This window comes from Vicia villosa, unplaced genomic scaffold (genome assembly GCF_029867415.1).
Source record: "Vicia villosa cultivar HV-30 ecotype Madison, WI unplaced genomic scaffold, Vvil1.0 ctg.000418F_1_1, whole genome shotgun sequence".
Classification (NCBI taxonomy): Eukaryota; Viridiplantae; Streptophyta; class Magnoliopsida; order Fabales; family Fabaceae; genus Vicia; species Vicia villosa.
The window spans coordinates 468,428-540,516 of record NW_026705196.1 but is presented as its reverse complement, the minus strand read 5'-3'; the positions used below and the strand labels follow the sequence as shown (position 1 = coordinate 540,516).

Here is a 72,089-nt window from a genome sequence, read left to right as displayed (position 1 = left end):
TTTTTTTAAAAAATTAATTTTATTTTAAAGATGTAAAATTAATTTCAAATCATTATTGATTAAGAAGAAAATTAGATGGAAAATAAATTAAATATAATTTATAATATTCTAAATACAAATAGATAAAAATATTAGTAGACATAGTTAGTTAATAATTTAGTAAATTTTTATTAAATTTAAATATATGAAATATTATTGACTAAAATTTTAAAGTTAGTCGACAAATTTAAACCCTTTTAAATTTAAATTTCAATTATCAAGTTATCATAGTAGGATATACAGTCATACCACAAAATTTGCCCTCCTCATTTCATATTCAATGACTCAAGGTTCAAGGGTTTTCTCAAGTCACTCTCTCCTATTCAAAATTAGGGTTTGCACTTTATCAAAAGAATTTGAATCTCTAAGGCCTCAAATGGATCACTAGGTGTCTCATATGTCTCAAGGTATCTCCATGTCAATTATCAAGCTTCAATCCCAAGGATTTCTCATTTAAATGCTCAGGTGATCCACAGTCGACTAGTTTGACCTAAAAGTCAACTATAGTCAAAGTACAGTCAAAACTCCTAACTTTCAGTAGACATCAAGTATTTGAGGTTATACCCATCATTTGATCAAAAGTTGATCATGATCCATTAATAAAAACTCAGAAATGAACAAATTCAAAAGGTTCAAATTAGGATTTTTTTAGGAGAAAGTCAACTCAACTTTGACTGGTCATAACTTTCACATGGAGTATCAAAAATTTCCCAACCAAAGCCTATTTTGAAGTAAATTGAATTCTCTACAACTTTGTCTCTCACAAGCCAAGGCCAGAAATGCTTCATTTGGGAGATATGGTGCAAAAGATTACAGGTCCTCCAAAAAGTCAACAAAAAACACCTTTTGGGTCAAAGCTCATAACTTGAGAATGAAAGTTTCAATTGAGATGAAACCAAAAAGGTCATTTAGAGGACTCTTTAAGATTTCTAAAAAGTCTTAGAACACTCTCATATCTTAAAAATTGAGGGAGACATGCTTTGTCAAAGTTGATCGATTTTGGAGGGAAAATGTGAAGCAAATAAAGGGTTAAACTTGGGTTTTTTCCAAATGGGCCTATCCTTTTAAGTGCCAAACATTCTTATAAGAGTACTAAGAATCTCCAAATCCAATGCCACGCCCATTTGAGTTTATTTTATTTTATTTGAATTTTTCATTCATTTAAAATATAATTTAAATCAAATAAATGGAAAGATATGAAAGGATTTGTTTTGGCTATATTTTCCACTTGATTTCAATCATCCAATATACCAAAATGTGAGTCAAATTTCGTGCAAAAGAGATTGGGCAAAGAAAGGTAAGATTTGGAGCAAATTTAGAAAGCTTTATAATATTTTTAAGCAAAATCAATCCTTTCAAATAACATGGTATCCAAGCCCATTAAGAACCCTAATACATTCATATAAATATGGACAACATACCTAATGGAAAGGGGGACGAAACCCTAGCCCTTGAAGCCTCTTCCAAAATCCAAAAAATCACATAAGAGAGGAAAACTTTCATTTTGGGGGTGTGAGCCATTTACCATCTCTGCCAGACATTCTAATTCACTCCTGAGGTGCCAAGGGGTAAGATTGAATCAAGAGCCAAGCCTGGTAACGTCTGAGATGAGTATCTCGTGTTCATCATCTTCACTTATATTCTGATTTTTATTGCTTGCATATCATGGTGTTTTAATTCATGCTAACAGTATATTTGAGTTCATGATAATGTTTAGAGTCGAATGGAACCATTACATGGAAGGTTTAACGCAAGGGTGAAGATTTGCCATGGCTAGGGCATAACAAAGAGAGTCCATCGTTCTCGCAGTTCTAGGCCGTTTCAATCCATAACGATTATACCATTGAATTTGCAGGACCTTATTTGATAGATCTGGGCATTCTTTGCTCTTTACTAACGCGTTTTTCATGGAGTTTTGCTGGCAATCTCAAGGGCGGGGGTTCGAACCCCTGCGACCACAATTTAATTTTAGATACTTGTATCATTCTGATCACGTGCCTGCTACCTGAAGGAGGCTACGGTGCACCCTGCCATCAAGACCTCGGGATCTCCAATGATCCAGATCTAACGTACAGCAGTTGCATCCCTACCATGGAACTCCAAGGACATGCCACACACAATCACAGCCAGGTTTTTCTAGACATTTTTATTTTATTTGATTTAATTATTTAGATTAGATATTAATAAATTATGTTTAGTTTAATCGATTAATATAATTATGATTAAGATATAAAATTAGGATTAGTTAATGACTAGGGTTAGGATTTCTCCCGATTATTCGATTATTCGACTTAATTGATTTAATTAACTTTAATTATAAAAATCACAAAAACCCTAGAAGATTGTTACCAAGGCATTAGGGTTTGCCCAATCCCACTGGCCATTTGGCCAAGATATTAGGATTTTAATTTGTTATTCGTTCCGACTAAATCTATTGGTCGCGATGGGTAATAATCGATTATTTAATCATTTAATTAAACATAAATTAAATAAACTTATTTTGCTAATTGGTTTTAACCAAATCTATTGGTTACGATGATTAGCATTTCCTCCTTAAAAATTCGTTATTATTTTTAATCAAAGCTATTGATTATGAGGGATAACGATAAAAATTAAATAATTAAAATACATCTATTTGCTGTTAGTGATAATCGAACCTATCGATTAGAATTGTTAGCAATCCTCTACTAATCTATTAATTATGGTGATCAAATCTATTGATCATTGCGATTAATAGTACATATTAAACCAGGGTTGTACGCCAAATTCAAACACATTTAAAACACTCAAAATTCATCTCTTCAATACTGCGAATTCAAATTTGCGATAAGGTAACTCAGAATACCTTGCAAACTACGGATTTTTATCACTTCGATAAGGTAACTCAAAATACCTTCAAACAACCCCATACTAAAATCTAAGGCGTACAACCCTGCCCCGAACTACGTAGACTCTGATCCTCCATAAGGAGGTACGTAGGAACTTGGCAACAAGGCGAGTCCCCTTCCCTAAAATTCTCATTAGGTTTGAATCTTGTCGTTCGCCCTATTCACTTCTTTAGCTATTAACCTGAATATTTTAGCCATAAGCCTTTACCTCAATTCAAAACCTTAGGAAAGGGTTAAGGGTGCCTAACATCTTCCCTTGACCTGATTATAATAATCTTACCCAGATTTCTTAACTGCGTAGGGTTTCCTATTCGCCCTGGTAGAATAGGTGACGACTCTAAATCTTAATTTTTAGGGCAGGTTGCTACATATACAATATAGTATATCCACGAAAAAGTAGGTTAAACTCGTATTAAGAAGGAATTAAATTGTTAATCACATTCATAGTTGCTCAAGAATATTGTTTATGTTATAATTTTTATTGTAGGCGCGTCGTGGATAGACTCACAATAGATTTTTGTGTATAAGTGTGAGTTGTTAGTTATATATTTTTTGAAAAAATGGAAATTGAACACTTTATAAGTGAGAGGATTCATACACCTATCACTTTAAGATTTTAGGTTAATATGTGGTGTCTCTTTCACTTGTGTGTTGCTTTTGACTCAATATGTTCATGAAGACCCAACACTTAGAAAGTGAAAAGACACTTTAAAAGACTAGGTTTTAGGGAAAAAAACTAATAGGTTTTGACCGCTAATAGAGATCAATGCCCAAATATTGAGTCATATATTAATGCACATGCTTCAAGGAGTCAATTATATGTGGAATATAAAGCAATTACTCATGATATGATACTTTTGATTTGAGCTATGCAACTACTTGATTTGAACTATGGTTAGTTTTTAAAAGTTTGTTTTATCATTATTCGAGTCAAATATAATCATGATTCGAATTATGGTGTCTTATGATTCGAATCAAAAACATATAGGCAAAATCTTGATTTCCAATTTAGTTTTTTATTTGAATCAACTATATATGTTTAATCAAGCATAAAAAATACAATATTTTAAGTTTTCTAACTTGTGATTCAAGACATACTTGTGATGAGTTTTGACTAACTTGTTCATGATAAAAACATTTGAAATGGATCAAATCTACTTATTAATTGTAAGAATTTACACAATTTACAATCTATAACGAGTGATCAAATTAGAATTAAATTAATCAAAACAATAAATCAAGTTACAACAAATCGGAAAATATTTCAAAAACATCAAAACATAGATGAAAAAGAATGAGGATAACATTGTTACCGACGTCGCAATTTCACCAATGATATGTTTTCCTTTTAGTCGTGACACAAGGTCCCAAACTTCATTTCTTTGAAATTGGGTTAGTTCACTACAACAAAAAACTCATTTTACTTCGGTTGTAAATGGGGGTTAACCTCGGATCAGTATGTGTGGTAACGAAGAACGATAAGAAATATGCGTCATTTTTTACCTCGGTTGAGGTTCTATCGAGGGTAAAGAATTAATGGTCATGAGTTCGATACCCAACAACTGCATTTTTGTCATTTTTAGAACTTGATGTCGCGCCACACATTTTCTCTCAGTTATAAGAAAATCTGAGGAAATAGAGTAGTATTATTACCTCGAATTATAATTTTACCCAAAGAGAAATAATTGTTATTTAATTTTTTTTCTTTAATTTTATTTTAACTTAACTTTTTTTTGCCCATTTCTAAAACAAAAACATTATACATTTTTCCCATTTAACTAAAAGAAACATTGTACAAAATATATTTATTGTTTACACCAATTGCTAAGCCAAAATGGCACAAACACTACAATGTTACAACAAAACTAAAACAAATGATTAATCAATAAAAGCAATAACCAAAATGTAAATTCGTGTACGCCATCCAAAAGTTCTCTTCTAGAATTTGTAATAGGTCGTTGAACACCTATAATTTGAGCAAAATTTAAAACCAATCAACAACATTAAATTTTTAAACCATTTATCTCAACAACAACAACAACATTCAAAATTCATTCTTCAACAACAACTTCAAACTTCAATATCAACACCATGAATCATATAACACTTACTTTAGGGGTTTTTAATTTTCTGACTTTTACTTCTAAAACCATGCAACATAGGGTATCCAACTTCGACATCTTTATATGTTGGAAAATAAATATTAGTGAAAAGAATAAAAAATTAAAATGAATAAATATATATTACTGAGTGATATAAAATATTTACTTATTAGTTTTCTCATATCTCCTCTTGATGATCATGACGAATAGCATGAATATCGTATGAATCATTTTCTTCAGATGAGACGTACATGTGTTACAAAAAAAGTGATCTCAAAATTTTAATCTTGATTTTCATCACTATCAGGAATATGTTTTCTTTGTGGAACAGTTGATCACCTTATGTTAGAAGGATTAGTGACTAAAAAAACTTGTTTTGCTTGAGATGTTATAATGAATGGTTCATTCATATAAGCTGTCTTTCAAAGGTTAACTAGTGTGAATCTGAATTCATCAGTTTATACACTAGTGTCACTGTGAATCCACTTTCACTTAAGAAATTGGATCACTCCATTCTCTTACTCTTTATTTTATCTAAAAATTCGTAAATTCATCAGCTTAAACTCTATGTGACATAGATCTTTTTTCGGTCACTTCACCATGCCAACCCTATTTCATGTAATTTTGAATAATTTCATCACAGCCTAAATGATTGAATATAACATCCCTTGGATGTTTTTGCATATTTCAGCATTTTGTACAAGGACGTCGAAAAATCTCATTATCATTAGAAAGTTTTTTCCGCGAATTCAAGAAATTGAATCACTCAATTCTCATATTATTTACTTAATCTATTGGCTTTCAAACAACTATGTTCTGTAATCATATACAACTTCTAAAAATAAAATAAAAATCGTAGACAACCAACAAAAATGAACACACCATAATAAAACAACAATAACAATGAACAAGAACAACTACAAATACCTAAAAACAACACTGAGCCTTGTAAGCATGTATATGGACTATCCTGAAAAGGAGCACTGACAAGCATTGAAGTGGATTCTAAGGTACATAAATGGGTCTCTAAGTAGGGGTCTAATTTATCGTGAAGACAATGCTACTTATATGATCACAAATGCATTGTCAAGTTACAAGTTTTTCCATTATATGCAATTGATAAAGTTGCGTGAAGAAAGCTAGGTTGTTCCCTTAATGTTGTAGAGTTTGTACCATGGTGGAATTTGTGGTAATTAGATCGAACTCTAGTCTAGACAAGGGTTGGTTCGATAGAAGTCAAAGTCTTGCATATTGTAGTCAAAGTCTGTTCAAGCATGCAATTGTCAAAATATGTTTTATTGTTAGCATGTCGAATTGGACCAGTCTGTTAGCCAAATTGCTTAAATTATCTTGTTAATTAAGTTAGTTTAGTAGTCTATAAATAGACTAGTTCTCTCATGTTGTTGAGACAATATTGGTTATTGTTATCCACTTGAAATATTTTAACCTTAATTGAAAAAGTGAGTAGTAAAAGAGTTATAACCAATCATTATTTCTTCTTTCCCCGTATCTCTCTTTCGTAAAATTAAAGGGTTTCTTGTGTTAGTTCTAGATACTCAATTTTCTCATATTTTTAATTTGTTCTTGACGGTTCTCGTTACAACAATATTGTTAAGAGTTTACATCTCGATTTTAAGGAAAACCGAGGGAACACAAACGAGATAAAAACAAGGTTCTATTTAATTAAATAAAATATAAATCAACAATGTTAGTTTTCCTGAAATTTGATGGATAAGATGATTTATTAATTAAGGGCGTCATTTTGATGGTAAACAAAACATAAAATTTCTGGAATTGAGAATCGAAACTCAACTCTTAAGCTATGTTTTTTGTTGATTTTTTATAAAATCGGTGTATAAGATTTATTTATTTTTTAAATAATAATAAATGATGCATTTCATGATTCCTCCCATATTCTTTAATAATATATATTTATATTTTAATAATACATACTTATATTATTAGTGTAATTAGTCTTTAAATTTATAAAATATAAACTTAAAATATTTTCTACTATTTAATATAATTAAAAAAATCATTATTAAAATAAGATAAAAAAACACTGTTAATAAAGTTATAATAAAACGGCCCTATGTCTTTCTATGTTACTTCTTTTAATTCCTTTATTTCCAAGTCTAGCCCTTTATAAACTACATCACCCAACTTAGTTGTTAATTAGATAAGAATTCACCTTAGATAAGTTCTTCTCTTACTTTCTGTTACTATAGCAAAACAAATACCGTAAATGACAAACAAAAAAGAACCAAAAGTTAGTATCCAAACTTGAAAACGAAATTATTGATTAATAATTCTTTTATTTCATATGATACATAAAGTGCATAACTAGTGCATTATGCACGATATTTATTACACACACATATATGATTCAAAGATGACGCAATATTCATATACATAGATGCAGTGCTAGCTACTAGGGCATGCATTTTATTTATTTATTTATAATATGATTCTTTGTCTGTGTTAGAGGATCAATCCATCCATCTGAGTTTTTAACAGTTTTGAGCGCAGAAACATTGTAAGTTATGGCAAGTGCCACTAATTAAGTGCGCTTTGTTCTTGCAGTGATCGTCACAGCTAGCATCTGTAAAGCATGGTCCCCTGTATGTATCAGCCAAATGCTCACAAGTCTTCGCCTCAGTCACCACTATTTCTTCTGCATCAAGATACCAATACAACAAAAATTAATCACCAAAGAAATTATGAATTTATGAATATTGAACTAAGGAATGATGATTACTTACGTGCAACAAAGAGAACGAGAAAGAGGAAGGATAAGGCAGCTACTGCTTTCTTCTCCATAGCTTAAGTAGTGATATGAATATATAAACTTAATATATATGATTCACTTTACTTAATATGTTATGTGTGTGTTTGATATCTATGTGAAGATTGTAACACATATATATATAGCCCCATGGGGCTTGACTAGTAAGAATTTTTAGAATATATATCTTGAAAATCAAAATCCAGAAGATTGAAGAAACGGCAAGAAACGGATATGTGGCAACATATTTTATCACCGAGTTTGAATTTTCATGGTGAAGAGTCAACAATGTGGGGCGTTTTCATGTAGAGCTTATCAACATAACTAATGCTGGATTAATATTTATGGCATAAATGACACTATAGGACACAGATACAAAAAGTAGTTTCTATTTTATTTTAGGCAACAAAAAAAAATAGGTTTAATATTTGTTGTCCTTTATTTTATATTCAAAGAGCTTCCTACCTACTCCATGATGTGCAAAATGATCCTAAAATAAAGCTACCTCAAAAAGATACAGCAAATGCAGAGATCCTTCATATGGGAGAGATAATGAAGATGTCATTCATAAAATCCACTGGAAAAATATCACCCGTACTAAGAAACAGAGAGGTTTAGGACTAAGAAATCTCACTGACGTGAATAAGGCTTGCATTGTTAAATTGGTTTGGAAGTTTAAAAGTGGTGAAAGAGCTTCGTGGTGAAAAGTGTTGGGGAGTTTCTAATGAGACCAATTCTAGGAGAGGGAGACACCACATCTCAATTCAAAACCTTAAGGTGGTAAATAGGTGGTCATCACTTTTATAAATTCAACATTTCACCCCTTCATAACAATGTGAGACGTTAACCATTCACACTTGCACCCAAAATTCTCTCTCATAAGTGTGAGTCTCCCACATCCTATAATAGGATCCATCACTGGATCCAGCTCCTGCTCCCCAACCAAGTCGAAACACGGCTCTGATACCATTGTTAGGAAGTCCGGGAGAGTCGGGAACACCAATGGAACTGATGTTCCAAGACTACAGAGAGGGAGACACCAAGGTCCAAGGTTTTCAATTTTGAATTGAGATGTGGTGTTTCCCTCTCATGTGGTCTTGAACATTGGTCTCATTGGTGCTCTCGACTCTCCCCGACTCTCCAACAGAGTATCAGAGTCTGATTTGACTTTGTGGGAGAGCGGGAGCTGGATTCGGTTTTGGATCCTGTTTATAGGATATGGAGGACTCACACGGGTGAATTGTGAGTGATTAAAATCCAACATTGTCTATAAATGGGTAGAATTGTTAGATTTATAAGAGAGATGACTCATTTACTTAACATCTGAAGATTTTTGGTTGATATGTAGTGTCTCCCTCTTCTGTAGTCCTAGAACATTAGTCCCGTTGGTGCTCCCGACTTCTGCAGATTTCTGCTAGTTTTGCTGCCTCTGAATTTGCTACTCCAAATATTTATGACTCTCATTTACGGAAGACGTTTCATACTGTGTGGAATAAATTTTCAGCTCTGTCATACAGGTTCATAGGCAATGGAAAACTCATTAAAGCGTGGCAAGACCCTTGGGTAGCTACTAGCTAGCATTAGGTAGTATGTTGAAGGATTATATGCAGAATCTCAATTCTAAGATAGACCATTTAATTGTGGCTGAGCTGATCAATGAGCAGGGAGACTAAAATTGAAGCTTGCTTGATAAATTATTTGATAATGACATCAAGGAAAAAATTGATGTTATTCATCCTCCTATTACTAATGAGGACCTTAACACTTGCATATGGGCAGGAATTAAAAATGGTTAATTCACTATTGCTTCTGCACTAAACTGTTTTACTGAGACCTCCTAATAGATTCAAAGCGTGGATCGGAAGAGGATGTGGAAAATTCAACTCCTAGAGGAAAGCAGAATTTTCTAATGGCAAGTTGCTCATGAAGGTATCAAAACGAAGCAGCTCTTGGCCAGGAGGCACATTGGAGACCCCTACTCAGGGGCGACGCTAGGGCCCGGTCAGGATGGGCGCTTGCCCAGGCTCGGGCCCAGTAGTTTTTAGCCCATATGTTAAAAAAAACATAATTTAAAAAAAAAAATGAGAGGAAAAGGTTTTGGAGCTTATTGCTTAGTCGTAGTTTTTAGCCCATATGTTAAAAAAAAATGAGAGGAAAAGGTTTTGGAGCTTATTGCTTAGTCCCTCAATCTCTTTCTCTTACTCTTTTTGCCGCGACATCCCAAGGTGGGGTTTACAGTTGTTGTTTCTTCGGTAGAGACATTATGGTACTAAAGCTACAAGTGAAGCATAACCTATACTTACAAAAAACTGCCGCTCAAATTTCGTGGCCAACACCGAACTACTTCGTCCGTCGGCGAACATAGTACTACTGCTGCCTTTTTCACTTTCATAAATAAGGTAACATATACTCTTAAGTTATGTTAAAGTAGTAACATCTTCTTTAAAAACAAAAAATGCTATACAATTATAAGAAAATAAATAATGAAGCGGTGCATTGTGATTGGTTGGGATAGTTATCTAGTTTTTTGTGGCTCTCATTTCATGAACTTTCTCAACAACACTAGTACATTTTAATTTTTGTATTCATTTGCCAATATACGTATTGAATTGAACATAGAATTCTTAATTAATGAATAATAATTTTAATACTACATGACTATTAAACAATATATGATTTGATGGGTTTGTAGGTATTGTTTTTGCTTTATTGAATGGTAATGAATTCTTATAATATCACATTAAATTGGTAATGATTTAATATTTGGTATTTATTCACTTTCTTTGCTAGCTTAGTAGGGATGTCATATTTTTTATTCAATATTTTCTTTCCCTTGGTTTACAAACTCATTGAATTAGTTTTGATATTCTCGGTGTCGACAACATCCGTTGAAAGAGTTTTTTCAACAATGAAGATTGTCAAGTCTAAATTGCGCAATAAGATCAACGACGTGTGGTTCAATGACTTAATGGTATGTTACACTGAGCGGGAAATATTCAAGTCACTTGATGATATTGATATTATTTGAACATTCACCGAAAAGAAGTCTCAGAAAGAACATTTGTCTCGTGATTTTATTTAACACCCTATTGTAAGGTTATCTTTCATCTCTTTTATTCTGTTGGATGACTATTTATATATTATATACAATGACTTTGCGTTATTTAAATTTTTGCCCAGGCTTTATAACTTTCTGGCTTCGCCACTGCCCCTACTGTGTAGACTGCCCAAGCATTGTAGAGGATTTCTTACGTGCACTCCGAGACTGCATGCACCAATGCGAAACCAGCGTGGTCAGCGCTTGCTAGTAAGCAATTCTGGAATCTCTTCTTCAGCTTGTAATTATTGGAACCGGTCTTGACGGGACAAAATAAAATCACTTTTTTGATTGATTCACGGTTCTCGCTGCTCATTATTCACTCGAGTGATTCAATCACTCTTTGGTTGCAAGACAATTCGTTCGCACAATGATTTGACAAGAAAAGAAATCTTTGAAATAGAAATGGGGAAGAAAATAGAAATTAGATTTTGGGAGAGAGAGGAAGAAGAAGGATTAGAAAATTTGCAGAATTTCTCTTTGTTTTTAATTCTCAACTGTAAATTTCTCTATTCTTCATTTACAATTGGAGGGCACCTCCCTATTTATAATGAGACTGCTTACTTATTATACAATCTCTAATTAAAAAACAGACTTACAAACTTACAATATGTACTTGACTTACTGTTGAATACATACTTCTATCATTTATACTCAGCTTCGACTCTATTGAATCTACAATCATGTTTAACACAAAAAATTACATATTTAACATACCACCTAATTCATTGTGTCTAAACTATCTACATTCATCATAGTTCTCAATCTCTTGAACAATTCCACCTTCACAACCTTCGTCAAGATGTCTGCAATTTGATTTTCAGTCTTGCAATGTTCCAAATTCATCTTCCCATTCGATACATGCTCTCTAAGATAATGTAATCTCATTTCGATGTGTTTGCATCTTCCATGTGCTATCGGATTCTAGGCTAAATTGATAGTAGACATGTTATCAAATTGATGATCATTGCTCCATGATTCTCACCCACAATTTCTTCGATTAGATTTAACATCCATGTTGCTTGGCATGCACAAAGACAAACAGCTATGTATTCAGTCTCACATTATGACAGAGCTATGACGGGTTCCTTTCTTGAACTCGAAGTAACTGGTGTAAACAGTATAAGTTTTTATCAGATTTTTCAAAATAGCCGCTAAAAATGCATACTGGGTATTTACAAGTTGCTGGTAAAAATGCATATATCCTACCACATATTTAAAATCGCTGATAAGATATAATCTTAAGGGTTAATACCATTTTACCCCCCTGCCATATAGGTCTTCTCTGGTTTTGCCCCCTGTAATTTATTTTTTTTGAAAAACAACCTTGTCATTTCAAAAAGCTAACTTTTTAGCCCCTAAAGTCAAAATCCGCAGGAAAATCTGAAAGAAAATCCGCAGAAAAGCTGCAGATTTTCCTGCGGATTTTGACTTTAGGGGCTAAAAAGTTAACTTTTTGAAATGACAAGGTTGTTTTTCAAAAAAAATAAATTACAGGGGGCAAAACCAGAAAAGACCTATATGGCAGGGGGGTAAAATGGTAATAACCCTTCAAAAAATATCGGTAGGGCAATATTGTTTTTTATTTTTTGGTTTTTTATGTGTGTAGTGAAATGAAGAAGAAGAGACGGAAAAAATCTTACCAAGTTTGAGCAAGAGAGTAGTTACTTAAAGCTCTTGAGGAGAAGTGGAGATGATGGAAACAGTCATCCGAAAACAAAGGCGGGTAGAGTAATCCCCACCAGTTCTCCCTACCTAGTAAGGACAAAACAAGCTACTAAGTCCTCCAGGTAGAGTAATCCCCACCAGTTCTCACTACCTAATAAGGACAAAACAAGCTACTAAGTCCTCCGACTAGTCCTCACGATAATTACCACTATCTTAAGTACCAAATTTTTGAAATTTCCAATAAACTATAACTACGTACCAGATAGATATTTGGGTTAAATAAGTTTTTCGTCCCTATAAATATTTGAGTTTTCATTTTTAGTCCCTCAAAAAATTTCCTTCAACTTTTCATCCCTTAAAAATTTTCCGTCTCAATTATTAGTCCCTGACGTCAGATTCCACTAACGGTTGCTTATGTGGCAGCCTACGTGTGATTAATTTTTGTTTTTCTTTTAAATTATGTTGTATTAAATTAGCTTAGGTGGTATTTACTTCTACATTCAGAATCCCTAATTCTACGTTCAAAATCCCTAATCCAAAAAACATTTCAGAATCCCTAATAGAAAGGTGTGGTCCCTTGTGTTCCCTTCAATCCCTCAGCGCGCCCCTGTGGTCCCTCCATTGACGAAGATTGCGCAGCTTGTTGCGGTTCCAAGAACGACAAGGTAAGGCCCACTTCAATATGTTTATTCTTTGCAGTACTAATAGTATCTCCTAGTAATGATAGTAATAGAAAACGCTTCCAACTGTATTACGTACCTGAAAGCTAGGGTTTATGAAATTTCTTAAAAACTGAACCTACCTTTGTTTTTTCTTGAAACGTGTAGGAAATGGGTTTATTTAAAGTAGTTTTCTATACGAAAGGTTCTTTTGTAAAGGATGAAGGGTTAACATATGAAGGGGGGAACGTTTATGCTGTTAGTGGTCAAGACCCAGATTATTGGTCATATTTTGAAGCAGTTGACTTGATTAAGGATATGGATTCTGCATTTAAAGTCGAAGATGTTAAGATGTGGTGGAAGACAGAAAAGGAAAGTCTTGGAAATGATCTTAAACCATTTGATAATGATGTTGATGCAAGTAAGTTAGCTGTGTGTGCTGAGGAGAATAAGTGTGATGTCGAGATATACGCAGAGACAAGATTACCTGGTAGTGAGAAGACTTTCATGGAGAGGTTAATAGGGAAAGAAAAAGGCCATGTTGTTGATGAGGAAATTGAAGAGGTTAATAGTGAATCATCTGAGGACTCATTGAATGGCATACACTTTGAAGACAGTGAAGAGGAGAGAATGCATGATTTTGATGATCTCATTGGTGAAGGTCCAAGTCATGTGGAGAAGGGGGGAAGAGCTGGGATTGATGATGCTGGTAATGGTGTTGGTGCTGGGACAAGTAATGTGCATGATCCTGTTGGTGCTGGGATCAGTCAAGGTGCTAATTATCTTCTGTAATGGCAGGTGAAAGCAATGATATCACCAAGGAAAAAGACTGCTGTTGTTACATCTCCTACAAGAAAAAGTGACAGGCTTAATACATTAAGGACAAAAAACATAATGGGGCCTGGAAGGGATGCAGAGGAACCACTTGTAATTCCTGAAGATGATGAAGAAGAAAGTGTAGGCAGTGCTATAGGGTCAAGCAAGTGGGAAGACATCCAAAGGAACATGACTCAATGAAGACCTATTATCTTTATGTATTTTGATTGAAACTTATAAGCAGTGCTATTTTGACTATGTACTTTGTTTTGGTAATGCTGTACTATTATGTACTTTGTTTTGGAGCTTTACTTTTTGGTACTTTGCAACTACTATAATGGAGCTCCACTTTCTATGTGATTTGCAACTTAAGTAATGTGATCCTTATGTTACATTCATGTTATCCTTGTATTCTGCCAATTTACCAATTATAATTAAATCTTGCTAATTATGAGCTCTACTTTTTTATCACTAATGATTTTTAAGAGTAAATTATGCAGAACATAACAATCTCATTTCATTGAAAATCAACTTAACATTACAACACTACCACCATCACAAATGACATTACAAAGTTAATGAGATAAGAAATAATTCAGCAACTAGAGTTCATAACAAGATACACATTTAGGATAAAGGACACAACAAGACAAAACATCTTCAATCTCCCACGAAATTTCTCTGTTTTCAACTTCATCTTCAAGTTCTTGCTCTTCTTCCTTGATTCTTCATACAAGAACTTCATATGATTCATTGCCATGGCTGATGATTCACTGTTCATCGAATCTGCACCTTCAGTTCCAACATGGTCTACAAAATCATCATCCCATATGAAGAGATCACACGTTTCTGCACTCCTCCAATTAGGGCATCTCCAAAACAACCTACCCTTGTTTGGTCCATTCTTGCAGAGATACGACACCATACGAACATGACAACCACATAACTTCCCAACACCAGATTTGACCGAAGCACTTGACATGATGGAGAGCAGAAAGAGAAGGAGATCAAAAGGATGAAAAAAACAAGCAATGAGAAGATGGGGGACACGATTTTAGTATATAGGAGATGAGGAAGGAGAGGTAGAAGAATAACGTGAAGAAGAATATACAAATTTGTGAAATTAGGGCAACTGGTGAAATTAGGAATCCCATTATAAACTAAGCTACTAATGCCACGGTGTCATTGCAGAATTTAAAAGAAAAACAAAAATTAATTACACGTAGGCTGCCACATAAGCAACCGTTAGTGGAATCTGACGTCAGGGACTAATAATTGAGACGGAAAATTTTTAAGGGATGAAAAGTTGAAGGAAATTTTTTGAGGGACTAAAAATGAAAACTCAAATATTTAGAGGGACGAAAAACTTATTTAACCCTATTAAATAATTCGATAAAAACTCGTACCAAATTTTACTACCAGTTTTTTACGTTGTAGCAGAGCAAAAGATATTGCTTTTGAGAGAGGTGAATAATGAGAGGAAAAGTTTCACTTTCATTCTTTTTAACACTCTTTTCTATTACTTTCGTTTAACTTTCTTTTTCAGTTCAAAGAAAGCCTAGCAACAATTTTTTCATCCCAACTTGGTCTTCTTGAGAAACATGTACTTATTTGATTTTTTTTCCGCTTCTGGCATTTGAATTTCTAAGGAAACATGCAGGATAGACATTAGAGCGTTAGTCCTCCTTAGGCTTCCCCCTGTTTTCAATAGCCTCTCTCATCTGAGGGAGTAACTCTGTTTCCAGCAACTCCTCAGGCACATTCTATAGACCATAATAACAGTGCATTATATCCATTAGTACGCATCTGAAACACGTGTTTTTGTACCGTTTGCATGCATGTATTTCCAGAATCCGGTGCAGTTTTTTAGAACAGCGGGGTGAGAAAAGTTATGGCCAAAAATATTGAATCAAAGGTGGAAAAAGAAAAGATGCCAAAAATGTAAAATGGAGTTCAACAATAGATTAGAAAACTTAGACATCATATTAGTGACTAAAAATCATCTAAAAAACCACAATATGGAAGCACCCCATCACTGTACAGGACCATCAATGATTATTTAAGAAAACAAACCATCCAAACTTGACATAACTGGCTTTATGAGAGGTGATTAATGGGAAAAACATCTTTACTTCCAGTTGAAGTCTTCTTTGTTCCTATCTCACAGGAATTTTTCTATATTTGTGATCAATGATGCCTTGGGCACAGCACCGATAATTGCATCTTTCTTTTCACCGTCCTTGAAGAAGATGACAGTTGGAATACTTCGAACCCCATACCGAGTAGCAGTTGAAGGACTCTCATCAGTATTGAGTTTGTAACACTTGAACTTACCTACATATTCCTTTGCCAGCTCGTCAATTAAGGGATGCATCATTCGGCAGGGACCACACCATGGAGCCCAGAATTCGACCAACACTGGAGTTTCAGACTCAATTACAAGGGATTGCCAATTTTCATCAGTAATAGAAGCAACTGCAATATAACCAATGAAACGAAAAGTTTAACCCTGCTAAGTACTTCGTTAAGATATGCAACAATTCACTGAAAACATAAAACAGAAGATAGTTACTACTTTCATTACAATTTTTCAGTGATACAAAAATCCTGAACTACAAAACCTGTCAACCAGGTGATGATAAACAAAGCAAAAACCAGAAAAATACAAAGGGCGTCCCAATGTGACGATCCCATCAGGTGCAGTCTGTTATGAACATATTTTTGAGGCTAAGAGAAATAGAGAGAAACTGCACTAAAAGAAGCTAACAAATCTAAAATTAACTTTTCCATTCATTTCATTTGATCCTCATTACATTCACCAACCATCTATTTATAACATAAGCATAACCTAATTCTATTATCTAGATCCTTCTAGAAGATGATGACTCACTACTATTAATTATAATGAGCTTATAGAACTTGTGCATAATTCATTACATTCCACCGATCTTGGAAAACACACCTTGTCCTTAAGGTGTAATAAAAAATAGTAACAATAATATTTTCTAACTTATAATTAAACCAAACCTCAAAACTACTAAGCACCTTTCTTGAAAAAATAATATAAAATACATGTGGCATTAAAATTAACAAATAAATAAAATAAAAAGCCACCTGGGCATCCAGGTCATTAGAAAAAAATAAAAAATAAAAAAAATACATGTCACATCAGTTTTTTTGCTGACTGGATGTGAGCGAGGTAAAAAATGAGAGAATTTTGAAATGTTAGGGAAATTCTTGCAACTTTTTTTTTTCAGGGGGTTTTTCAAATGACCCCTATATGGCAGGGGGAAAATAGGTATTAACCCTTCTTTTTTTAATGCAGATTATTAACCCAAATCTATAAGCCGTCCATTATAATTAATAGAGTTGAGTCACTATCCTTTAGAAGGACCTAGATAGTGAGTAATTGGTGTATGCCAATATTATAAATAGGTGATTGTTTAATGTATTTATCATCAATGAAATGAATGAAAATGAATGGAAAAGTTAGTTTTAGAATTGTTAGCATTTTTAGCGTAGTTTCTCTTTTTTTCTCTTGGTAGTAAAACCATGTTCATAACTAGAGGTGTCAATTTAAGGGGCCAATAAATTTAGGCCCTAGCCCCTATAATAAAGGGGCCTAAAATAATTTTAAAAAAGTAAGCCCTCAAATACATAGGGCCCAATGTTAGAAGGCCCCAAAACTTGAAAAAGGGCTATAAGGCCCCAAATAAAATAAAAAACTTAATTTTAAAAAATAGAATAAAATGAAAATATCAAAAAACTAAATAACTTTTAAATAAAAAATTTTAAAATTATGTTTAAAATTTTCAAAAAACAAACTACTTGTTAAATTAGTTTTTTTTTTTAATTAACAAAAAATAAATTAAAAATTCTGTTAAAAAATTCTAGCCCATGATACATATGCTTGAAGGTACTGTTAGTATTCAATATTCTCTAATTTAATAACCTGGTAAGCAAGGTTGGCAGTAGGTGTTAAATGCTAACATTGTTGTGTTGTTTGAACTGATTTGGATTTGGATTTATGTCTATGTATCATGCTGTGGTTTTATTAGCATTAAAAAATGATAACTCCCATTTTCAATTATTTAAAACTAATTAATTAAAAAAATATAGGATACGTGTTTAAAAATTTCACCTCACTAATCTCACTACTTCATTTTATATAATTAATTAATTAGTTGGCATTACCCACTACTTTAATCCACTAATCCAACTTCTTCCATTACCCATTTCTTCTACTTCTTTAGCGTAATGTAACTTCTTAAATTCTCACTATTTAAATCAAATGAACTAAATCACAATACACAGCATAATTTTTTATGTTTATTTTGTAGGTAAAGATTTTGAAGCATCAAAAATAATTTTTTGTGATAATATAATTTAAAAAGTTGAGTTGTGAAGGAGGGTGTGTCAAAATATATATATTCTTAACTTATTTTATGAGGAAATGAAGTTTCTATGAGTTTTTGAAATAAATAAGGCCCCTTCAATGGGGCCAAAAAAAGATGTATTATGCAAAGGGCCTAAAATTTTAGGGCCCAATATAAATCTCAATAAGTGGGGGCTCAATATAATAGGGCTTTAATGGGGCCAAATAGTTAGGGCTTTTAATTATAGGACTTGTTTGACAGCTGTATTCATAACACAGTCTAAGCCTATAAGGTACCTGGATATATGCATTCTTACCTACGAGAGTTTTGGTTTTGTAGGGCTAAGTCTAGATTTTGGTATCTATTTCATTTTTTAAAATAATTGAAAGAGATCATATAATATTTCAATCCCACTAAATTTATTGGTATCAGTGTGTAAATCGATATTCTATCTGGGATTGACACAACCACAACATCACAAAACCCAGACAGAACCCAAGCAACAAATCAACCAACAAAGCACAAAAAATAAATAATTTCAAAACCCTAACGCACAATCACATAGAATCACACAAGCCGATCAATCACGCCAAATTAACAGATCCAAAACAAAACATCAATTTGATTAAAAATCAAAACCTAACCTTCAACAGCCGCAGTATCTCGAGCCTCGCAAAGGACTCTTCCGCCGCGAGAACCGACTCTCGAAGCGAACTGACTCCGAAAACTAATGGCAGCGAGTGGTCTTTGCTTGAGGCCGGTGTAGGGAGGAAACCTAGCAGTGATCGGGCGGCAGGAGAGGGAGGAAGCGGCTATAGGTGGGTGTTGGGAAGAGCGAATAAGGCAGAAAGATTCGAGTTGTACGGTGGCCATGGATGTAGAGAATCGCGGCTCCAGAAAGAGTGTGACAAAAGTGTTGTAGTGATCTATGAAGAAATGTGAGAGTGATGATAGAGACAATCGGAGAAAAAAACGCTATTGGGTCTTTTTGTTTTTGACAAGTTTTTTTGTTTGTTAGTGTTTTTTTTTTTTTTGTTTCTATGTTAGTGTTGTTGGTTTTTTTTGTTAAGTTAATGTGTTTTTTTTTGGTAAATCAACATTGAAATCAAAGATTTTTTTATATTGTCTTCCAAATCAAGAGTTACGAAATTCATTTATGTGTCTTTCCCATTTTTGAAAAGTCGATTAGAAAGAATGTGTGGGTGTGAAGTTCGAATGATGTCTTAATATTATAAGAATTATAAGAATTGTCATAATAAATTAAATCATTTTTTGAGATGTCTATTTTGGCAGAGTGATGATACATGTGAACTATTCATATTCGATGAAGTAAAAGATGTTTATGGTGTTAGAAATGTAAATGGGAACAACTTGAAGGATTTGGAAGTTGTGGAACAAATGAAGGAGTTGCCTAAAGCTTCAAAAAAGAAGAATAAGAAGGTGCAGAAGAAATTTAACTCAGAGGATTATGTTGGGATAGTCAAGTTGTTGTTTTGTAGTTTCTCTATTAATTAACATCTACCTTATAGTTAAACGTAATTGTTGAATGAGAGTCACGTTAGTTTTTTCCAATGTTGTTGATTAGTTATTGTATAATGCAACCATCTAAATGTAATGACTGTTTTTTAATGGAATGTTGGTGTTTGTGACATACTAATCTTATAATGTTGATTAAATTTATCCTTAACGATGTTTAATTTTTAAAGTAAGTCTGAAAAATGGCTCTTGATTTTGGCATAATTTTGCCTGATTTTGGACAACTTAGGTTTTCCTATGATGGCATAATTTGTGGCACAAATTTGATAGGTTGTGGCATAAAATTTGGCAAAATTTTCCATTACTTTGTCAAGCTCCAATACATTATCATATCATTACACAACTGCTATGTTTTTACAGCAATTTCTACCACGTTTTTCAATAAATATTGCTAAAATTAACAACAATTTCTATCATATTTTGACAACAATTTCATAACAATATACATTAATTATTCATTCATGACATTACAAATAAGTTGTTCAAGTTATTCTACATAGTGTTGATACAAACAAGTTGTTAAAAACCAAATACTTTGTTTGTTACATTGACAAAATACAACTGAATGCTTATAGCATATCCAAAATAGATCATAACAAGTGTCTGACAAAATACAACTTCAAAATATAATCACGACTTCAAGTGTTTGACAATATCTTCATTGACATAGCCTTTTGCAATTGCACCCTAACTTTTCATTCTCTTAGCATTCCCAATTGCACATATTGAGGTATCCTCTTCAGGAATTACAACTGGATCTTCTGGATATTTTCCAGGCTCCATTATATCTCTTGTTTTTATGGTCATGATTATGTCAATCTTTCTCCTATGAATTATACCATGCTTGACTTTCTTCCTCTTTGATATCATACTCTTAACCTATAATGGCAAGTAAGAGTTAGGATATTTATTTATGTCTGTAACTCTTGGAGGTTTAAACATAGCCACTTTGAAAGGATCATTGGTAGTTAGAAAATTTAACATAGCACACTTATAGGATCATTGGTAGTTTGGTTGACAACTCTTGGAGGTTTGAAAGCATTAGAATTAGCCACTTTGAATGTTTTACCAATACAGATTCTGACACCAGCTGACTTTGAAGGGGTTTGGTTGACATGGGTGTTGGTTTGCCAAGATTTTTTCCAATACTAATAGGTTAAATGTCAAGTACGTTGCTTCCATTGTAAACATCATTCAACAATGATGTTAATATATCAGGGTTTATCCTAGGGTACTTATTCAAACCAAGTTCTTGAATAAGAGATGCTTGTGTTTCAATTTTAGTATGAGCATCTGAGTCTGCAGTTTGAGCATATATACATCTAGTTTGCAAATTTGGACCTGCACTTTGCACATCTGGACTTGCAGTGTTCTGACTAGGGGTGTACACGGGTTAGGTTGGACTAGGTTTGGCCTAACCCATTATCCAACTCGTTAAAACTTTAAAGGGTTTGATTCATTGTTCAACCCGTAATTTCACAGTCAAAATCGACCCAAAGCGACCCGTTCACTTATGGGTCGGTTCGGTTAGGTTCGCGAGTTATGTTTCAAATAAAACATATATTTTTTATAATTTTTTTCCAAATATAAAAAATTGTAACACAACTCAATATAATTTACGTTAATTTCTAACAATCGAATTGGATAAAACACATCATATAATGTCTAATAAAATTCATCCACAAGACATAACACTTGATAATAGCAGAAAACTCCACAAGAGATGTTATTTTCATAAAATACATAAGTTGAAAATGATACAAAATAAAATAGTGGTTTGGTTTGATTCATCAGGTTCCCTTTTACGAAGACTTTTTGGCCTTCCTAGTTGAACATTAGAGGCAATATCACAAGATCATTGGTCTTGGGCCATTTGTTTTGGCCGTGTAAAGGGGTGATTCATTCTTCATAACATCAAACATGCATTTTTTGTGGTATCACTTATGCACATACTTGATGGGATCATTTATTTTCATGTGGATTACAGACACAACATGTCTACATGGTATCCCAACCAACTTCCAACAGTTACATGAACATGTGTGATTAGACAAGTCAACAACAAAGCTATTAGTAATAATGGATTTGTGCCTTTGTAGCAAAATAGTTTCATTAAAATATTCACTATTATTATTCATCAACATGTCACACTTAGAATATAAAGGAAAAGCATGCTTACACCACATTGTCTTTGAATTTCCCCTAAGCATTCATAAGTATCTAAACTGGCCTCTTAGATTTTCTGCATTTTTTCTTCATGTGCTTCAAAGTATGTTGCCTTTGTTGCAGCCATCATGAGACCCCTAAACATAGTTACACCTCGAAACTTCTAAATGAAGTTAGCATGAAAATTTCTTAGACAAAACCTGTGTTCAAGTGTTAGGTACTTCTCCTAAAATACTTGTACCAAACCCTGCAACAAAAAGAAAACTATTCAGTTTCAAATCATCAAGTAATTAATAACATGTAATAGGAGTATGACATACCTTTTATTGGTCAGAAATGAAACACTTCCTACTTTCATCAATGTCTTCTACACAACATACTGTAGTCACAATATTTTTTGTCCTTACAAACAACCATACATCTATTTGCATCTTTTTTTCAAATCTCAGATTCTACCATTAAAATATTACACTTCAATATAACACTTTTGAACTTCTTCGATGAAGAAAATTTCATCCCAACTTTTAAAATAAAACCCTTTGTAATTTCATCTTCTTCATTGAAATCTAACCACATTTGGCATATCATCACAATTGTCATCTTCAGCCCCATTGTCAAGTTCGTCAATCATATACTCTTCTTCTATTATATGTTTCCTACCCATCTCTGGTATGATAAAAGTAGTGTTAGTTGGCTCATTTGTGGTAGCATCATCTGTAGTAGTTGTATTTTTTGGTTAACAATCATCTAAACCCTCATCAAACCCTTCATCAAACCATTCATCCTTTCTTCATCATTATCTTTAAAATATATACCCTTGACAGACTCATCACTGTAGTCATTAAATCTTTCAACATTATTTTCAATCCTCATCTATCTCTCTCTTTCTCTCTCTCTCTCTCTCCATCTCTCTCATACACACGCATACATATTATTCATTAATGTTGCCTCCACTCCATTTGGTTTGGGCTCAGCGAATATTCCAACCTCACTTTTATAGTTCTCAACAAACGCAACTAACTCATGTGCATTTCCATCATCGCTCAATGGTTTTAGATATTCTTCTAAACTACCATCATCATGTTTCCACCATATTTTTACAACCTCGTCTTCAAACCCTAAACCATCCCCTTGATTAAATCACACGCCTCAAAAAATGACCAAAATTCAGGATCATGTCCATTGAATGAATACGTATCCCCACCCTTATACCTTAACATATGGTCTTTTACAAAATAGTCATTGGTGTAGAATGCTACCTTAAATAAACACATGCATATACATAACACATATGGTAAAATTGGGTCAAAATGAGGCATATACAGTCAAAATACTAGACATATACTACACATTGTATAACATAAAAATGTAAATACAATCCAACATAAGACCCACAATCAAGAACATAAAAAATCTTTCTTTTTAGCAAAATAATAGATTACGACAAACACTAATGAAAGGATAAATCCTAAATTAATATTCAAATAAAATATTGAGAAATCAAATGGAAACATGTGGACCAACCTGAGCTGAAAAAGTTGAGGGACCAAAAATGACAGTTTGGACCACATGCACCTTTTAATACACACAGTTTGGGACGAGAAAAAGCAAAGATTTTTCCTTCTGACTCAAATGCGAAAAAAAAATTATTTTGTGACACAAAGCTGCAAGCACAACAATTCAACATAGATGAAGTAGAGAAAGGGTGGAAATGGAATTCAATGACAATGGCACTAAGAAGACAGAACTTTTATAATGGAGAGAGAATATGTTAGGGTTCTTTGTTAAAATGTAGTTAAGAAAATTTCCATCTCATAATTTTAAAAGTGATAAATATGTCATTTAAAAAAATTCCAACGTGGCAATTGATTATTCAGCCAATTTTTAAATAAAAAATGTCATATGTACCTTAATGCCAGCTTCTCTATTGCTTTGTTCTCAAGATTTATTGCCTTCCTCCATTTCTTTGATTTTACTATTTGTTCATAAGACGACAAATTAGATTCATAAATAAAAAGAGAGAAGTTTTGTACCCTATTATATGAGATCCCTTCTTTATTGGCATAATCTTCTATAAAAGTCAGAGTTCTTCTTCTTCAAGTTGGTCAGGCAGCAACATCATTAATAACAACATCAGTGGAATCGGTGTCTTCCTCTATTTGATCTTGTGAGGTTGTTACATCATTTGAGATGGTCTTGTCATCTTCATGATTTAAGGTTGTTGTATTTCCTTCATATTCATTTAGCACAGCTTCGTGTTCACTTTCCTCCTCTTGATTGTATGTCTCTTCATAAGCTTCTCCCCAATCCAAAACGCCATGTGTTTGTATTTTCTGATGTGTTTTTCCAATACCATTTTTCACCTTCTTCAAACACTACATCTCCGATGATTGCTACTTTATTTGTACAAGGATCTATCATCTTGTACCCTTTTGATTCATCACTGAAAACTATCAACACTTTTTTTTTTCTTCTAGCATCCATTTTTTGTCTCCTAGCATCAAGTATATGGATATTGTCAATGCATCCAAAGACCCTGAAATAATCAACGTTGGGTATAAAACCACTTTAGCATTCTTCTAGAGATTTGTTTTTCAAAAAGGCGATGGGACGTAGGTTTAGAATATGACAGGTTCATTGTACAACATCTTAACAAAGCTTTTGAGGTGGCTTCTTCTCTTTAGGTAAATATCTCACCATGTTGAGAATTATTCGGTTTTTAGCATTCCAGATCTCTCTTCTCCAAACTGGTACATTCATATTAATAATGCCCCCCAAACTATGGCACCTATAGCATTCCACTTTTGACCTGACAACAAGTTGTCTTCCTCTTCCTCGACCCCTAGTTATGCCTCTGACTTTTCCACATCAAGCTTCATATGTCACTTTTAAGGCATGCTCTTCTTCAATTAGGCATATCATTCTCTATTAATGAATTAAGAGACTACTTTGGAGTTCATCGACAGTTAGAGTATCCATATTATTTGATTCCTTAATAGAACACGCAACATAATGAAATTTGGAAACTAAAGAGCGTAAGATCTTTCCTATGATGTTGATTTCTTTTACATTTTCTCCACATGCCTTTATTTTCTTAGCAACGGAGAGTGTTCTTCCAAAGTAAGCATTAACTATCTCCCCTTCCTTCATTCTTAAGGTTTCTAACTCATTTTTAAGAGCCTTAAGGTGTGCTCTCTTCACTCTAGTTGATCCTTTGAATTTATGCTTTATCGAATCTCATTTCCGCTTAGATGATTCATCGTTAAGAATGATCTCCAAGATTTCTCTATGTATAGCTTGATAAAGATAATTCTTCACTTTCTTAACCTTCAATTCTACTTCTCCAATGAGTGTTGCCTCTGCTTCTAATGGCTTCGGAATCACAATTATTTCATCTTCTACCAGGCTCCTTAATTCCTTTGCTTGAGGGAAGTTCTCCATCAATTTGGCCCAATGCTCCTAATAACCATCACATTTATGGATGGTAGGCTGCACAAACATGTTGTGGTAATCAAACGATTTTGTGATATTATATTAAAAACTATATTTTTATTCAACTCATTAATTTCAAAAAAAAATAAAAATATTTTATTTTATAATTTTTATAAATAATCTTTTACCTCTAACGATTTGAATACTCTCTATCTAATATATTTTCTTTAATACATAATTCACAATTTTTCACTTTACTTGTACAATCAGTTAAGTCTACTTATCCCACTCTTTGTTATTACTAGTTTTAATCATTTTTTTAATCTTACAATTAAAATATTTATACTTTTAACTTAATGTATATTTCAAATTTTATTTGTCGACTTAATCATATATGATTATTAGGGCCGGTCTTGGGCCAGGGCAAGCAGGCCCATGGCCCAGGGCCTCAAAAAATTGAGGACCTCGTTATCAATTAAAAAATTAATACAAGATAAATAATAAATATTATGTTTGCTAAAATAATTACACATCGAATATCTAGCGTGGTGGTTAGAAGCGTGCCTAAGTTCAATAGTGGTGTTGGTTCGACTCCCTGTGATATCTTGTGCTTCACTGTTTTACTACATATAACTATGTATGAAAATAACTAAAAATGTTTTACTACACGTCTACAACATATAACTATGTATTAACTATGCATTAATATAACTATATAAAAATCTGCATCCGACAACATATAACAAACATATAAATTAAAACTCCTTTCATTATTGATTTACTACCACATATAACCATGTATTTAATATAACTAAAAAAAATTACATCCCACAAGATATAAATTATTATTTTTTTAATTAACTTGATTAGAGTTAATCTAAGTTGATATAATATTTATAACGTTTTTTTAATTTGTTAACTAGTTTAGCTTCCCTTTTATTTATATATCAATTTTAATAAAATTTTGAGGCTCTTAATATTATGTCTTAAAGTTTTTAGGCTCTATTGAATTATTTAAAATTATTTTTAAATTTTGAATGTTTATAATTTTTAAATTTTATTTAAATATTTAAAATAAATTTTAATGTTATTTATAATTACATACAATTTATTACTCCCTCCGTTCCTTTTTAAGTGTCGTTTTAGAAGAATTTTTTTGTTCCTATTTAAGTGTCGTTTTATAATTTAATATTATAATTTGTCAATTATACCCTTATTTTCTCAATAACTCCACCTCACATTTTTCAATTAGTTATTGGAAAAAGAGAGTGTATAAATGAATTTATTTGGAAAGAGAAAAATAAATAAGGGTATGATAGGAAAAATAACTCTAATAATCCACTATCTTGGTGGAAGAGCTTTTTGCTAAAATGACACTTAAAAAGGAACGGAGGGAGTATCAAATTTCTATGATTAAATATAATTCATTATCATTTGTGGAATTGTATATTCAACAATTTTTTTATGTAACACTCTAATTCAATGCGTTCATTTGATTTGATTGCATCGATTTTAATGCACACTTACATTTTCACGTATCTATCTCCTTGTTAGTTCTTTACTGTCGAACCTTTGTGTCCCACGTTCCAACGAACACACTACGCCGCTGCCACCACCATTCTCTTTGAGTCACACTATGACCTTCTCCTTTTTTTGAAACGGAAGAAAAAAATAAAACTCAAAAAAAAGAAAATAAAATTCAAAATTAACTACTCAATTTTTTATTACGACTCAATTTCTATTATTCGCCCAGGGCCTCTAAAAAATCAGGAACGACTCTGATGATTATATATGTCAAATGTTAGACAATTATAAATTTATAGGTCATATGTATATTATATTCGGTCAATATTTTGTTGTAAATCATTCAAAATAAATATTTAATATTTATCAGCAGTAGATTAAGATTTCAAGAGAAATTTTTTATCAAAGTCAAACAATCATGTTTTAAAAAAAAAAATTCTCACTAATTTTCAAAGTATTAATAACAAAAATAAAATTATATATCAATTCAATTGGCGTTGCATTAGAAAAATTAGAGTAAACGTCAAATAAATTAACAGTTGCATATGGATTTGTCAATTGAATTTGGTGGCACAACATGGTTAGTGTCATGCGGTATCGTCAATTCAATTGGCGCTTTCATATTCATATACAGTCGTCAATTCAATTAACATTATCTCTATTTTTTAAATGCATGCGTCGATTGAATTGATATGTGCTCTGTGTTGTCATGGTTTTTTGAAATATGAGTACTTTATTATTTAAGAATTTTTTTTGAAAAATTTATTTATTTTTGTTTAAAAAAATTTAAAGAATGGAGCATAATAAAAAAATATATTTTGAAATAATTTTAAGAAGTCTCACAAAAACGAGTGATATTATGTTTTAATTAAAAAATCTCAAATATCTATGTAAGAAGCCCATTAAATTATTTATTGACCATTGACCATGTTTATAAATTATTTTATAGATATTTATTTATTAATGGTCAATAAATTATTTATTTTTAAAATTAGCCATTTGGTTATTTAATAAAAGAATTAAATTCAATTATTACAATAACTAAATCCATATAGAATAAAAACTAATTAATTAGAAGGGTTTTTCTAACCTATGCATAGGATAAGAGCAATTAATACATCATTTCTTTCCATATAAATTACCATATTAATTATTTTTCTTTTAAAAAGTAATCTTTTATACTTTCTCTGTCCCACCCAATTAATGGATCCACATAAATAATAATTAATATGATAATTTATATTTAAAAAAGTAGTGTATTAATTGTCTCTTATCCTATGTGGGTTAAAAAAACCCTAATTAGAATAAGCTTTAAAATAACTTGTTTTTAATAATAGGCAAGTTCTTAAATACCCTATAGTTTTAATTGAGTATCAGTATGTTAATTATTTAAATTTTTAATTTTTTTTTCATTTAAAAAGGTTAACACAATATTCAAAAATAATGTGGTAATGAGTATTCTCATTTAAAAAAATTAACACAATATTCAAAAATAAAGCAGCATTGAGAATTGAGAATTCTCATTTAATTGGAGAAAGGTAACTAAATTAAAAGATAAGAGTGATCAGCTTAATAATAACCATTAATAATAAACTTCTTAAAAATGGGGACAACTTCTCTACCCATCACAAAAAATTGAGTAGTATACATTCCACCAATTATATTACACCATTTGATTTTGTTCTATTTAATTAATTATTAAATAATATATTATTTTGTTGTTTGCAAAGCATTTTACACTAAGGGTAACTTTACCCAACTTTTTGTGTTGGGTAGATAAGAATTCACCCTTAAAAATATTGATAAAAATTAAATCAAGTAAAAATCTCCCTTTACGATAATAGCAGACGTGATTCATAAATACTAAAAAAAAAACTACCATACTAAGAGCAAAATTGTTCAAAAGTTAACAGAGTTAGTTAAACAGCAAATGAAATAATTCATAAATCACTAGAAAAACTGTGACCAACAAAATTACAGCATTTCTAATCAACTTATACTATACGACACTAAAAATTTTGATTTCTATATAAAGAAAATTTAATAAATCATGAAAATGATTCCTTATCCCTGATATGTTACACAGGGAAGACACTCATCTGTGGGCAGGCATAAATAAAGCTCACCTAAGGTCATGTTGGCCTCAAATTTGCCTGTGATTTTGCAGTATTGTTCTTGCACTTCTAAAAACCCCTGATAAAATTACAGTGCCAAAGCATTTTGTCAGCTAGATCTAAGATGTTTAGCCCGTTTCTTCTTATGTTTCTTATGTGAACCGTTTTCCGTCAGAGCACCATTCTCCTCATTCTTGATTTTCCGAGAATGTCCGTTTTCCTTTGACTTCTTCTCACTATTTTTTTCGTCCTTAGAGGCGGATTTTCTCTTTTTTCTGGAAGATCGTGTGCTGGGCTCTGCAACGGTGTTATCTCCATCTCCACGTGGAAGTGGTTCTTCCTCGTAATCTAACTGCCAATTGCACAACATATCATTCTCTCCAAACTGCTGCTGTACCGGCTCACCGGCACCAGGAAGCAAACTATTAAAAGTTATTTCTCCATTCGACCCCCCTTTACGCTCCATCAAGACAGGATCTGGTCTAATTATAGTGCCAAGAATGCTCCTGTTAGGTCCTAAGCTCAGGATGACCTTGGGATTTGTCAGAGTTGTGAAAGCCATTAAAAATGCTGACCGAACCTGCAAGAATACAACAACAATTGCATTTAAGTCCAACTTTAAGCCTAAGACAACATTTTCTAGAATATTGTTTACTCGGGATACAAACTAACAAACCTGGAAGTAATTGAAGGAGCTCTTCCCAATGTCGTTCTCTGGAGTCTGATTCAGTCACAGAAAATCAAGTCAATCAACTATAGTTATGATATATGTATATTTATCTTGATGCACAAAATAATACAAGTCAATTACTTTACAAAGAAAAAGTTGTTAATCAAGGAGAACCTGTGGATCCTCAATGCCGAGAAGAAATGGCCTTCCCTTATTGTAAAACCTGAGAGATGAAAAAGGGGAAAGGTCAACAAGTTTTAAATTTTATAGAATAATTAAAATTCACATTTCTTTGCAAATATATCCAATTTCTTACCCTTTACTACTCTTTCGGAAAAAGGTGCCAGCTCCATTACAAGATACACCAACATCTGAGGTATTCAATTTACGCCCATAAAAATCGAAAAAATGTACCTAATTTCCCAAAGAAAAATAAACAACACATTATCAGATCGGAATTTTTTATATATATCTTACTTAACAACACAAATAGGAGACCTCCAAACAAAGGCATGCAGTACAGGATTATTTCATATGTTCCCTTTCAAAACAGTATAAATCATAAAAATAATATCACTTGATAATCATGGTGTTAGGATGAGGTAATGAATTAGTTAGGGAAGATATTAGTTAATAGGGAGGCTTTGAGTGGGGAAGAAAGGTTTTTGGATTAGTTAAAATTTGATGAATAGAACAATGACTCTATTGTAGAGAGGAAAAACCTTGGAGAGATCTCTCTCCTATTCTCTTTTAATCCATTCTTCTCTACACAAAACCTCCCTATTTATACATGATATCCTAACTACCCCATTAACTGATAACTTCCCAAACATATTTCTTACCTCTTATCCAAAGAACCCATTAACTAATAACTACATGGCATTACAGAAACGAAAAAATGTAAGACAGTTGTTTAGAGTATACTCACCAAAAGGAGCCCTAAGTTGTGCTCTGTAGAAGTTTGGCTCAGACGGACATTCTGAAGCATGCAATGGTCAAAAATTAGAAATGACATAGTTGAAAAGCAGTGTCTTGAACTTTATTCAATACAAAATATTTTACAGCAAATTAGAAAAAGAAAAGAATATACGATCCATTTTTGTTGATATGCAAGTGGCACATATATAGAATAAGGAAGCTTTGTGATGAAGGTAGAGTAAATAAGCACATTAAAGAATTGCTCACCCGTAACACTGCCATCAGCATTGTAAGGAGAGCATATGAACCAATCCCACCAGAATAAACCTGCATACTTTTCAAGAATCTTCCATTAGGCAGACAGGAACCCAGAAAATGCAAGAGATACAACATATTCAAGAAAAACTCATACCTCGTTAAGATCTCTTTGTTGTAAAAATACTTTCAAAATCAAACACAACGGCCGTAGTTGTGGCCATTTAGCTACTGCTTCCTGCAAATTCAATGGTTAAACCATGAAGAAGAATGTACATCATGTTCAATCCAACACTGAGTCATTAAGACATACATTGATTATTTTCCATTTTTATTCCTTTAGGAAAATGGGAAAGAGAAATTTCGCAGAGTGCAGGCTTAGTTTCAAAATGTTTGTATTTTTGGAGCTTCCTTTTACAAAGTTCCTTATTGGAATTTTACCTTAATTGGTATTATGGATAATTTAAGTACAATGCAGAAATAGGCACATATTGCCCACTAGAAGGCTCGCGTTCAAGGTTTTGAAACAAAAATAATAGAATATTGAGTTAATGAAAAATCGAAATTAGAATAGTCTAATCAAGCAAAATAACTTCAAATATGATGCAATATTGTGTTATTGGATGATTCCAAGATGTTGTATTTGTTTATGTAATTCGAGTAAAAGAATACTCTAATCAAGCAAAAGAACACTCAAGAAATCATTCAAGTACCACCTACAAGCTAGTATTCAATACCACATGGAAGGAGAATAACATAATAGTGGTGTGTTATTGTAAGCTTCTAAGATGTTGTATTTGTTTATGAAATTAAATATCAACTAGTTATCACCGATCAATATAAGACGGTTTGTAATATACTAGTAGCTTATAACACATATTTGAGCAATCATTTCTTTCTATTATTTATTTAATGGAGATTTAAAACAATTAACATATATAAATATATGTATCAGAAATCTGTACAATTGTTTTCTTCAATTTTTCATTTACAGGGGAATTTAAACAGTGACTAATTATTTTGTAAATTGATAAAATTATAAATTACATACTCAGATAATGTACACTAACTCTCGAATCAAAATTACAAAATGCATCTTGGAACCAAGTAGTTGAAATAATAAAAGCAAACCTGAATATATTCAGCAGCCTTGGGTCCATTTTCTATGTCAAAACTGAAGGGAAAAAAATGTAATACCAAAATGAATCAGTGATATTGAGTTTTGACAGGAAAAAGAACATAGCACTGAAAGAAGTTAAACTGGTTTTATGCACACACAAAAATTGAGCAAAAACAGAACAATTTGATATGTGGTGACCATGCATCTAGTAATATAGTATACAAAGAATAATGTCACTGTAACTTCCAAGAATTGGTAGTGATTGCTAATATAGAAAGTTAATAATGCTGGGGTATCATAGCCGATGTCCTATAAGTATTTACCTGTTTAATGATATGAAAAATAAATGCATGGAAGAAAAACAAAAACTGGCTTCCCAATGGAAATACAAAAAACAGTGGACTAAGCAGAATTCTGATGTACACAAATGATAAATTAATGAACAAGAAGCACAAAATGACCTCATAAGGTGAATGTATATCTTGTTGTAGTCAAAGAAACTTTCACAATACAGATATATCATATGGTATTGCAAAACCCCATTTCCCAGTACGCAGACAACAAATTAAAAACCATCATATATATTTTATTAGTCTTAATTGCAGTTACTGCATATATAGAAAATCCTAAAAAAATTAAGCATATACAAAGTTTCAAGTTAAATAACTCATCCAACATCTAATATCATATACAGCCAAATAAATGACCAGTATGCTAAAACATAATTAATGATGACATGTGTGAACATAATTAAGGGGAATACGCATATAAAAAAACAAGAAGAAAAAACTTAAACAACAAATCTATGAATCAAAATTCAAAAAGGAGAATGTCGTCAAACCTTATATCAAAGGAAAGACCACTACTCTTTTCAACAAATTTAATAATTGGCACACGAGCCTTTCCAATAACCTAAGAAAGATTAACAACCAAAACACCATACAGTTACTAAAATCACTACAACACTTTTTATTGGAACAAAAACACTGATATTTGAGTAACCAGACCAGACCTGTATCTTTTTAGCCATGCTCCTTTGTGACAATGATTTAGAAATTGCATTCAACCCAATCTGTGGATTCGGTAAACCTGATTTCAGAATCACAACCTGCAGCCAAAGGATTTATTAACAATGTATCTATCAATCAAACAGCCACAAGTACTAATTCGTAAGAAAGGTTGAGTTCTGCATCACAATGTGAAAAGGATGACTTACATCAATATCACTAGTAGGAAGATATAGCCCTGTCCTGAAAGACCCAAAAATTTCAACCTAAAGGAAACAAAATAAAACTTTCATCGGAAGTATAAAAATAAAACTAAGGCTCTGATTGGATGAATATCCTACTTAATTGTTTCTAGCCTAAATCCTTATTATATAATTGCTTATGTATAAGCTATTTCTAAAAGCCAAGATAAAATAATTTGGAAACAGTAGATAAATTGTTTTCATGAACTCCCCCAAAGTCAAATAAGTCAATCCAAATAAGCCCGGAAGTGATAATGCAACAGCTAAATGATAACCATACCTGACAATGAGGCCATATATGCTTAATAACTTCAAACACAGATTCTATTGCTGAGTCACGTTTAGCTTTCTCTTCAGGAGTAGGTGACAAAAACTCACAAAAATCCACTATCTCTGAACACCAACAACCAAAGTACAAATTTTTTTAGAAAAACAAAAAAGGGGTTTCATCTAAATAACATGCACCAAAAACAACCAACGGGTTCAATTAAAATTAAATACCTTTATGAAGCTGAAGCATGGGGCTTCTGAATTTACAATTCCCACGAAACCAACCACTCTCTAGCGTCGGCTCGGGCCCAAGCGCTGGCGTCTTCGGCTCGAGTTCAGGAGTCGCTTTCTTCGGCTCAGCAGGCGTAACAGGCTCGGGAAGGGCGTCTTTATCTTCGGCTTTATCTTCTCCGGCGACATCGAGGGAGAAGAAATCTTGGGCGGTGGAATGAACCGATTCGACTTGAGGCGTGTCGAGGGAGATTTCGTTACGGAAAACGGAATATTGGCCGTGGTTGTCAGAATCTAAGGTATCGTCAGGGGCGAGGGAAAGGGGAGTGAGAGTGGTGTAGAGAATGGTTTCGGGAATCTGGAGATTCTCTGGTTCAACCTCCATTGAAAGGAAAGAGGTAGAAGACGAAGTGGAAGAGTGAAGAAAGTTTGAAATTTGGGATTGAATTTTAGGGTTTATGTTGTGACGTTGTGGCCGAATTAAGGTTAGGTAATCAGAGTCGCGTGTAGTTTGTTTTTTTAAAAGAGGATAATTAGTTCCGAGAAATAATGATAATGGATAATTAGTTTGGATTATTATCTTAGGTTAGATTTGGTTAAAGGAAAAAACAAATATTTATAAAATCAAATATTTATAAAAATTTAACTTAACTGAGGTGTAAAATATTTTTAGAATGTTGTTGCATAATCGATTAAATTATTTATTGGTTATTTTAATTACATTATTGAGTTGATTTTTTAAACAAACATACTCCAACTTATTTATCATTCAAAACAAAATTATAGTCTGTAAATAAAGTTTAATGTTTTGTTGTAAGACCAAACAAAATAATAGAGAAGAGAGAAGAGAACAAAAAAGTGTACTGTACGGTGTATCTTTTAATTGTATCTTATTTACATGACATATATCTTGAATGGACTATCATTATGAAATTTTCTCATTAATGGACGTTTATAATTAATTCATTTATAAAATTTCTTTGGATGTTCATTAAAACTTTATTAAAAAAACTCATGGATAAATGATCTTAGTGAAAAAAAATATACAACATTCTTTGCTAGGAAACTGCCTCATAAAAATCAATACAAATTATTACAAATAATAAATAAAATTATTTGGGAGACAATCACATTTTACATTCCATTACTCATAGTATTTTTATTGGATGTTCGTTAAAGATATGTCTCGTTAAAATCTTATTAGAAAAAACACAGTAAAAAAATTCTAGTTAAAAAAAATGAATTTGTTGGATTCTTATATCACCACTCTTCTGGACATCATAACAGAAAAAGAACTTTGGAGAAATGTGTTTTGTTCAATCTTTTTTTAATATGATCATATTTCAATTGAGCGATGCATGCAATATCGTCTTTATATATGGTTGTTGTATTTGTTTTTTTGAAACACAAACCACAAACTTGTTGTATGTGTTTGAATTAAAGATCTTAATCAAATGCATTCTTGACTTGCTTCAAGTAGTGCTAAAAGTTCTGCATGATTAGATAAAGTTGTTGTTATGGCTTGTGTCATAGATCCAGTGGCGAAGCCAGAAAAAATATATAGCATGGACAAAAAATTTAATGACCGAAAATCGCTGAATTCATACTAATTGCACACAAACCTTATCCAACTTTCCAAGATCCAATCCTTCATAGTTTTTCAAGATAAGGTGTGGTGGCATTGTAAATTTGTACAAGAACAAGCCATTGGCATGTACATCTTAAAACATAAGATTTATCAATTCAATTATGTTGAGCTATGTGAAATTTTGTAAAAAGATTTTTAACATGTTTTTAATATCAGCTTCCATACGACCAAGCATTAGAGTGTCCACTGTAAATGCAATTGCCTTGAAACCGGGAGATTCAACTCTTCTCACAAGCCGAGTAATAACCTTTCTATCTTTAAGCACCTAAGTTTATAAAAGAAAATAACAAAAAATTAAGTCATAAAACAAGATAGTTGAGATCATTACTTGTGTAATTGCAGTAAGAGAGACATGTGACAGACACAACATAGGGTAATAGAGTCATGAAATAAGAAATTTAGGCGATATATTCACGTAGAGTTGGAAAAAGTGAATGCCATGTCCAGTTGAAACAACCTCTTCAACACTAGAAGTAGCCCACGGGGATAGTGTCTGTAACAAAAAAATCAATGAAATAATCAGCACGAAACTAACTAGGCATAACCGGTGCATGGAGGGTTGGAGAGAGATTCAAATATAGAAGTTACAAGGGAAAAAATATAGTCGATATTTGGGAACAAAACTAAAGTAGATAACAAATATGATGGAAATTACACCATGATTGTGCCAGCATCTGATGCTGCCCTAGTAGTAGCATATTCTCCTACACAAAAATTTCAAAATTTATTTCAATTTAGAAGTTTTTGTATCGGAATACAAAATGTATATTTTCTATGTATGAGAGAATTGTCATTAAAATACATGATACAATGGATTTAATGGCATTATATACCATCAAGGTGAGCCATCTTTTGCATAGCTATAGGAGTAATCATGATAGGCATTTATATATCAAAGCCTAATACATTTATTGTCATTAGGTCCTAAGTAAATAACATGACCACCTAACAAAGAAAAATATATCTCAAACGAAATTGTTGTTCTCATGGAAGGCTTTGCAAATATGAGTAAGAAAATTAATAGAATCTTACTGCAACCAAGAGATTTCAACACAGAAAAACAAAAGAACATGGTTCAGGCATTTCATCGAACACTTGATGTGAATAGCGCGAAACGATAAACTCAGCAACAATTTTTCACTGATTCATAAACCACAACCTGCAACAACAATGAATAACATCACAACAACGATTTCGCATCGAAAATCGGGCTTAAAAGTGAAAGAAAAGGAAGAGGAAGAAGAGAACTCGTGACGATTCGATATCAAAACATGATCATCGTTCTGCGACTACTCCCTGGAGCAGTTGCGTTTCTTGAGTGAGATAAAGACCATTGCAATGAAAACGTGAAGTTCGGGAAGAAAGAGCCTAGGCAACTTCCCTACCTGGTCGGGTGTAACAGCCCGATTTTATTAGATATTTTATTTATTAGCTTATTTGTGTATTTTATTAATTATTTGTTTATTTAATTATTATGTGGAATTACTAATTAATTGAAATATCTAATTATATGCATACTTGTGTTTTATGATATAATTAGGATATAATTAGGATATTAGTAGTATACTATGTATTGGGCCTAATTAATAATTGGATGGGTGGGTAATAACATAACTAAGCCCATTAAGAAAAATATAGTAAGAAGAGGAAAACTAGGGTTTTAGAGATAACACAATTTGGGGAAAAGAAGAGAAGAGAAGAGAGGAGAAAGAACAAGAGAAGAGGAATTGTAGATTTCTTGAAGAGGGTGGATTTAAGAGTAGAGGTAAGGGTTTGAATACAAGTTCTTGTAGAATCTATAATTGGGTAATGTTTGTGTTGTGTGAATCTCTTTATTCTTTGCTATTTCATGAGAAATGTATGAACCCTAATTTCTATGCTATTTCTATGGATTTACATTATTAAACATGATTTTGATGATGTATGTTGTTCAATAATGATGAATACTGGTTGTATTTGATGTTTATTGATGTTTGGAAGTGATTTGGAGTGGTGGGTGTGTGATTTCGCAGTTCTGTATGTTGCTGAGTTTTTCTGCATAATCGCACAGCCGCTAAGCGGGGACTCTGGCCGCTGAGCGGACCCTGCTGTAGGCAGAATTTTCCAAACTTTAAAATGTCATAACTTTTGATCCGTAACTCCTTTTTAGGTGCCGTTTGAAGCATATTGAAGCTTAAATAATTTTCCATATGATAGAATAGAATGGATTGAAGTTTGTTTGATTAATTATGATGATAATTGGGAATAAAATGTAATTATATGTGTGTGTGTGTGTGTTGTGAATGTTGTGTACAATTGGTGGATAATTCATAGAGTTGAATTATTGGGATATGCTAAATATTAAGATGGTAGAGATGATCTTAATTGCATAGGTTTGATTAACATTGTACATACATTCATATCATGGATGCCTTGAAACAAAGGTGGTTTGCTTTGAAACAAAAGCGAGGCTTAGATTCTAAAGTGAATCAGAAGCGGTAAACTATATGTTTACGTTTGGTGGGCTTTGGTCTTGTCCGGATCGGAAGCGTGGCTTGGATTCTAGATATTGAATCGGAAAGCGGTGAAACCTTGGGTTCACAATTCGGTACCACATGCATAGCGTCACATATCTTGCATTGAGTCACACTTGAGTCGCACATGTCGGTGTGAAATATTGTTGTTGGTGCAATTTATGTGATATGAATTGTGTGGAATGATGTTGGTGGATATGCATATATGTGTATTTGTGATTCATTTGATATGAATAATTGTTATGTTATGAATGTGATATATGTGGTTGAAACATATGTGATGTAGATGTGAATTTATATGTACTAATGATATATGTATATATATGTGAGGATATGTGAATCATGTTTGATTAATGATGATACATGGGGTAAGAGAGGTGACTACATGTATACTTGTGATATTAATGACATGATTCCAATGATGTAAATATATTCTATAATGTTTTGTAAAATGGGATAGAAATGAATATGTGCATTTGGTAATATATGTTCATACTTGTGATACATCGGTGAATCTTATACATGTCTATATATTTGGAAAAACATGTATATGTGATTATGTGATGATAACTTGTATATTTAGAATATGATTATGTTTGAATACAATTGTTACTTCGTGAATGTTGTCGAAAAGGGATATGTACTTAGAATCTACATGTTGGTGAAACATGATTATATACATTGTTTTAGAAATCATGTTTGATTATGTGGAATTGAATGAGCTAAGTTGTACGACATGAATATGTGAATCTTGATTAACTGCATATGATGCATGTTTATGTGAAGAGTGATGAATTCTTGAAATGTATTCTTGTTGTGTTCTACATTTACCATATCATGTTTTCTATTTAGAAGTTGAATTCTCACCCTTCTGTTTGAATGTTATCCTTTGTTGGTAACGTGCAGGTTTCGTGGATAGTGGTGCTTCGAAGGAGTCTTAGCGTCGAGATTTAGATCTCTAGTAGGATGTCGTGACTAAGTAGTCACTTGTGCTCTGGTCATATGTAACACATGGGAGTTGGGTTTTATATTTTATAACTCGTTGTTATGAGATAATTGTTTACTCATATTGTATTTCGTATTTGAATACGTTATTTTGTTGATGATTGGCCTTGAGCCGAGATGTTGAGACATGGTGGATGATGTATGGGAATCATCCGATTTTACCATTTATTCAATGAGATGATTATTCCGCTGTCGTTTTGCATGTTGTTTTAAATCCCGTGTTATTTGGAAATGACCATTGCATGTTTAAAGATAAAATATTTGTTCTATTATGAAATGTGTGTAACGCCCTCGTGAGATGCATGCTTCTTTACTCTGATTTATGCAAATATATGCCTTATTTGTTTAGTATAGAATTGGGGGTGTTACATCGGGCGCTGGCTCCGCCCCTGCATAGATCTCCATGAAATAGTTATATCACAATAAGTACATAAATAACATGTTTGTGATCTACCATTATGAGCGTCTAACAAGTAATCTGCATCTTCATAACCTATTAATTTACCCCTACGATAATGAAGTATATGTTTGACTTTGTTTCAATGTCTTCGTGTAGGTGAAGAACTATGTCTTTCTAATAGAGTAATCGAAGTTGTCAAATTGATATATCTTGGTGTGTCTAATTAGCAAGATAAATCAGTACTTGAATTACACAAAGATATGGTACTTCATGGCCAATTAGTTTTTTATCCAATTGGTTTCACACCTATAGGTGTTTTGAACCACAAGTCCAAAATCAAGTCACTTGAAAAGTGTGTTTAATTCTTCTTAAACTGAATATGTTCATTTTTGCTCATTCTCGCTTTGTCTACAATATTTGATAGACTTTGACTCATGATCATCATTATCATTTATCATATTTAGCGTTATATTATATACAAATACATAGCCAACATTGACTTCATTTTGGTTCCATCACTTTCCATTCAACACATAATTTATCGAGATCTCCTTATCTTCATAAATTTTTGGTACCTGGTTACAGGGAAGGACCTACAGCTCGCCCAATGTAGACAGTGGCCCCAATAACATTTGGGTTGCTTTAAAATTAATAATATTCACATATTATTATTATTATTATTATTATTATTATTATTATTATTATTATTATTATTATTATTATTATTATACAATTGGTTTATATATGTTTTAATGAATAAATTGAAGGGTAGTAAAAGATGATTTGTTGTTTTGGAAATATAATAGAACGGTTATGGGATACTCTTATGTCTCAAATAAAATGTCACTTTAGATTGTATATAAAATTTAAGAAATGATTAATTAGGTAAATTTGAAAGATGAAATTAATATTATATTTTAAAATACTCTTATTAGTTAATGGAATAGTTTAGGGAAGATAAATTTAATAATTAAATATACTATGGTGGATGAGATAACTCAACTGATAAGTTTGAGTTGAGTTAAATGAGAGTAAATTATCAATTATGAATTTAATATCTGCCGAAAACATTTATTTATATTTCTGTATTAATGTAAATAGGTTGTTGATAATTATAAATCAACAATTTAAAAATATATATATATATATTAGTGACAAAGTATTGTATTAGTTTTTTAAGTGATAATTATTTTGAGACAACTATAACAATATTTTAAAACTTAAAAAATATATTAATATTTAAAAAAAGTTTTTTATTTTATTTTTAATTATTCAAATTTATATGAAAATTTTGCCTCCACTCTATAATATTTCTGGGTCCGTCCCTGCCTGGTTAGTTCTTTTGGAACTAAAAATAAATTATGTCAAAGTACTCTTAGAGTTTTCATATCCTCACTTGAATCATCTTTAATTTATCTCTTTTTTATAGGAATGGTTTCGTATTGGAACCAGAAATAGATGCGATCAAGGAAGCTGCAATGGAGGAGAGTTTCCGATGCGACAAAGCGGAGGGTGTACCTGCAAGATTAGCAGTCCAATGCTTAAGTCAGTATGTGAGTGATAGAGAGAGTATTCAAATTGTGTTCGAAATTGTTACCTGAAATGATGTCATTCGCATATAAAAAGGAGTTCTCGCTAACTAACCGACATGAGATGTGGATGACCGTTGGATGCGTTGGAGGGATGGATATTTTGCTTCTAGATCACTAAAGGTTCAATGGTCATGGGAATGTTCCGATAGTCTTAGTGTCCGCTTGAGATGGATCCAAAATGTTGCGCTTGGAGGTGGTCGGACTAGAAATGAGACCTGCTTGGATAAGACCAATTCAGGGAGTATTTTCCCTGAAGTAGACGGATCTCTAAAGGTGGGGCCGGATCCTTGAGTATATATCCGGCCCAGAATAGTTCCCCCCAATCCCTCGTGTTTAGGGAATATGTGTGAGGGTTTGAAGGATTCTTATACATCGGTAACCGACCTAACTTTCTTTGCCACAACCACTTTGTAATTTCAAATGCCTTTAGGAAGAGTGATTATGATCTTTCTAGGGAATTAAAGCACTCAAGTATTACATAGGAGGGAAGGGACTATTAAGACACCTTTCGCTTAGTAAGACCATTATGGGCTATAACTTTCCTTCTCTAGTACCTTGGCACTTAAGGAACATATGGATTAATTGTTTAGTCTGATTAAAAAATGTGAATTTAACCAAGCACTTGGGCTCCAGTGGTAAGGAGCTCATGCAAAGGACGATATTCGAAGAATACCGAGTTCAATTCTTGGTGGGAACAATGCTTGTCCAGTGTTCATACCTCAGTTCACAACTCTGGATTAATATGGGCCCTTTCCCCTAGGAACCAGAGAGCTATAAAGCCAAAAAAACGTGAATTTCACTATATCTCATATCTCTAGAGAGTGCAACGACTTTAGCAGATAAGTTAGCAAACTTGAGTATCACTTCCTCCAGTTATATTAGGTTGCATAGCCTTTCGAGAGATGTCTTGGCATTGTATAATCATGTGTTACTTAAAGGAACAGATGGACCAATTGTTTAGTCTTATCCAAAAATATGATTTTCACTATATCTCATATCTATAGAGAGGGCAATGACTTTAACGGATAAGTTGTCAAACTTGGGTCTCACTTCTTAGGTGGTTTCACTGTCAACTCAGACATAACAAAGGCTTTTCATGCTGAGTTTATTGGAGTCATGCATGTTATTGAATACGCTCATGTTGGGGGTTGCTGGAGCTTGTGGATTGAAACCAACACGAAATTGGTCATTATAGGCTATAACTTTCCTTCTCTGGTACCTTGACCCTTAAGGAAAAAGATGGATCAATTGTTTAGTCTTATATAAAAACATGAATTTCACTATATTTCATATCCATAGAGAGTGTAATGACTTTAGCGGATAAGTTATTAAACTTGGGTCTCAGTTCCTCTGATTTTATTTCATTGCATCCTTCGGAAAGATGCATTAACATTTTGAAAATTTCTTTGTACACCCATATGGGGTGAAAACCCCTATTGAAAACCCCAAAATACCCTTCGGAGATGCATCTCCGAAGGCACCAATTTCATATTTTCTCAAATTTCAAAGATGCATCTCCGAAATCATCCCATTTTGAATTTTTTGAATATTTCGGAAATGCATATTTGAAAACACCAGGAGACCAGTTTCGGATATGCATATCCGAATTATGCCCTGAGTGTTTTTTTTCTTTTCAAAACAATGAAAAATCCCATATTTTATATTGTTCGACAAAACTGCAAAACAAAATTAGATAACACGTAAACTATAATATTTTACGGCTATATTAATTAATGGTAGTTATTCAGATAAGTAAAAAATGTAAAAAATTACAACCCAACAAAATGTCATGAATAAAACATAAATAGGCAACTACTATTGAGTATGCCTAATCCTAACTCCCTTGGACCTTCTTTGCCTCCTATACACCGCCGCACCGACCCCCCAGTTCCACTCGTGCACTCTACTCAAATCCATAAAGTACTGGAGGAAGTTCATGTCCACAAAAAACGTCGTACCAGCCAAGAACATGAACCAACACCGCAAAGCGCAGGTTCGGTGGTACTCAACAAATAAAGCGTCGCCTTCCTCCTCGGTCTCAGCTGCCGCCACCAAATGGTTCTCGTTCAGCTCTCCCAGGCTTGAGAACCGGATATGTGCCCCATGTGTTATACTGCATTCCCTCTCGGCCATAAATGGGTCCATGCCCAGAAAATCCACCATCCACTCGATGGCCTTAACCCGCTGTATGCGAGAATGGTTTAGCTGCCTCCCTTTGATCGATAGGTGGAGCAGATAGGCGACGTCGTAGAGGGTGATCGTCAACTCCCCAACAGGAAAGTGGAAAGACGATGTCTCCTTGTGCCACCTTTCGGAAAATGCCCCCTGCATGTCGTGGCTAATGGTGCTATATCCAGTCATGTATAATTTGTCAAGACCGGAGGCAGCTACAACATCGTTAAACCATTGAGCCTGCAGAATAAAGAGATCAAATATTTTCTGCGAATGGTTCACGGATGTTATGGTTGGCATTTCCTGTCACAACAAAAAAACAACGTTAGTTAATATTTTCAACTATTTGTAATTAAAACGGTTAAATTAGAAAGTGTAATAAAAAACTACCTCTCCTTCCCAAACACATCAAGCGACGTGCTCATGGTAGTATATCAACAGAGATGTGTCAGAAAGCCCTTCCTGGTAGCCCTCATCCTCATCATCCAGAGCCTCCATCCCGGGTACCCCTCCTCCTCAGGCACCTCCATCTCCTCCTGATGTTCCTCCACCACATCCTCCTCAACCTCACAAGAGGAAGATGCCCGAACCAGCCTACTCCTCGATCTAGATGAGGAACCTGCAGGCGCCTCATCCATTTGGACAGGTACTCGTACTCGACCCCGTCCCCGTGTTGCTGCTAGCAGTGCAGCCCGCTCGCGTCGAGCCGATGCCGTCTGGGTCTCCCTACCCTGTCTAAGTCGTGCCTGATTTTCTGACATTTTCCTGACAAAAATTGCAACCGATAAGACTTTGAAACAATTTAGAAAAAAATTAGTTCAAACTACATTTCGGATGTGCATTTCCGAAACTGGTCAGAGGTGATTTCAGAAATGCACTTCCGAAAACTCCTGCGATTCTCCATTTTTGCAGTCACTCATTTCTTGCCCTAACCCATTCAAAATTCAATTTTTACCAACTAAACACTACCATTGATCCACAATAACTTCAACCTAATACATTTTGCTTATTTCTAACAGATCTAATAAGATTATTAATGCTAGAGTTTAAAGTTTGGAAACTTTTAAATTTTATAAAGCTTTGAGTTGCCTTTGAATGAGCCTTTGAATCCTTTGATGTTGTAGGGCAAGTGCATGTGTAGAAGTTGGAAGAAATGGGTGTAGTGTAGAAAATTTTATGTTTTGGGTAGAATGAAAAGAAGGGGGTGGCTGTTTTGAGTTAATAGAAAAACGCAACATATTTCGGAGATGCGTCTCCGAAATGATGATTTCGGAGATGCGTCTCCGAAATGATGATTTTGGAGATGCGTCTCCGAAATGATGATTTCAGATATACATCTCTGAAAATATTTTTTTTCAAAAGAAAAAAAAACTAATTTTAGAGATACATCTCCGAATTATAGGAGCATTTATGAAATTTCGCTACGGATTAGTAAAAAGCTACAGTAGTCTTTAAAGAAATTGTCTAATTATCATGATAAAAAAGGATATGAAGTTTAATTTTTTATATTTAATTAGAAGCTTATTAATATTAAAATTCTTTTGGCCATCAAACATATGAATTGGATCGTTTTGAAAGATTCTATTAATTGACAACTATACTTACAAGTTACAACCTTCCACAAGCTCGCCACCTACATTTTAATATAATTTAGTTATATATTTACAAAACTGTCGTTAATAAGAAAAAAAAGGTTAATTTTCGATGTATTTTTTAATATCAAAACAAAAATCAATCAGAAAAGAAAAACAAATAACAGTTGTTTCTGTTTTTCAGTTAAAAAAAAAGTGACAAGGACTGAAAAAAAAAAGCCAACTAAATAAGTTACCAAATCTCACATTTCTTACAATTTCCATAACCAAAATAGTGAATTACCCGTTTTGCAAGCTAAGATAAAGTTTCTGTTATATGAATCCAACTGCCAACTCATCTCCTTATAGAAAACGTTCATATAGATATATACATACATGCATTCTCCTATCTAAAACAGCTTATACATTATATTCTAGATACATATATAAATAAGTTCAATGTCACATATTTAATGCACACAATATAAACATTATAAAATCTCAAAACATTATAAGAAAAAATTGTCACACACTAAAGTTTCATTCATTTGTTTATTCATTCATCAATATTAATATGGCTGAGCTCTCAGAATTGTTTCCCTCAGACAAACAATTTGATGGTCTAATGCACATGTATGTTCATGTCATAACATTTGATCCTCCAACGTTTATTATGATATGTATCATAATCACATTGTTTTTCTTTATCTTCCATCAAATTTTTCATGGTTTATTCTATTGGTTCGTGGAAACAAGGCCTATAAATATTATTGAACGCGACATTGAACAAGGAGATACTAGTCTAGCTCATGAGGACGATGATCATGATAATGAACATGACCATGATGATGGTCAAGATCATGGTCATGGTCAACGAAATGTTACAATGTTTCATACTCTTGTTTTTAGCAATTTGCAAGCTTGGACAATGTTGGCTGGAATTGAAGAAGAACAAGAGCAAGAAGATGATTATTATGACGAGAAAAGAGGACCAAAACTTAGAGCGAGTAAGAAACTGCCACCTTTGATAAACTATGAAGGAATTGGAAAGCATGATCACGAGTTAAGAAGAAGTTGCGATGAATGTGCAATTTGTTTGGAAGATTTCCAAGTGGGGCAATTGTGTCAAGTTTTTCCTGTCTGCGGGCACATTTTTCATTCGGAATGCATTGATCATTGGTTGCAGAGGAAATCAACGTGTCCCATATGTCGTAATTGTTTATTATAGATAGATAGATTAATTCTTTTAATTGTCAAATTTGTATAGATTTGTATATATATAAATATATGTTTATTCAATTTTTTTAGTGAATATGTCTTAATTATGCGTAGCTTCTAATATAAGTAATTAATTTCTCGATCTTCTATAGTTTGTGCTTAGACGAGAGGAGTATTAAGATAACAGATGATTAATAGCGGTCTGCAATTGGCTGTAGAAGATTCAATTTAAAAATTGTTATCAATTGAATGATACGAGGAGAATCTGTTTTGTAAATATGTCAGCTTACTCAAGATAACATTTCTCTAATGGAGGATTTTCTATAATTAGGCACCTATATTTGGAATTTACAAGATGAAAAATTGGAACAACATTTTAAAATGCCACATATAAGTTATTCAGAAGAGTTTATGGAAATAAGTCGAAAACATCTCATAGACATGTTATAAGTTATATTTCCATAAGCAACCTCAATAGTCTCATGAGTGTTTATATCTGTAAATAAGTTCAAACGAGTCGATTCAAGCATGACTAATATTGATACATTCATAACTTCAAAAAGTGAAAATTTTGTCTACATTTCTACTTCTGATTCAGTCACCATTGGCACCTTTTCGTATACCTTTGGCCCTCTAAATCTATGAGGCAGAACACATTGAGCACCAAAACGTTGCTGCAAGTAGATAATGATAGCAAATAAGACACCTCCCAAAGGAATGACAATATCCCAAGTAGTAGAGTAAAAATCGGCATTAGGATTTGCATAGAAGTACGATCCGTCATAGAGTCGAGCATAATTACGGCTTCTGTAAAGATCGTAAGCATGTGGCAAGAGTCTCACAAAAGTAGTTCCAAAGTAAAACGAGCACGAAAGAACATTCTCGTTCATATTTGAAAACAGGTTGAGAATGACTTGCGGTACAAGAAAGCCGTCTAATACCAAACCACCGTAAGATTTCATGTTCTCCCAAAACGAATTGTGTTCAAAACCATCATTTCTCAACTTCAACAGCAAAGAAATCAATAATCCGGCGGCATACAAAGGGAAAGTCACATAGGTAGCCTTTCTCTCAGCAATCCAGAAGTTGCTATCGCTCTCGCTGGTCTTTCTTGACGACCAAGTTAGTTGAAGGAGACGGAATTGCAACAAGAAAGCTATCATGGTGATTATCCTCACAGTTATTTCATTAACTTCAAGCCATCCAACATATCCAAACACAAAGTTTTTGTTGTTAGGATTTTGAGTAAGAACCGCTTCAAAGTTTAGAACAAGCGGTATCATGTGGCCTAATGTGAGAATCGACATCATAAAAATCGAGATGAAGGGAACTACATTCGGGTGTCTCTTCACATGGTATAGTTGCAATCCGACGAAAACACACAATAAAGTTGTAGATATCAGAACCATGATAATCTCCATATCCATTCTCCAAACAGCTTTTATCGCTGTTTCCTCGTAAACTGTAGACGAAGATACCTCTAAGCTTTTGAAGTAAAGAGGATCTGATTTTTTGCGCGTGCTTTCGATACTTCCTTGAATGTAGCTTGCATTATTTGTATCTAATGATGGAAAGTGAAACTTCAAGAGAATCTCACAATCCACATAGTCAGTTATTTCTGTTCCAGCGATTGAGTTAAGATCGCGACAACCGATCATACACAAAGTTCCTGTCCTAGCATCATAAATTCCTTCTGCAGAAATCTTAACTCGGTAAGAGGAAAGATTAAACACTGAATTCCTTTCTTCAAATGATGAATTAGAAAACATGGTAATCTTGTAGCTAATGTTAAACGAGTTTACGCTACCGTTGTTGAGGATTATTACCATAGCCCTAGGAGATTCTGCTGTGAAACTTGAATCAGAAACAGGAACATTATTATTTTGATCAATGTCATAAACATGATCACCAACAGATAAAGGATTTGAAAAACCGAATGCTATTCTCCTATGAGACTCTCCATCTCTAACTGACATATCAAATCTCATATCATAAGAATAAACATCTGGAAACCTTGTTCTCCCTTTGTTCTTGACAACCTTGTTGTGTGCTGGACATGATTTCGTAACTCTCTCGAGTTGACTATACTCGTACTTCGTCGCTCGATATCCGACCCTATCGTTCTCGAAGTTTCTGAATGTTATCTTCTTGAAGTAGTTTGGATCATTAGTACTTTTGTTGCTCCAAATTTCTCCAACTATGTTGTTAGTATTTTTGATTGACCAAACTGAAGGGAACCTCAAACTCAATCTCACCGAGCAATCGCCGATACGAGACTCATTCAAGGACGATTTCGTGATGCCGATGAAATGACAAGCAACTACACGCAATGAATTTCTCTTCTCATCCCACCAACCTTCCCCTATCAACATAGTTTTTGGATTGAAACCTTTTTCAACCCAATAATCACTTTTATTTGAAAACACCATCATAACCTTCAATCTAGCCTTGTTTTCATGAGAACATTCAGCAACTTTCAAAGACATCATATATGGCAATTGATCACTAATCATAGGAGTGCAATTCTTTGAAGAATTGCACTCATGAGTGTACTCTAGTTGAAGTCTTCTAATAGCTCTTGAGAGTGGAAATGAACAGAAACTCGATGAAAATCGATTTAGTGACAAACCCTTTTTCTCAAAAGGGAAATCATTTTCAGCTTCTTTAGAATCCAAACTATAACTATAATTTGCTTTTGGAAACATGATTACAGAAATGGTTTCAAAGTACTGATTTTTCTCAAAACTCAAACTCTCTAAGCTTCCACTGATCAAACTAGTGATGTTACTTGAATCAAAAACATTGTTAAGCTTAAAAACAGCCTCAAGATTAAGAGAATCACCTGTTTTGGAATAACCAATTCCTGTTCCAACCATGCAGACTTTACCTGAAGACTTTGACCAAAACCCTTCAAGGCTAAAAGTTACAAAACTTGTTTTGAAATGGCGTTGACTTTTATAACTTGGTTTGTCACCATAGGTAAAGTTTCTGACATGATAGTAAACTGTGTTTGGGCTGGTTCTGAATGAAACTGTAGACTCAATTTTGAACAAGTCAGGGTTTATAGTTTCATGCATTTTTGTGTGTCTGAGTAGAAAAGAGGAGTATTTGTTGAAGGAGTTTTGATCATGGATGACTTTTTCACCTCCTGTGAAGTAACCACCAAGAGGGAAGAGGCTGTGGAGGATGATGGTGGTGTCTTTGAGAGGTGAAGGTTGGATGATGGAAGAACAGTGGTCTTTGTAAGAAGGTTGTGATTGTGATGAGGAAAAGGAAGAGAGTGTTAAGAGAGTGAAGAGAAAGAAGAACATGGTGATGGTGAGATGAGGGTTCATTGATATCATCAACAACTGGTTTAAGGTTTTGGAATGAGAAAAGAAAGGTAGAGGAAGATAGAAAGAGTTTACTTCATTGTTTATCTATATGTGTAGCAATTTTAATATTGATGTTGATGTTGAAAGAGATTATATGTCGAAAGTTATTTGTTTATTATGTTTTGGTTTGAGAAAAATGTTATCTGTTTAAAGATTTGAGATGGGGTTTCAAACAATGAAGTGGTACTAGACACTTTAGCAGCTGCAATAGCCAAGAAGTGTGTAGTTTAGTCATGACAATTTACAATTTCAAAGATCTCTAAGGACTAAAGGTAAATATAAAAAACCACCATTTGCAATTTCAAAGATCTCTAAGGACTAAAGGTAAATATAAAAAACAACCACAATAGAGGTAGGGTCGTTTTTAAGAGCGTGAAAAACTAATTATTGCAATGACCTTTTAAACTATGGTTAAAAAAGACTTCAAAATTTTTATCATAGTTAATCTATAATTATGACTCTTATTTGATTCGTCACACTTTAACTGTAGGTAACCTCAAGGTTTTAAAAAACGGCTGCGGTCGCGTCATGGTTGCGTAAAGGTTTTCGCGATTTCGGTCGGTACAAGTGTATTGCGGTCGTCGCGGTGTGAATTAACCACAATTTATTCTTCAATATAGGAAACAGTGATAACGATATCAATTTCGACATCTTCCAAAATTGTTTTGTCGCGGCCGTTTTCGCAGTCGTAGACCGTTTTTTAAAACCATGGATAACCTATACAGAATCTCTAAAAAAAAATTAAAATAACTGTATCTATGAGTAAAAGTATGATACAATTTGCATCTCTACACTTGATATCCTATGCACATCTATTTGGTTTTACCAAAGTAAAATAGTGATTATTTATAGTCATATATTTACAATTTCATAAATATTCTACCTTTCCAGATAGAGATATCTTTCTACTAAGACTTTTCCTGTCCTATTAGTAATTATAGTTGTAGATGCAAGTGGACAGTTCGTTCTGGCCGGCGGATTTTCTATAAGTGCCATAAAAATCCACTATATTTATTTTCAGCAAGAAAAAATAAATAAAGACAAGACTAATCCACATTATTTTATATTTATGGCTTGATATTTGTCAAAAAAAATTATATATGTTAAAGTAGAATGATGTGAATGTAGACTTGCTCGACGGCCACAATAAATGATTACCGATTACGTAGTGGAAGACAAAGAATTCCAAGTCTTTGTGGGGTATAATCTCAAGTCAATACAACAAAAAAATAATGGAAAATGCTAATCGGGCAGTGCTTTGGTAAATTTTAAAAAAAATGCGTATAAATTTTTTTAATTTCTCAACAGTTTTAATAATAGGAGGGTTAAATAAATAAATTTTTAGTACCTATAAGTATTGTAATTTTATTTTTAGTCACTCTCTGCTTTTAGGCAACGGTTTTTACAAAAAAAAATCGTTGTTAAAACTTACGAGAGACTGCAATATTTTTAGAGACTAAAAACTTATTTAATTAATAGAATATGAGAAGTTTTCTAATAACTTTACATCACATAAGAGCTCTTGGAATATTTTAATTTCTCTGTGTTCTCACTGTTTTAATAAATACGAATCATATTCAACAATTTTTATTTTGGTAAATATTAAATTCTTATAAAAACTTCTCGCATAACAATCACATTTTGGTAATTGGGAAGATGACAGTACACATTTCGCTAACATTATCTGAGTATATAAATCTTTATAAACATTCTCTGAGTATATAAATCTTTATAAGTAAGTAGTAATTAGTAAAATAACCATGTTCACACAAAGGTACTTATATGGTACACATGTTTATTTCTAAAATATAGTAAAAATGACATAAAAGAATACTACATTCTTTAATCAAAAGAGTTTAACATTTTAAAAAAGATAGTAAACGGGTGCGTATAAATTTTTCATATATAAAAAAATTTGAATTAATATATTTTTTCTCAAATATAAATATATATTTTTGTTTTTAAAGTTTAAAGTAGTAATGATTATAGTTTTGTCGAAATTATTCATATATATTTATTAGGGTTAAATAAGTTTTTGGTCACTATAAATATCTCAATTTTGGTTTTTAGTCCCTATATAAAAAAAGTTGACTTTTAGTCCTTATAAAATTGTTTTTGCACTCACTTTTAGTCCCTGTAGAGGGACTAAAAATGAGTGCAAAAGTAATTTTATAGGGACTAAAAGTCGAATATTTTTTTATAGGGACTAAAAGTAATTTTTGGTAATTTTATAGGGACTAGAAACATATTTAACCCTATTTATTATAAAGAGAGGAAAAAATATATTGAAATAATTAAAAATTAGAGATATTATAAACAAAATAAAAGTCATAATTTAAAAAATAACAATAATTATTAGTTTTTTTAGGGTTAAATGACTTTCACCCCTGTAGCGAGATTTGATTTACCCCTTTTAAAAAAAAAATTGATTTACACCACTGTAATATTTGGGCACCCCTAAGCATGTAAAAACGAGGGTGGTAAATCAAAAAAATATATTTTACAGGGAGTATTTTTCCCTCTTAGGAGGCAAAAGACTTACAATTTTAATATGATAGGGGGTAATCCAATTTTTTTTTAAAAGGGTAAATCAAATCTCGCTACTATTGCAGGGGTGTAAACCATTTAACCTTTTTTTTATGTGTAAAAAAGTAAAAAAAAAAATGATAATTAAAAAGGAACAGAAGGAAGGAGTATTAAAGAAAAACCCGTTATTAGGATGCAAATTATAAATCCCTAATATAATCCACTAAAAGCACTCAAACTGTTCCCCTGTTAAGCTTCAAATATATCAGCAAGTAAGGCTATGAGAACTAGTCTTTTACACTTAACAAGCTTACACTATAAAGACAAATTACAACAACACAACTTCATAACAAAAATACATAAAAAGAACTAATTAAGAAAATGACCACTTTTGATTCACCATGATTAGGGCATTAGCACATGACTAAAGAAAAGGTCTATTTTACATGTTGGTTGTCTCTACTTCTCCTTCTGATTTAGGCACCTTTGCATATGCCTTAGATCCTTTGAATCTACGAGGTAGGAAACATTGAGCACCAAAATGTTGCTGCAAGTAGATAATGATAGCTAATAGGATACATGCCAAAGGAATGAAAATGTCCCAAGAAGTTGAGTAGAAATCTTCGCTTGGATCGGCATAGAAGTATGAGTAACTATCTTGGTCGCCGTAATTGCGAGTCCTGTAAAGATCATAAGCATGTGGCAAGAGTCTCACAAAAGTAGTTCCAAAGTAAAATGGACTTGAAAGAGCATTTTCCTTTGTATTTGAGAACAAGTTTAGAATGACTTGCGGCACAAGAAATCCATCTAATACGAAACCACCATAAGATTTTATGTTCTCCCATGACGAAACATGTTGGCGGTACATCGATGTAACGGAGTTTCTATTGTTCTTTAACTTCAACAGCAATGCAATCAGTAATCCAGCTGCATACAAGGGGAAAGTCACATAAGAAGCCTTTTTCTCAGCAATCCAGAGGTTGTTCTCGCTTTCGTTAGTCTTTCTTGAACTCCAAGTTAGATGCAGGAGACGGAATTGCAACAAGAAAGCTACCATTGTGATTAACCTCACACTTATTTCATTAACTTCAAGCCATTTTTCAACATATCCTATAATATAGGATTTGTTGTTGGGATTTTGAGCAAGAAGTGCTTCGAAATTGAGAACAAGTGGTATCATGTGACCTAATGTGAGAATTGACATCATAAAAATTGAGATGAAAGGAAGCACATTCGGGTGTTTCTTCACATGGTAGAGTTGCAATCCGACGAAAACACATGCTAGAGTGGTAGATACCAGAGTCATGATAACTTCCATATCCATTCTCCAAGCATTTCTTCTTGCAAATACGACATTATATGATCTCGCGGATACCTCCAAACTTTCGAAGTAAAGAGGGTCAGATTTGTGGCGTGTGCTTTCAATGCTTCCCTTAATGTAGCTCCTATCATTTGCATCTAAGGAAGGGAACTGGAATTTCATCAGAACTTCACAATCCAAAGAATGCGATGTTGGTTTTCCTTCGTTTGAAACAAGGTCGCGGCAACCTACCATACACAAGGTTCCATTTCTTGAATCATAAATTCCTTCTGCAGAAATCTTCACCGAATAGTAAGACATGTTAAACAAGGAATTCCTTTCAAATGGCGAAGAAGACATCGCGTAGAGGCTAATCCTGTAGCTAATGTTAAACAAGCTACCATTATTGTTGTTCAAGATTCCTGCATCAGATCCACTACTTGATATAGATAGATCTGACTCATAGGAATCATCATCAACAAATAAGGGAGATGAAGAACCCCAAGCTACTTTTTTTTTGGAATCTCTAACCGACATGTCAAATTTCATGTCATATGAATATGCATCTGGATACCTTTTTCCTTGAATCGCTACATCCTTGTTTGTTGAACATGATTGCTTAACTTTATCAAGCTTGCTATACTCATACTTCAAGTCTTTTCCCCCGACACGATAATTATGATCATTCCTAAATGTTATCATCTTGAAGTAGTTTGGATCACTAGCACTCTTGTTGCTCCAAATTTGGCCAACAATGCTACTTGTGCTATTGATTGACCAAATTGAAGGAAATCTCAATCTCAATCTTGTTGAACAATCACCAACTTGAGTTCCATTCAAGGATGAAGATTTTATTCCACCAATGAAACGGCAAAGAACTACATAAAGCATATTTTTCTTCTCCTCCCACCAACCTTCCCCTATTAACATAGTTTTGGCATTTAAGCTTTGGTTATTCTTATTCCAATAGTAATCAAGACTATTTGAAAATTCAGCCAAAACCCTAACCTTATGTTTCTTAATATGGGAAGAAGAACACTCAATTGCTTTCAAAGACATCTGTGATGGCAATTGATCACTAGAACCACTAATTATAGGAGTGCAATTCTTTGAAGAGCTACACTCATGAGTGTATTCTAGTTGGAGTGTTGTAATAGCACTTGAGAGAGGATATGAACAAAAACTCAATGAATCAAAGTTTAATGATAAACCTTCCTCATCATCATCATCATCATCATCATCATCATCATCACTATCAAAAGAGAAATCATTTTCAACTTCTTTAGTATCCAAACTATAACTATAATTTGCTTTTGGAAAAATCATTAGAGAAATTGGTTCAAAGTAACGATCGTTGTCACCCTTTTCAGAACTCAAACTCTCTAAGCTTCCACTAGCCAAATTAGTTATGTTACTCGAATTGAAGACACTGTTAAGCTTGAAGACAGCTTCAAGATTAAGAGAATCACCTTTTTTGGAAACACCTTTGCTTTTTCCAATCATGCAAACATTCCCCGAAGATTGAGACCAAAAACCATCAAGCTTGAAAGTTAAGTAACCTCTACGATCATAAGAAGTTCTAAATGATATAGTTCCTTCAACTTTGAAAAGATGAGGGTGTGAAGTTGCATGTGTATTTCTTGATGGAAAGTATAAGGAGAATTGGTTCCAAGTAGTATCGACATTGACGATACTATCACCTCCTGTATAGTAACCTGTGTTCTTATCACTTAAGGGGAAAGAATTGAATTTGAGTTTGGTTGTTGGATATGTTTGTGGGATTAAAGAAGCACATTGGTCTTTGTAAGTGGATTTTGAGGCTAACGAGAATAAAGGGTTGAAGGAGAAGAAAGTGAAAACTAAGATAAGTAGTGAAAGAAGAGAATTCATGATCAATATGAAGTTGTTTCTTAGGAAAGGATAGATGAAGAATCAATATAATACAGTTATATATAATGTATCTATGTGTTAGTTAATGCTAAGGGTCAATTTCTTAGAGATTTTCTATATAATAATATCTAAATGTTATCTTAAATTATTGTGGAAGCAATTTCATTGCATGTTCTTTTAATGGACCAAATAAAAACATGCATAGACCCATGCATGAGTCAATGGCTACAAAGACTTGGAAACAAGTGGTGATAATTATTTATGGAGTATTTGGCAAGATATGTAGAATGAGTCAATGAAGAACTTAGATGTTAATTAGTGCACCTTCTGAGGTATTTCTTGTTAGACTCTTGTAACATGAAATATTCAAAAACTCAACTGTCACAAGAGGTGATAGTGATAGGGATGAACTTTTCTCACAACCCTAAATCATTTCACATAGAGATGAACTTTTCTCACACCCTAAATCACTTCACATAGGGATGAACTTTTCTCACACCCTAAATCACTTCACATGTACACTTTCAAACACAGCTTTTATATCGTTTGAAAATAATGTTTCGGATAAATTATGTCGTCTGAAAAGAATACTTAAAAAATTTGAGATGAATAAAGTTATTACCTAGTGAAACAACCAACTGTAAAATTAGAGCTGACTATATGACCTCTCTTATCTGTTAGTTTAATCTGATATACATAAAGTTGTATGTTAAACAGATTAGGTTAGCTAATCTGCAAATAATAAGGAATTGTAATATGTTAGTATGAGTTCGACCCGCGCTAGTCTATGGTTAAATGAGTCGTAAACCGTTAAAGCTAAGTTATGGTGAATGTTTGATTCATCTTGTTCAATTGATTTAAAGCTTGAGATTTATAAATTGCGTAGTGTGTAATATATAAAAGAGTTGGAAGTTGGTTGAGTTCTAATAAACTCCTAACTAACTCAACCAACTTCTAACCGCCAAAACTAACTTCTAACTAACAAGGAGAATGAGCAAAATTAAACTGAAAACTTAGACTAGTAACTTCTTCAAGTAATACTTGTAATACTCCTCCCTCAAGTTTAAGGCGCTTGCAAGCCAACCTTGAGCTTTGACTATAAGATCACTAAATATTGTAGAGCCTAGGGGCCTGCTAAGAGTGTCATCAATTTGAAGTTAAGTAGAACATGTTGGACTAGTAGCTTATTGGATGATACTCTTTCTCTTATAAAGTGACTGTCCAACTTAATGGGTTTAGGGCGAGCATGTAGGACAGTATTGTGTGAGAGATGAACAATACTTAGATTGTCATATAGAAAGGTGGATGGGAAGAATAAGATGCACAACTTAGTTAGGAGAGATTTTAGCCATAATAGTTTAAAGGTTGTCTGGGCTAGTGCTCGATACTCAGCCTCTGCACTGGTTCTAGTAACAAAAAAAATTGTTTTTTAGAATTCTATGGGACTAGGTTTGGCCAAAGAAGATGCATGAGTCAGAGGTAGACCTTCTAACATCAATGTTATTGGCCCAGTCACTATCATTATATGCTGTAAGAAGGAGCTTCTTATGAGCATTAGAGGGAAGTAAGGTAAGATCATAGCTGAATTGTGCCACTTAGGTGTCTTAAAATTCCTCTAAACTCTATAATGTGTGGTAAGAGGAGAAACTGCGAATAGGTTTGGGATAACATCAGCGTGCATCATATCTAAGGCAAATAATAACAGAAAATATTTATAAAAAACTGTTCAAATTGTACTCTGAACTATTAAGAGTTTTGAGAGAAAAAGGGTATTTGGTCACAAGGAAGAAGAAGATGCAATGTGCTGTTTAATTAAATTTTCCTTTTGACATTTCTGAGAATGCACTTCCGAAATTATGACTGACATGCAAAAGTTAAATCCAGATGTGTCACTATTTGTTCAATTACAAAAATTCATGATGAAATGGTTCCAAAAATACATTTTCAGACTAAATTTTGAGAAAAAGAGAGATGAGTCTCGGTCATAACACGTTTTTGTATGAAAAAAATACATCTGGAATGCTCTTCCAACTTCTCAAACATTTTTAAATTTTTATAGGGTGCTTCTCCACCACTTAGGGGAAGATGCAGTTCCCTTTAAATTTGTTATTAACATGTATAAGTATTGGACTCTGCCCCTTTGCCTATAAATGAGAAATTATTCAGTATTTTTTTTTCTTTCTTTTCCAATGCTTTTCCGTTTTTGTGGTTGTACAATGAACACCAACTAACAGTGGTGACTCTAACTTTGTAACAAAAAAGAACGAAACAAAGTAAAAATTAGCATCAAATTTCTGTAATTACAAACGAAAATGAAAAAATAAAAACTAGATTTGCTTGCTTTTCTTTGAGAGCAAGAAACAAGAGATGGTAAAAGAAAAACCAAAACCAACATGTTGTTCATGTAATAAGCCTTTAGTATCATCAGTCTCACTATTGAGTTTTGAGAAAGAATGTTCTATGATCACACTCATGTAGTTAAGAAAAATCACTTTTTGCTGGTGGTACTGCGTCGTCCCCGAGACGTGATTTTCTCACCGTCCTTAACTCCAACATTTTCGATTTTCTCACAGTCCTTAACTCCAACATTTTCGAACTCTTTGATAAGAGAAGGCATGCATTCAACTAAACCAGACTTAAATTTAGCTAAGCATTTTTTTCCTTTACTCCCATCAACATCTTGAACCCCACCTTTGACCGAACAACCAACTTGAACACCTTTTTTGTATGCTATACATGACTTCAGAATATCATGCGCTCGGCTGTAGAAATGCCCGGCAACTAAGTCTTCAAAATTCTGAAAACCAAAAATGACTTAAATCAGTTGCTTGAATCCCAAGAAAAGAAAAGAAATAAACTATTTGCGATGAGTAGTCGATGACAGTATTTTTTTCAAACATCGCGTAGATATTTGTGAAGATATTCAGAAAATAATATATGACATAACATTGCGCTGAAATATAATCACGCGTTCTGGAAAACTTTTTATATCAAGGAAAAAAATAAACGGAAGTGCTACAAGTGAGCATGGTAAAGCAAACATGATAGAGATATACAAGAAATGAACCAAACCTTTGGAGGCTTTCTTATCGTATACATCATTGTCCTCAACGATAGAATGAATGTATTTTCATTATACTGCCGGGCCTGCGTTTCACCTTTTGGTGTACCTCTCGAATGTTCATATCCAGGTTCATTGAAGTAAGGCTGTGTGTTCAAGATTAGCCCTTGTATGGAGACTAGAACTTGTAGCATTGTTGAAACACCTTTAGTCCATTTCTCTTTCGTGCTGCCAGACCAGGTGTTAAGTAGACTGAGACATACTTTGCCACATTTATACAAATTTGGGTTGATCCGAAGACCTCCAGAGTGGTAATGGACATTCTGCCATGAGAAAAAATGACTTTTTTTGTCAGAATTGAATTAAAAAGAGTGATGAAGAAAATAATGTGACTCAGTTATAGTGTCCTCAACCGCGTACCGGGGGTACATTGGGATAGTCACTGGGAAAGAAAATATCAAAAAAGAAAAGACCGTCGTGGTAGGGAGTCCCCTCTGCTCCAATAATCACAGCCCTCATGAGATCCATCCTTGATTCGTAGACTCTCACAAATATAGTATCTAGTCAACAATAATCATATGGTGAAGTCCATCAGCTCAAAAAGGTAAACTGAATACTAAATGTGATCTGTGATATGACATAGAAAATATTACAGGCTATTTAGTATTCGGAATACCAAACTCACCCGGCAAATGCTTCTCCAAAATCTTCCACTCTTCCTGGATTTTTTTAGCCCAACTCTTTGGATTCTGCTCATGAATAGGTAATATGTAAATCCATATAATTAAGAATGAGACCGAAACATAGTGAGTCTTTAAAAAAAAAGAAAAAACAGAAGCTAACCTGCTTTGTGGAGGAGTTTTGATTAATAAAGTGATGATCTGAAATGTCAATGACAGTATCAAATTGCTTAAAACTTCGAAGTTTCTTCAGAGTTTCATTTTCAGCTTTATCAATTATCGTCAATTGTGGGAGAACAACAGCTGCTCCATCATGTACATCACTTGCAGATTTGAGAGCACTAGAGGAACCATGCACATGCTTAGGAGTGGCAACGAAACGATAAGAACTCTTCGACCAGAGGTATCCTGATTCTACTCCAGAAGGATGCAATGATCCGTCCTGTCCAACAAAATTTAATTGAAATTAACTGCTACTGCCAGCTCCCTGCTTAGAACTTTCAAAGGATTGGGAACAAAAATAACATCAATATATTGCAAGAAATAACATAAAAGATCGTATACACACCGCAACGTGATGATTATCACCATAACCCTCGTGAAGGGCTTCAGGTGCCTTCCCCTTACGTTTACGAGTTATTTCACCAAGTATCATCAAATCATCATCGTCATTCTCATCGTCGACAATGTCAATCACATCATGGACAATGGACTACAAAAAAAAAACATACAATGAAAAACAGCATCATGCATAATCCCATAACATAACAACTTAAGAAGAAACAAATTCATTATCTGTATAAATTTAAGCCAGAAAGCATAAACAATTAATATAGAGGATTTTACCCCCTTTTATCATAAGAACATAAAACAGAAAAATCACTATTGAGTATATTAAACAAAGAATAAAAAAGTTATAAATGTTGCGATCAGAACATTAGGGCTAAGCAGATTAGAGTTCTAACAAAGCTGACATGAAGCAACGAAAGGTGATGATGATCGTAAGAGAAGTAACAATATGAAGTAGCAAAAGCAATGATTTTTAAAGCAGAAACTTAACATAAAAGAATAATCTAGAGTGAAAAGTGAAAACCCAGATGAAGAATTTAAATAAAGATGAAAACTTTGAATAGACATAATAAAATTAAAAAAAACCTAAAGAAACAAAACCCTGTAAAGATAGATAGAAACCTGTTTGTGTTTTTTGAACCTGGGAGTATGTTGGAACATTGAAGGAGGAATTTCGACAACATCAGGGTCCATGGCTCCAAAACTGTAATCAATGAAACCCTTACGTGCTTGGGAGAATGAGTAGGAAAAGAGTGAACGTTTTGAGCGGGGTCTTCTATTTTGGGAATAAATATTCTCTTTTGTAGACACACACCACACCACATTGGCACACCGCACATCACCTGGATATAGAAAGTCACCAAAATTTGAGAAAAAATTTGAAATTCTAAAAATTACTATTAGATGAATATTGAAGTGTTCATGTAAAAATATTCATATAAAAATATCTATAAAAATATTAAATGATATATCTATTTATTTATTTATTTCTAATCTTTAATAGAAATTAATATTTTAATTCAACTCATAAATATTGACAATATTAAATTTTTGTTGAGAATGTAATTTTTTCTGTCGAAATGTGTTGTGTTGAAAGTTGTAGGTTGTCGAAGTGTCGAAGGAGCTAGTCTCGACAAAATTTCGAGTTAGTATTGGTTTGCTTGTGTTAGTTAGTTAGTTCAAGACTGTTTAGTGAACAAGCAATCTCAACTTATAAATAGGGAGGTACCATATCATTGTATAAAGCCAGAGCAATCTCAAGAAATTTAGAGGCCTTGTTCTAATTTATAAAATTGACCCTAACAAAAAAGATATAAAAAATATATATTTTATTAAAATTATAAATAATATTAAAAAAATCATTTATAAATATTTTAATAATATAATAATTGGTAAGTTTTTAATTAGTGAATTATAATATATAAATATTATTTAAAAAATAAATGGTTAATATGGAATATAGGTTTAAAGATTTAATTTAATAAAATAAACCTGAAAATAATTACAATACATGCGTTAGAAACAGAATCCATTAACAAACACTTTTCCTAACAAACATAATATATTTAAAGTGCAAAAACTGGTTTCACCGTGGATCGAAGCTATGTCATCATGTTAAAAAATTTACTTTACCGCTGAGCTGAACCACTCACATTATAAACGTTGCGCCAAATAAAATATATACATATTTATTTAATGTTTATAGTTAAAAAAAATAATTTGAAGCACCGATTTTTCGGAGGCCCTGTGCAATGAGCCAGGTTGCACGGGCCCAAATTCGGACCTGTATAAAGCAGTTGCATTTTGAGAAAAGTTGATAAAATTTTCTATTTGGAAGGAGAGAGAAATTCTGCAGAAATATTCTTCTTCTTCCTCTTTTCTCTCAAACCCTAATTTCTCTTTTCTTTCCAATTCATCTTTTCTTTTATTATTTCATAATCGTTGTGCAGTGGAGTCATCTTGCAACCAATGTTTGGTTGATTCGCTTGAGTGAAGAATGAAGAACAATAGACAAAATCAATCGAAAGAATTGATTCTTGTTCATCAAGAATGATTTGGAATTCTCCAAGTTTTAGGTGTAATTCTATCATCTAGTATCTAGAGCATTGGCTGCGTAATTCTTGGGAAGCATAGTGCGATGAATCATCTGATGAACCATTCGAATGGACATTTCCCGACGAGTCTCCCAATTATGAAGAGTCAAAATTATTAGAATTTGTGTAAATAGATGAAGATTATTTTTTTTCTATCAAGATCTTTGGGGTATTGTGAAGGAAGGAGTAACACGACTTGCAGAAAACGCGACAGATGAATAAAAGGTTGCACATAAAAAATTGAAGAAGAAATATTATAAAGTCCTTTTTATAATTCATCAATATGTTGATCTGGAAAACTTTGAAAAGCTGAGTGATATTGAATCATCGAATGAAGCATGGGGGATTTATGGAGAAATCATTTGGAGGCGTTGAGAAGGTGAAAGAGGTGAGGCTACGAACTCACAAAAGAACATATGAATTGCTTCAGATGGAAGAAAGTGAAAGCATAATTAATTTCTTCACTAGGGTTACCAAACTGGTGAATCAAATTAAGATATGTGGAGATGTGTTGACATCAAGATCAGTTGTTGCAAAGATATTGAGGTTATTGGCTCCAAAATTCAATCACGTGGTAGTAGCCATAGAAGAATAAAAAAAATTAACATTGACAAAGAAAGAGCTTCAAGGGACACTTGAATCTCATAAACAAATAATGGATGAAAAAGTTTCAGGCAAGTCGAAGAGTGATATGGCTCTACAGGCGCAATCAGCAAGAGAAAAGAAAGGCAAAGGAAAATGGTTTGACAATAAAGGTAGATGAGGCTAGAATAATTAGAATGGTAGAGGAAACCAACAATAAAGAAATTCATTGAATCAAAGAAAATCCTCATACCAAAGCAATCACAGAGGTGCTAGGTAAAAGAAGAGGTGGTGGTCAAAAAGCAAACAAAAGTTACATTTAGTGTTTTAATTATCAAAAGTATAGTCACTACTCTAGTCATTGTCCCCAAAAACAAACAAAAAATCAAGAAAATAATGCAAAGTGTGTATAGCATGAAGAATAAGAGATGATGATAATGGTCACAACAAGAGATGAAAAAAAATTCAAGGACCAATGGTACTTGAGCTCAGTATGCTCATCACACATGACTGGTAGGAAAGATTAGTTTGTCAACATAAAACTATTGATGAAGAACATGGTCAAATTTGCAAATGACAATGCTCTAGCAACTAAAGGTATTATTGATGTTCTGATTATGAGGAAAGGTGGAAAAAGGTCAGTAATTTCCAATGTATTGTATACGTTAGGCATGAAAAGAAATTTTCTTAGCATAGGGTAATTGGCCGAAAAGAATTACAACTTGTCGATAGAAGATAAGATGATGAGAGTTCTCGACTAATGTGGAATGTTAATCTTGAAGGCTCCTATGTATCAAAATAAAAACTTTAGGATTGAACTTAATGTGATGGAGCACAAGTGTCTCGCAACTGCAGCTAACAGCACCTAGCAGAGATGAATGGATATGGAACTATAGACTTGGCCATCCCAACTTCAAAGACATCAGAGATTTGAAAAGAATAAATATGGTTTCAAGGTTATCAGAAATCGACATTCCAAATGAAGTATGTGAGAAATGTGTGTAGGAAAAGCAACACAAGAATAGCTTAAGTAAGGATGCATGAAGCAAGTCGAAGGAAATTTTTGAAATCATATACTCTGATGTATGTGGTCCTATCCAGGTGGATTCGATTGGAGGTAACATATACTTTGTCACATCCATATATGATTTTAGTCGAGAACAATGGAGTTTCATGATAAATAAGAAAAGTGAAGTGCTTGAGGTATTTGCCAAGTTTAAATATATGGTTGAAAGACAAAGTGGTTGAATACTCAAGACTCTGAGGACTGATGGTGGTGGAGAATATGATTCGAAAGCCTTTGACATAGTATGTGAGAAAGAAGGGGTTATGAATGAGGTGGTGCCACTCTACACTCCACAATAATATGGAAATGCTTAAAGGAATAATAGAACCATCATGAATATGATGAGAAATATGTTAAAAGGCAACATCTACCTAAAGAATTTTGGGAAGAAGTTGTGTTGACTACAACATACATTTTAAACAGATGCCCGACAAAGAAGCTAGAAGGAATTACGCCAGAATAATGTTGATCTGGTGTTAAGCCTAGCTTATGTCTTCTAAAAGTATTTGGATCTGTAGCACATAGACATGTGCCTAATTAGCTGGAAAGAAAGCTTGATGATAAATGGAGTCAAATGATTCTAATAGGATATCATTTGAACGGTGGATATAAGTTTTTTGACCCAGTGAACAAGCAAGTAGTCATCAGTAGGGTCATGATCATATATGAGCTTAAGGAATGGGATTGGAGTTAAACTGTAAAGAAGAATTCGGTGAGAATATTATATGAAGAACCAACAAGTGAAGAACAAGACACACACTTGCAAGGTTGCAGGAATGTGTGATTAAGGCCAAGAAAGCAAGGTATACAAGCTACATAAATCCCTGTATGGACTCAAACAAGCTCTAAGAGCTTCGAATAAGAAAATATATAGTTTCTTAAGGGAGAAAGAATTTGTGAAGTGCACAATTGAGCATGGAGTATATGTAAGGAGAAGAAAGAGAGAATTGCTTATATTGTGCCTCTTTGTCGATGACTTGTTAATAACAGGTAGCTGCAAGGAAGAGATCGAAGACTTTAAAGGTGGTCTTAGCAAGGAATTTGAAATTTCTGATTTGAGCAACATTTCATACTTCTTTGTTATTGAATTCTACAAGAGTAGTAGAGGCCTAATGATGCATCATAGAAGATAGGAAAGTGAAATACTCAAAATATTTGAGATGAAAAACTGCAATGCAACTTCGATATTTATTGAACCAAGACTGCAGTTGTCGAAAGACTCAGATGAGGATGATGTCGGCCTAACACAATATAGAAGACTTATTGGTTTATTAAGATACCTTTGTCACACAAGGCCTAACCTAGCATACAGTGTAGGTATTGTGAGTAGATTCATGCAGAAGCTAAATGTATCACCTCTAGCAACGACGAAGAGGATACTAAGGTATCTCAAAGGAACGATCGACTATGGCATTTTTTTATGCAGCTGGTAAAGGAAAAAATACAAGTTAGTGAGTTACACCAACTCAAGTTTCTGTACTGATGAGGATAGAAAATCCATAACTAGCTATGTGTTTATGTTAGTTGGTGCATCAGTTGCTTGGAACTCTAGAAAAGAACTAGTTGTAGCACTATCGTTATGCGAAGAAGAGTACTTAGTTGCTTATCTTTGTGCATGTGAATCCACGTGGAAGGTGAATTTGTTTGAAGAGATTTTAGCAAAGGATCATGGAGCAATTACTATGAAGATGGACATCATGTCTACTATCAATCTAGCAAAGAATCCAATAGCACATGGCAAAAGTAAATACATTGAGATGAGGCTCCAATATCTTCGAGAGCAAGTAGAAAAAGAGAAGTTGAACTTAAAACACTACAGAACTAAGAATTAGAATGCAACATCATGACAAAGGGTGTGCAGGTCGAAGTGTTTAAAAAACTAAGAGTAATGATGAATGTAGATAGTTTAGACACAGTAAATTAGGTGGTGTGTTGATAATGTAATTCTTTGTGTCGAAATGTGTTATGTGTAGAAAGTTGTAGGCTGTCGAAATGTCAAAGGAGTTAGCCTCGACAGAATTTTGACTTAGTATTGTTTCGCTTGTTTTAGTTAGTTAGCTGGAGACTGCTTAGTGAACTAGAAATCTCAACCTATAAATAAGGAGGTACCATATCATTGTATAAAGCAGTTGCATTTTGAGAATAGATGAATACAATTTCTAGTTTGAAAGTAGAGAGAATTTTTTTAGAAGTATTCTTCGTTTTCCTATTTTATTTCAAACCCTAATTTCTCTTTTCTTTTCTTCTTTCATAATCGTTGTGCAATGGAATCATCTTGCAACCAAGGAATGGTTGATTCATTCGAGTGAAGCGTGAAGAACAAAAGGCAAAATCAATCAAAAGAATTGATTCTTGTTCATCAAGATTGATTAGGAATTCTCTAAGTTTTGGATGTAATTCCAACGACTTTTTGGTATTTATTATGACTTCCTGATTAAAAAAATAAGATGTTGAATTTTGTCATAATAAATCATTTACGAAATGCAAGATTTTTTTTATTAAGTAGTTTAGTGGACGAGAATTCACCTTGTTTAATATGAATATTTAGGAAGTCGTGAGCTCGAACTTGCGACTCTGCATCTCGCATTTCTATACAACTATTAACTAAACTGCCTTAACGAGACGGTGCTGCAAGAAAATTAATTATACTAAATAAATAGAAACATACTCTCTTTGTTTCAAATTTCTACAATTTTTTTTACCACTTTAATTTTTTCACAAACTAAAAGAAGAGAGTTAATCTTTTATGGAAAAGAAATTATGAGCATGTTTACAAATTTATCATACGTTCCTATGAGAAAAAAATTTAATAAAATTGATAAATATTATAGTAATTAATATTAAAGGGTAAGAAAAAAACTAATAATAATTTATTTGAACTTGGACGTATAAAATGGCATATAATTTGAAGAAAAAAATTGCTTTGGGACTACATAAGTATACAATAAATTGAAAGATCCTGTTCAACGAGTAAATAACAATATTGTTAGATTGCAAACTAACACATGAATTTGAATTGAGAATTACTCAATTGTGTGTAAATTTCTAATAATTTTTTATTGCTTCGTCTACCAATTAAAAAAATGTATAAAAAAATAAAGAATTATTAAAAAAAAGTTTAAAAAAAAATTCTAATTGTGTTCCTAAATATAGAACAGTTAGAGTAAATCACATTATTTTTTTTTTAGAAAATTAGTTTGAGTGTTAGATTTTATTGACTTTTATAAAAATATTACAAGTTTATATATGTGAGAGAATTATTCAATGTGAGTATGACTATTTATTACATATCGCAAAAAAGATGTAGTGTAATAAATAATAACCGAGTCATTTTGAAAGTGAAAATTATCTTATAAAAAATGACAAATAAAAAAAATTCAAGAGACTTATATCTAGAGGTAAACACTTGTTTGTTATGAGAACAAATTAGTAATTATATTTGTAATTGGAGAAGTCCTTTATGATGTGTGTGTGGGATTTCAATACTGTTAGTGGAGTTTGAGAGGAAGGATAAAGGTGGATCAGTGAGAAATGAGGATATCAGAAATTTAAACAATTTCATTAAAGATTCTTTGTTGACTTATTTACCCATTAATGAGAGGCGATTATTCATTTAATTTTTATGAGATGGGTGTCAGTCAATGGTGGAGCCAGGGAAAGACCACGGCCACCCCGTTACTTGCAAAAAAAAAAACAATTTATAGATTAAGAAAGGTTGTATTAAAAGCTATTTATAATTAATCATTGTAATGGTATTGTGATACAAAGTGAAAAGTTTTTTTTTTCCACTCTTTTGATCGTTCTATTGTCATGGTCCAGTGAGATCAATCATATATCTAATCTATTGAGTCTATAGCTAGAACTCACATGACTTCTATCTCTAATTACCCAACTAAATAAAATATTACTTTATCACTAATGTTTTTAATTTATTTCTTTCTTTTTATAATTTATAAAAATATTAAGTATTTTTCTTGTTAAAGATAGTTTATAAAATTTTACTAATTTTCAATAAATTCAATACTATAATCAATATTTTTAATTTTTGTAATGTATTCAAATAATCTTATGTTTATTGTTTAGGAACAAATGTAATAATATAAAAAATTGATATAAGTTAAAAATCAATGAAACCTATTTTAATAAGTGAATTTTATTAGCAAAATTCGACTAATAAAAATGATAATAAAAATTACAAAATTATATCTATCAAGTATTGGAAATGGTAAGATATTAATTTGAAGATGATATAAGTAATATTAGTTTTAAAAATTAATATTATATTAAAATTTGAAAAAATAAAGTAAATAACTTTATTTTGAAATAACCTTTGTTTATAAATAATTCACTCTTTTGAGGATAATGAGTAATATTTTTTTATCATCTATATTTTAACCACTTTTAATATCGAATGACTCTTCATATTTACAATTCTCGCCAATTTCATTTGTTTTGTTCGCTTTTATTACGCATGCGTTAACTCAACTTTTTTATTATTTATTTGTAACTTCATCTCATTCTTCTATGTATTTTTTAATTTCAAGACTTTTTTTCTTTTAAGAAAGAGTAAATTTTAGTTTTAGGGTTGAAATTATACATCTTCTATTTTAAAAAGTTCTTATTTTTATTAATTGTATTATAATAGAAAAAATTGATAGTGTTGTCAATATAACATTTTAATATGTTTTTATTATAATTTAAAGATTTCTTATTAAAAATAATTTAAATATTTTTTATAGTTTTTATTATATTTTGCCGGTCCTCCCAACTTTTTTATCCTGGCTCCGCCACTGGTGTCAGTGAATCCGTTGGACATGTTTCTCCTAACACATGAGTGGTGTTTGATATGATTGAATAGCATACAATATACGTTGATGTGAGGTTTGCCTAATTATTGTTGTACTGATCAAAAAGTATACGTGTGTGTGTGTTCTCCTGTAAGGGCGGGAAGGTTCAGAGGCCTTAGTAGGTGTATAATGTTGTTTGGTTGTTAGGGTTTTCCCACGACAGCGATAAGCCTTGTATGGTGGTGTTTTACAGTAAGTTTAAGAGTCTTGCTCACATGAGGTGGGAGACTATGTGGATGGTGATATGCTTAGGTATATGTCGATAATGGGTGTGATTAGTATGTTAGCATCAAGGGTTATGCCTTTTGGGTGTAATGATCTGTATGGCTTAAGATCTCTCCTTTTTCTCCTATATATGAGATGTATTTATAAAGCCTTTATAGGGTTTATAATTCTTTCGGGATGGGTCATTGTCCACTAAGTCAATCATGGAATGTTAAATCCTTTTTTCTCAAAAAGTTGTGGGTTAGTTATTGACTCTGACTTCTCTCTAGGGCGAGGCGATACCTCCCTTTGGGCGACATTATAACGTTACCTTTGATGGACGGTCTGAAGGCATCATCCTAGATGATACCTTTTACAAATATAACACTACATAGTCCCTCAAACATAGGCTATTTGATTGAAGTCTAAGTGTTTTTAGATTGGAGCTTTAGGAAAGTATCCCGAGTACTTGCACTTCCTCAAGTGAGTGGCTTGGAGGCTTTGCAAAATAGTTTGGTTCTTATAGTTCTAGAAGGATTAGGGTTAGCAAAAGAGTCTGGGTATCAAGATATTGATATTCATATAGATTCCAAACCGGTTGTTCAAAACATTTTGGATTCTGGATATGGTAGTATAATTGGAGATTGAGACAAAAAATTCAACAGTCGCTCAAACTGGATTAGGAAGTGTGTGTTTGTCATATTTATCGTGAGTTAAACACTTGTATGTATATACTTGCTAACTTGGAGTGTGATCTAAGTCCTAATTTGAAGCTTTATGAGCGAGTTCCTGCTCAAATTTCTCTTCTTTTGTTAGCTAATTGTATTGGAGTCTTTACTCTTAGGTTAATTGCTATGTAATCTTATTTTTGGGCTTCTATCCTCTTTTCTTCAACAAAAAAAAAAAGTATCAACATTGGTAAGAAACAACTTAAATGCATTTATAGCATCATACTTAAGTCTAAGAAAGTAAATCCAAGTATATTTTGTGGATGCATAAATATATATATATATATATATATATATATATATATATATATATATATATATATATATATATATATATATATATATATATATATATATATATATATATATATATATATATATATATATATTACAAAAATATTGTTGGGTCCCAAAAATAAAAATAAATGAGATCAAATGGTGTATTGTATATATTAATAATGGCAAAGGAGTGAATTATACGTAACTTACCTAAACAACATGAACTACAAACTAGAGGTGCATTTTTATTGCCAACTTTTAGTATTACACATATGAAAAACATGTTTAATAGTCTAAAAATTTACATGGTGTAGCCTATAACTCCAAAGAAACATATCATCGTAGAAGGTACAACCAACCATGTCAAAGATATAGCTAGATGTTAAATTATTAGATGCATGAGAAGTTAAGCCATAAGCAAGGAAGATTCCAATTGAATATGTGAGAATCAATGCAAGCCATTTGCATCACAAAATCCTTCAAGGACAACCTGATTAGAAACTTGAAATTTTATAAAGAACTGAATAGAATGAAACTAAAAAACGATAGCAATGTATTTAACAAACTTATAAATATACAATAAACTTCTACTTATCTAAGGGACACGAATATTTTGCTTAAGGAACCTCCTCTTAAGTGACCACGACCTCCGAGTCAAAATTTTCTTCCACATCAACAAAAGCTATAAGCACTACGAGTGTAGGCGAATTTATGCTGAGGTAGATTGGCAAAACATTAGAAATTGAACATATAGAACGGCATCAACATCATAAATTATAGAGGTTTAGGATGGACATACAGTTGCATGACAAAATGGACTATACTTCTAAGGTATACTATCAAACATCACATTAATCTGGTCTTGTTCATATTGATTGATTCACCTACTAACAATAGGGAATCAATAATAGTTTTGATTCGATGAACTCACTCAAAGGCAGAGCATTGAGTTTTGTGCATAATTGATGCACATGAGCTTCTATAATTCCAGTGAAGTATTTGTAGACTTTGTCTCATTCTTCAAACGGGTGTTTGCTAGAAAGAAGAAGTGGTAGCACCGTTTATGAGAATGTCGAAAGTAACCACGTAAATAGAGCTTTATCTTGGAGGATCCAGGTTTTGTACTCCTCTGAGAATATGTTGCTAAGAAGATATTCATTTGTTTTGAACATATGAGAGATGCTTGGATTGACAACATAACCATAGATTTTATATGTCGAGATTTCACTTTCAACCTGTTAGTTCCAGAGTGTTGGGTCATAAGGGGCTCTAGGGACATTACAATGGACTTAGGAGAAACAACACAAGTGAGAGAGACACTAGATATTCATCGAAAACCTTAAGGTGATAGGTGTGCGGATTCTCTCACTTATAAAATGTTCAACATTCACTCTTCCATCTAATGTGGACACATATTCACATTTGATATACCAACAATATATCCCCTTCAAGTGTGAGTCCATCCATTATTATGAGTATGCTCCCCCTTAAATGGAAGCTTTCTCATCCGTATCTACTTGTACCTCTGTTGTGGCAGCTCAAAGGAACATACTGCCTGAACACCCTTGTTAGAAAAACTTTTAATACAAGGAACCCTAGTCGAATCGAGCTTTAGTACCATCGTTGGGTCATGATGGGGTCCGGATCATCACATTAGACTTAGGAGTATCCGTACAAGTGAGAGAAACACCACATATTCACCCAAAACCCTAAGGTGATAGGTGTGTGAGTTCACTAACTTATAAAGTGTTCAACATTTACTTTTCCATCCGACGTGGGACTGATACTCACACTTGATATACCAACATTTGTTGTCCCGCGACTTGATAAACAGCTTGATAGACAGTCTATAATTGTAAATTTTGTATGATAAAAAATTTATAAAAAAAAAAAATATGATAAGAGAACATTTGGCATAGAGAGAGACACAAATAGGCAACTAATCCTAACCTAGTCACACTTAATATTTTCAAACGATAAAGAATAATAAACTATTTTATCTAAATCTAAACAAGCAGAATTTTAATAATAATAATAATAATAATAATAATAATAATAATAATAATAATAATAATAATAATAATAATAATAATAATAATAATAATTATTATTATTATTATTATTATTATTATAATCATTATTATACCAAAATAAAAACAAAAATTCTAATTTTTAAACGGTCCAATTTTCTCTAGGCATTTTAACCTTTGTTTTGGAACTGAATTCCCAATTTTAAATGATTGAACATGTGTTTATATCCACAGACTTTTGCACTTTTACTCAATATTAGAAGTTGTATTTGTCAATAAATGGTTATACAGATAGATTTTTACCTGTAAAATACATGTAATTATGCGTAAAAAAAAGGATGAAACTACTTAAAAATTAACATCAAATTTCAATAATTACAAACACGAAGATAAAAAATAAAAACTAAATCTGCTTGCTTTTCTTTTAGAGTAAGAAACAAGAGATGATAACCAATTGTTAGTTGGTCCAGTGGTGATTGGCGTTGGACTTGGTAGGGAGAACCACGGTCCGATCCCCCACAACTACGATCGGGAGGGGGATGGAACCACTTGATGCCAGAACTCGCCCCCGAACCGGACTAAACCGGTGGTATAAAGCCAAAAAAAAAAAAAAAACAAGAGATGATAAAGAAAAAACCAGTGTTTTAAAAACCGGACCGGACCGGTCGGTCGGACCGGTTGAACCGGGAACCGGCCAGGTAACCGGTCTGGTTTGATTGTTGGATCAGATATGTCATTGAACCGGTCAAAACCGGTAAAACCGGCAGTTTTCCAGAACCGGTGGTTTAAATGCATTTTTATTTTTTTTTATTTTAAAAACTTAAA

At 32.9% G+C, this 72,089-nt stretch overlaps 6 protein-coding genes, 1 long non-coding RNA gene and 1 pseudogene across 7 annotated transcripts; 2 read left to right on the top strand and 6 right to left on the bottom strand.

Annotated features, from left to right (window-relative positions):
• The first annotated feature begins 8,215 nt into the window (after positions 1-8,215).
• Positions 8,216-11,462, top strand: LOC131628005 (uncharacterized). Its single transcript, XR_009291653.1, has 3 exons — positions 8,216-10,213; positions 10,710-10,905; positions 10,995-11,462. It is a non-coding gene; the product is annotated as an uncharacterized LOC131628005 (long non-coding RNA).
• Positions 11,463-12,984: 1,522 nt separating this feature from the next.
• On the top strand, positions 12,985-14,255 carry LOC131628014 (uncharacterized). Its single transcript, XM_058898882.1, has 3 exons — positions 12,985-13,244; positions 13,407-13,988; positions 14,037-14,255. The coding sequence occupies exons 2-3, from the start codon at positions 13,410-13,412 to the stop codon at positions 14,253-14,255; spliced, it is 798 nt and encodes a 265-aa protein (XP_058754865.1). The 5' UTR covers positions 12,985-13,244; positions 13,407-13,409.
• A 1,763-nt stretch (positions 14,256-16,018) lies between these two features.
• On the bottom strand, positions 16,019-19,432 carry LOC131628004 (thioredoxin M4, chloroplastic-like). The gene is made up of 2 exons (XM_058898872.1): positions 19,075-19,432; positions 16,019-16,529 (listed from the first exon to the last, which is right to left on the bottom strand). Exons 1-2 carry the CDS (start codon positions 19,301-19,303, stop codon positions 16,216-16,218), a joined length of 543 nt encoding a protein of 180 aa, XP_058754855.1. The 5' UTR covers positions 19,304-19,432; the 3' UTR covers positions 16,019-16,215.
• A 9,575-nt stretch (positions 19,433-29,007) lies between these two features.
• Positions 29,008-34,444, bottom strand: LOC131628003 (uncharacterized). The gene is made up of 13 exons (XM_058898871.1): positions 33,916-34,444; positions 33,695-33,807; positions 33,382-33,438; positions 33,178-33,273; positions 33,007-33,077; positions 32,177-32,219; positions 31,203-31,283; positions 31,058-31,117; positions 30,801-30,851; positions 30,189-30,286; positions 30,047-30,095; positions 29,879-29,923; positions 29,008-29,782 (listed from the first exon to the last, which is right to left on the bottom strand). Exons 1-13 carry the CDS (start codon positions 34,298-34,300, stop codon positions 29,312-29,314), a joined length of 1,620 nt encoding a protein of 539 aa, XP_058754854.1. The 5' UTR covers positions 34,301-34,444; the 3' UTR covers positions 29,008-29,311.
• A 1,072-nt stretch (positions 34,445-35,516) lies between these two features.
• Positions 35,517-44,006, bottom strand: LOC131628013 (uncharacterized; annotated as a pseudogene).
• A 2,603-nt stretch (positions 44,007-46,609) lies between these two features.
• On the bottom strand, positions 46,610-48,910 carry LOC131628012 (uncharacterized). The gene has a single exon (XM_058898880.1). The coding sequence runs from the start codon at positions 48,908-48,910 to the stop codon at positions 46,610-46,612; it is 2,301 nt and encodes a 766-aa protein (XP_058754863.1).
• Positions 48,911-52,376: 3,466 nt separating this feature from the next.
• LOC131628011 (uncharacterized) lies at positions 52,377-55,124 on the bottom strand. Its single transcript, XM_058898879.1, has one exon. The coding sequence runs from the start codon at positions 55,122-55,124 to the stop codon at positions 52,377-52,379; it is 2,748 nt and encodes a 915-aa protein (XP_058754862.1).
• Positions 55,125-57,437: 2,313 nt separating this feature from the next.
• LOC131627981 (putative ubiquitin-conjugating enzyme E2 38) lies at positions 57,438-60,234 on the bottom strand. The gene is made up of 7 exons (XM_058898837.1): positions 60,057-60,234; positions 59,434-59,577; positions 59,029-59,307; positions 58,871-58,934; positions 58,606-58,745; positions 58,197-58,508; positions 57,438-57,921 (listed from the first exon to the last, which is right to left on the bottom strand). The coding sequence occupies exons 1-7, from the start codon at positions 60,126-60,128 to the stop codon at positions 57,613-57,615; spliced, it is 1,320 nt and encodes a 439-aa protein (XP_058754820.1). The 5' UTR covers positions 60,129-60,234; the 3' UTR covers positions 57,438-57,612.
• Positions 60,235-72,089: the final 11,855 nt, after the last annotated feature.

Bases quoted from the DNA above. Each gene is read 5' to 3' on its own strand.
- LOC131628014 (XM_058898882.1), top strand. From the start codon at position 13,410: ATGGGTTTATTTAAAGTAGTTTTCTATACGAAAGGTTCTTTTGTAAAG. The intron at 13,989-14,036 runs GTTGGTGCTGGG...CTGTAATGGCAG, and splicing joins CAAGTAATGTGCATGATCCT to GTGAAAGCAATGATATCACC.
- LOC131628003 (XM_058898871.1), bottom strand. From the start codon at position 34,300: ATGGAGGTTGAACCAGAGAATCTCCAGATTCCCGAAACCATTCTCTAC. The intron at 33,274-33,381 runs GTAAGTCATCCT...CTTTGGCTGCAG, and splicing joins TTCCTACTAGTGATATTGAT to GTTGTGATTCTGAAATCAGG. The intron at 33,078-33,177 runs GTCTGGTCTGGT...AATCTTTCTTAG, and splicing joins GCATGGCTAAAAAGATACAG to GTTATTGGAAAGGCTCGTGT.
- LOC131627981 (XM_058898837.1), bottom strand. From the start codon at position 60,128: ATGGACCCTGATGTTGTCGAAATTCCTCCTTCAATGTTCCAACATACT. The intron at 58,746-58,870 runs GTGAGTTTGGTA...ATTGTTGACTAG, and splicing joins TTTGGAGAAGCATTTGCCGG to ATACTATATTTGTGAGAGTC. The intron at 58,509-58,605 runs GTACGCGGTTGA...TTCTCATGGCAG, and splicing joins ACTATCCCAATGTACCCCCG to AATGTCCATTACCACTCTGG.
- LOC131628004 (XM_058898872.1), bottom strand. From the start codon at position 19,303: ATGGCCACCGTACAACTCGAATCTTTCTGCCTTATTCGCTCTTCCCAA. The intron at 16,530-19,074 runs GTTAGGTTTTGA...GTTATATTGCAG, and splicing joins AGATACTGCGGCTGTTGAAG to TTGCTTCTATTACTGATGAA.
- LOC131628012 (XM_058898880.1), bottom strand. From the start codon at position 48,910: ATGGTTGGAACAGGAATTGGTTATTCCAAAACAGGTGATTCTCTTAAT.
- LOC131628011 (XM_058898879.1), bottom strand. From the start codon at position 55,124: ATGAATTCTCTTCTTTCACTACTTATCTTAGTTTTCACTTTCTTCTCC.